At 45.1% G+C, this 72,089-nt stretch overlaps 2 protein-coding genes across 2 annotated transcripts; one reads left to right on the forward strand and one right to left on the reverse strand.

Annotated features, from left to right (window-relative positions):
- Window positions 1–18,701: 18,701 nt before the first annotated feature.
- On the reverse strand, window positions 18,702–54,326 carry LOC116364471 (fumarate hydratase, mitochondrial-like). The gene is made up of 10 exons (XM_031817596.1): window positions 54,159–54,326; window positions 47,877–48,005; window positions 47,477–47,587; window positions 45,326–45,502; window positions 43,805–43,987; window positions 41,504–41,669; window positions 40,672–40,875; window positions 31,861–31,988; window positions 20,748–20,901; window positions 18,702–18,928 (listed from the first exon to the last, which is right to left on the reverse strand). The coding sequence occupies exons 1-10, from the start codon at window positions 54,264–54,266 to the stop codon at window positions 18,786–18,788; spliced, it is 1,503 nt and encodes a 500-aa protein (XP_031673456.1). The 5' UTR covers window positions 54,267–54,326; the 3' UTR covers window positions 18,702–18,785.
- A 6,383-nt stretch (window positions 54,327–60,709) lies between these two features.
- On the forward strand, window positions 60,710–68,086 carry LOC116364472 (hematopoietically-expressed homeobox protein hhex-like). Its single transcript, XM_031817597.1, has 4 exons — window positions 60,710–61,252; window positions 62,869–63,047; window positions 63,260–63,310; window positions 63,540–68,086. Exons 1-4 carry the CDS (start codon window positions 60,898–60,900, stop codon window positions 63,801–63,803), a joined length of 849 nt encoding a protein of 282 aa, XP_031673457.1. The 5' UTR covers window positions 60,710–60,897; the 3' UTR covers window positions 63,804–68,086.
- Window positions 68,087–72,089: the final 4,003 nt, after the last annotated feature.

A 72,089-nucleotide genomic window follows, 5' to 3' on the forward strand; every position in this document is an offset into this window, starting at 1 on the left:
CACCCCATTACCACAATCACTTAGAGTCATAAGGGAGCCTAGACATCTACCACCCCCAATTACAACTATCAGATTAGAACCATAAGGGAGACTAGACATCTTCCACTCCATTACCCACTATCAGATTAGAGCCATAGGGAGACTAGAAATCTACCAACCCACTACCACTATCAGATTAGAGCCATAATGTAGACTAGACATCTACCAACCACTAAACACTATCAGATTAGAGCCATAAGGGATACTAGACATCTACCACCCCACTACCACTGTCAGATTAGAGCCATAAGGGAGCTAGACATCTACCACCCCACTACCACTATCAGATTTAGAACCATAAGGTACACTAGACATCTACCACCCCATTACCACAATCACATTAGAGTCATAAGGAGCCTCGACAACTACCACCCAATTACCACTATCAGATTAGAGCCATAAGGGAGACTAGACATCTACAACCCCACTACCACTATCATATTAGAGCCATAAGGGAGCCTAGACATCTACCACCCAATTACCACTATCATATTAGAGCCATAAGGGAGCCTAGACATCTACCACCCAATTACCACTATCAGATTAGAGCCAAAAGGGAGGACTAGACATCTACAACCCTACTACCACTATCAGATTAGAACCATAAGGGAGACTAGACATCTACCACCCCACTATCACTATCAGATTAGAGCCATAAGGGAGACTAGACTATTCTACCCCACTACCACTATTAGATTAGAACCATAAGGAGATTAGAATCTACCACCAATTACCACTATCAGATTAGAGCCATAAGGGAGACTAGACATCTACAACCCTACTACCACTATCAGATTAGAACCATAAGGGAGACTAGATATCTACCACCCCCACTATCACTATCACATTAGAGCCATAAGGGAGACTAGACATATTCTACCCCACTACCACTATTAGATTAGAACCATAAGGGAGATTAGACATCTACCACCCAATTACCACTATCAGATTAGAGCCATAAGGGAGACTAGACATCTACCACCCACTACCACTATCAGATTAGAGCCATAAGGGATACTAGACATCTACCACCCCACTACCACTGTCAGATTAGAGCCATAAGGGAGCCTAGACATCTACCACCCCACTACCACTATCAGATTAGAACCATAAGGTACACTAGACATCTACCACCCCATTACCACAATCACATTAGAGTCATAAGGGAGCCTAGACATCTACCACCCAATTACAACTATCAGATTAGAGCCATAAGGGAGGCTAGACATCTTCCACTCCATTACCACTATCAGATTAGAGCCATAAGGGAGCCTAGACATCTACCACCCAATTACCACTATCAGATTAGAGCCAAAAGGGAGACTAGACATCTACAACCCTACTACCACTATCAGATTAGAACCATAAGGGAGACTAGACATCTTCCACTCCATTACCACTATCAGATTAGAGCCATAAGGGAGACTAGAAATCTACCAACCCACTACCACTATCAGATTAGAGCCATAATGTAGACTAGACATCTACCAACCCACTAAACACTATCAGATTAGAGCCATAAGGGATACTAGACATCTACCACCCCACTACCACTGTCAGATTAGAGCCATAAGGGAGCCTAGACATCTACCACCCCACTACCACTATCAGATTAGAACCATAAGGTACACTAGACATCTACCACCCCATTACCACAATCACATTAGAGTCATAAGGAGCCTCGACAACTACCACCCAATTACCACTATCAGATTAGAGCCATAAGGGAGACTAGACATCTACAACCCCACTACCACTATCATATTAGAGCCATAAGGGAGCCTAGACATCTACCACCCAATTACCACTATCATATTAGAGCCATAAGGGAGCCTAGACATCTACCACCCAATTACCACTATCAGATTAGAGCCAAAAGGGAGACTAGACATCTACAACCCTACTACCACTATCAGATTAGAACCATAAGGGAGACTAGACATCTACCACCCCACTATCACTATCAGATTAGAGCCATAAGGGAGACTAGACATATTCTACCCCACTACCACTATTAGATTAGAACCATAAGGGAGATTAGACATCTACCACCCAATTACCACTATCAGATTAGAGCCATAAGGGAGACTAGACATCTACAACCCTACTACCACTATCAGATTAGAACCATAAGGGAGACTAGATATCTACCACCCCACTATCACTATCACATTAGAGCCATAAGGGAGACTAGACATATTCTACCCCACTACCACTATTAGATTAGAACCATAAGGGAGATTAGACATCTACCACCCAATTACCACTATCAGATTAGAGCCATAAGGGAGACTAGACATCTACCACCCCACTACCACTATCAGATTAGAGCCATAAGGGATACTAGACATCTACCACCCCACTACCACTGTCAGATTAGAGCCATAAGGGAGCCTAGACATCTACCACCCCACTACCACTATCAGATTAGAACCATAAGGTACACTAGACATCTACCACCCCATTACCACAATCACATTAGAGTCATAAGGGAGCCTAGACATCTACCACCCAATTACAACTATCAGATTAGAGCCATAAGGGAGGCTAGACATCTTCCACTCCATTACCACTATCAGATTAGAGCCATAAGGGAGACTAGAAATCTACCAACCCACTACCACTATCAGATTAGAGCCATAATGTAGACTAGACATCTACCACCCAATTACCACTATCAGATTAGAGCCATAAGGGAGACTAGACATATTCTACCCCACTACCACTATTAGATTAGAACCATAAGGGAGATTAGACATCTACCACCCAATTACCACTATCAGATTAGAGCCATAAGGGAGACTAGACATCTACCACCCCACTACCACTATCAGATTAGAGCCATAAGGGATACTAGACATCTACCACCCCACTACCACTGTCAGATTAGAGCCATATAAGGGAGCCTAGACATCTACCACCCCACTACCACTATCAGATTAGAACCATAAGGTACACTAGACATCTACCACCCCATTACCACAATCACATTAGAGTCATAAGGGAGCCTAGACATCTACCACCCAATTACAACTATCAGATTAGAGCCATAAGGGAGGCTAGACATCTTCCACTCCATTACCACTATCAGATTAGAGCCATAAGGGAGACTAGAAATCTACCAACCCACTACCACTATCAGATTAGAGCCATAATGTAGACTAGACATTCTACCACCCAATTACCACTATCAGATTAGAGCCATAATGTAGACTAGACATCTACCACCCCACTATCACTATCAGATTAGAGCCATAAGGGAGACTAGACATATTCTACCCCACTACCACTATTAGATTAGAACCATAAGGGAGACTAGACATCTACCACCCAATTACCACTATCAGATTAGAGCCATAAGGGAGACTAGACATCTACCACCCCACTACCACTATCAGATTAGAGCCATAAGGGATACTAGACATCTACCACCCCACTACCACTGTCAGATTAGAGCCATAAGGGAGCCTAGACATCTACCACCCCACTACCACTATCAGATTAGAACCATAAGGTACACTAGACATCTACCACCCCATTACCACAATCACATTAGAGTCATAAGGGAGCCTAGACATCTACCACCCAATTACAACTATCAGATTAGAGCCATAAGGGAGGCTAGACATCTTCCACTCCATTACCACTATCAGATTAGAGCCATAAGGGAGACTAGAAATCTACCAACCCACTACCACTATCAGATTAGAGCCATAATGTAGACTAGACATCTACCACCCAATTACCACTATCAGATTAGAGCCATAAGGGAGACTAGATATCTACCACCCCACTATCACTATCAGATTAGAGCCATAAGGGAGACTAGACATATTCTACCCCACTACCACTATTAGATTAGAACCATAAGGGAGATTAGACATCTACCACCCAATTACCACTATCAGATTAGAGCCATAAGGGAGACTAGACATCTACCACCCCACTACCACTATCAGATTAGAGCCATAAGGGATACTAGACATCTACCACCCCACTACCACTGTCAGATTAGAGCCATAAGGGAGCCTAGACATCTACCACCCCACTACCACTATCAGATTAGAACCATAAGGTACACTAGACATCTACCACCCCATTACCACAATCACATTAGAGTCATAAGGGAGCCTAGACATCTACCACCCAATTACAACTATCAGATTAGAGCCATAAGGGAGACTAGAAATCTACCAACCCACTACCACTATCAGATTAAAACCATAAGGGAGCCCAGACATCTACCAACCCACTACCACTATCAGATTAGAACCATAAGGGAGATTAGACATCTACCACCCAATTACCACTATCAGATTAGAGCCATAAGGGAGACTAGACATCTAACACCCCATTACCACTATCACATTAGAGTCATAAGGGAGCCTCGACAACTACCACCCAATTACCACTATCAGATTAGAGCCATAAGGGAGACTAGACATCTACAACCCCACTACCACTATCATATTAGAGCCATAAGGGAGCCTAGACATCTACCACCCAATTACCACTATCAGATTAGAGCCAAAAGGGAGACTAGACATCTACAACCCTACTACCACTATCAGATTAGAACCATAAGGGAGACTAGACATATTCTACCCCACTACCACTATTAGATTAGAACCATAAGGGAGATTAGACATCTACCACCCAATTACCACTATCAGATTAGAGCCATAAGGGAGACTAGACATCTACCACCCCACTACCACTATCAGATTAGAGCCATAAGGGAGACTAGAAATCTACCAACCCACTACCACTATCAGATTAGAGCCATAATGTAGACTAGACATCTACCACCCCATTACCACAATCACATTAGAGTCATAAGGGAGCCTAGACATCTACCACCCAATTACAACTATCAGATTAGAGCCATAAGGGAGACTAGACATCTTCCACTCCATTACCACTATCAGATTAGAGCCATAAGGGAGACTAGACATCTTCCACTCCATTACCACTATCAGATTAGAGCCATAAGGGATACTAGACATCTACCACCCCACTACCACTGTCAGATTAGAGCCATAAGGGAGCCTAGACATCTACCACCCCACTACCACTATCAGATTAGAACCATAAGGTACACTAGACATCTACCACCCCATTACCACAATCACATTAGAGTCATAAGGGAGCCTCGACAACTACCACCCAATTACCACTATCAGATTAGAGCCATACGGGAGACTAGACATCTACCACCCCACTACCACTATCAGATTAGAACCATAAGGTACACTAGACATCTACCACCCCATTACCACAATCACATTAGAGTCATAAGGGAGCCTCGACAACTACCACCCAATTACCACTATCAGATTAGAACCATAAGGGAGACTAGACATCTACCACCCCACTATCACTATCAGATTAGAGCCATAAGGGAGACTAGACATATTCTACCCCACTACCACTATTAGATTAGAACCATAAGGGAGATTAGACATCTACCACCCAATTACCACTATCAGATTAGAGCCATAAGGGAGCCTAGACATCTACAACCCTACTACCACTATCAGATTAGAACCATAAGGGAGACTAGATATCTACCACCCCACTATCACTATCACATTAGAACCATAAGGGAGACTAGACATATTCTACCCCACTACCACTATTAGATTAGAACCATAAGGGAGATTAGACATCTACCACTCAATTAACACTATCAGATTAGAGCCATAAGGGAGACTAGACATCTACCACCCCACTACCACTATCAGATTAGAGCCATAAGGGATACTAGACATCTACCACCCCACTACCACTGTCAGATTAGAGTCATAAGGGAGCCTAGACATCTACCACCCAATTACAACTATCAGATTAGAGCCATAAGGGAGGCTAGACATCTTCCACTCCATTACCACTATCAGATTAGAGCCATAAGGGAGACTAGAAATCTACCAACCCACTACCACTATCAGATTAGAGCCATAATGTAGACTAGACATCTACCACCCAATTACCACTATCAGATTAGAGCCATAAGGGAGACTAGATATCTACCACCCCACTATCACTATCAGATTAGAGCCATAAGGGAGACTAGACATATTCTACCCCACTACCACTATTAGATTAGAACCATAAGGGAGATTAGACATCTACCACCCAATTACCACTATCAGATTAGAGCCATAAGGGAGACTAGACATCTACCACCCCACTACCACTATCAGATTAGAGCCATAAGGGATACTAGACATCTACCACCCCACTACCACTGTCAGATTAGAGCCATAAGGGAGCCTAGACATCTACCACCCCACTACCACTATCAGATTAGAACCATAAGGTACACTAGACATCTACCACCCCATTACCACAATCACATTAGAGTCATAAGGGAGCCTAGACATCTACCACCCAATTACAACTATCAGATTAGAGCCATAATGGAGACTAGAAATCTACCAACCCACTACCACTATCAGATTAAAACCATAAGGGAGCCCAGACATCTACCAACCCACTACCACTATCAGATTAGAACCATAAGGGAGACTAGACATCTAACACCCCATTACCACTATCACATTAGAGTCATAAGGGAGCCTCGACAACTACCACCCAAATACCACTATCAGATTAGAGCCATAAGGGAGACTAGACATCTACAACCCACTACCACTATCATATTAGAGCCATAAGGGAGCCTAGACATCTACCACCCAATTACCACTATCAGATTAGAGCCAAAAGGGAGACTAGACATCTACAACCCTACTACCACTATCAGATTAGAACCATAAGGGAGACTAGACATCTACCACCCCACTACCACTATCATATTAGAACCATAAGGGAGATTAGACATCTACCACCCAATTACCACTATCAGATTAGAGCCATAAGGGAGACTAGACATCTACAACCCTACTACCACTATCAGATTAGAACCATAAGGGAGACTAGACATATTCTACCCCACTACCACTATTAGATTAGAACCATAAGGGAGATTAGACATCTACCACCCAATTACCACTATCAGATTAGAGCCATAAGGGAGACTAGACATCTACCACCCCACTACCACTATCAGATTAGAGCCATAAGGGAGACTAGAAATCTACCAACCCACTACCACTATCAGATTAGAGCCATAAGGGAGACTAGACATCTTCCACTCCATTACCACTATCGGATTAGAGCCATAAGGGAGACTAGAAATCTACCAACCCACTACCACTATCAGATTACAGCCATAATGTAGACTAGACATCTACCACCCCACTAAACACTATCAGATTAGAGCCATAAGGGATACTAGACATCTACCACCCCACTACCACTGTCAGATTAGAGCCATAAGGGAGCCTAGACATCTACCACCCCACTACCACTATCAGATTAGAACCATAAGGTACACTAGACATCTACCACCCCATTACCACAATCACATTAGAGTCATAAGGGAGCCTCGACAACTACCACCCAATTACCACTATCAGATTAGAGCCATACGGGAGACTAGACATCTACAACCCCACTACCACTATCATATTAGAGCCATAAGGGAGCCTAGACATCTACCACCCAATTACCACTATCATATTAGAGCCATAAGGGAGCCTAGACATCTACCACCCAATTACCACTATCAGATTAGAGCCAAAAGGGAGACTAGACATCTACAACCCAACTACCATTATCAGATTAGAACCATAAGGGAGACTAGACATCTACCACCCCACTATCACTATCAGATTAGAGCCATAAGGGAGACTAGACATATTCTACCCCACTACCACTATTAGATTAGAACCATAAGGGAGATTAGACATCTACCACCCAATTATCACTATCAGATTAGAGCCATAAGGGAGACTAGACATCTACAACCCTACTACCACTATCAGATTAGAACCATAAGGGAGACTAGATATCTACCACCCCACTATCACTATCACATTAGAGCCATAAGGGAGACTAGACATATTCTACACCACTATCACTATTAGATTAGAACCATAAGGGAGATTAGACATCTACCACCCAATTACCACTATCAGATTAGAGCCATAAGGGAGACTAGACATCTACCACCCCACTACCACTATCAGATTAGAGCCATAAGGGATACTAGACATCTACCACCCCACTACCACTGTCAGATTAGAGCCATAAGGGAGCCTAGACATCTACCACCCCACTACCACTATCAGATTAGAACCATAAGGTACACTAGACATCTACCACCCCATTACCACAATCACATTAGAGTCATAAGGGAGCCTAGACATCTACCACCCAATTACAACTATCAGATTAGAGCCATAAGGGAGACTAGACATCTTCCACTCCATTACCACTATCAGATTAGAGCCATAATGTAGACTAGACATCTACCACCCCATTACCACAATCACATTAGAGTCATAAGGGAGCCTAGACATCTACCACCCAATTACAACTATCAGATTAGAGCCATAAGGGAGACTAGACATCTTCCACTCCATTACCACTATCAGATTAGAGCCATAAGGGAGACTAGAAATCTACCAACCCACTACCACTATCAGATTAGAGCCATAATGTAGACTAGACATCTACCACCCCACTAAACACTATCAGATTAGAGCCATAAGGGATACTAGACATCTACCACCCCACTATCACTATCAGATTAGAGCCATAAGGGAGACTAGACATATTCTACCCCACTACCACTATTAGATTAGAACCATAAGGGAGATTAGACATCTACCACCCAATTACCACTATCAGATTAGAGCCAAAAGGGAGACTAGACATCTACAACCCTACTACCACTATCAGATTAGAGTCATAAGGGATACTAGACATCTACCACCCCACTACCACTGTCAGATTAGAGCCATAAGGGAGCCTAGACATCTACCACCCCACTACCACTATCAGATTAGAACCATAAGGTACACTAGACATCTACCACCCCACTACCACTATCAGATTAGAGCCATAAGGGAGACTAGAAATCTACCAACCCACTACCACTATCAGATTAGAGCCATAATGTAGACTAGACATCTACCACCCCATTACCACAATCACATTAGAGTCATAAGGGAGCCTAGACATCTACCACCCAATTACAACTATCAGATTAGAGCCATAAGGGAGACTAGACATCTTCCACTCCATTACCACTATCAGATTAGAGCCATAAGGGAGACTAGAAATCTACCAACCCACTACCACTATCAGATTAGAGCCATAATGTAGACTAGACATCTACCACCCCACTAAACACTATCAGATTAGAGCCATAAGGGATACTAGACATCTACCACCCCACTACCACTGTCAGATTAGAGCCATAAGGGAGCCTAGACATCTACCACCCCACTACCACTATCAGATTAGAACCATAAGGTACACTAGACATCTACCACCCCATTACCACAATCACATTAGAGTCATAAGGGAGCCTCGACAACTACCACCCAATTACCACTATCAGATTAGAGCCATACGGGAGACTAGACATCTACAACCCCACTACCACTATCATATTAGAGCCATAAGGGAGCCTAGACATCTACCACCCAATTACCACTATCATATTAGAGCCATAAGGGAGCCTAGACATCTACCACCCAATTACCACTATCAGATTAGAGCCAAAAGGGAGACTAGACATCTACAACCCTACTACCACTATCAGATTAGAACCACAAGGGAGACTAGACATCTACCACCCCACTATCACTATCAGATTAGAGCCATAAGGGAGACTAGACATATTCTACCCCACTACCACTATTAGATTAGAACCATAAGGGAGATTAGACATCTACCACCCAATTACCACTATCAGATTAGAGCCATAAGGGAGCCTAGACATCTACAACCCTACTACCACTATCAGATTAGAACCATAAGGGAGACTAGATATCTACCACCCCACTATCACTATCACATTAGAGCCATAAGGGAGACTAGACATATTCTACCCCACTACCACTATTAGATTAGAACCATAAGGGAGATTAGACATCTACCACCCAATTACCACTATCAGATTAGAGCCATAAGGGAGACTAGACATCTACAACCCTACTACCACTATCAGATTAGAACCATAAGGGAGACTAGATATCTACCACCCCACTATCACTATCACATTAGAGCCATAAGGGAGACTAGACATATTCTACCCCACTACCACTATTAGATTAGAACCATAAGGGAGATTAGACATCTACCACCCAATTACCACTATCAGATTAGAGCCATAAGGGAGACTAGACATCTACCACCCTACTACCACTATCAGATTAGAACCATAAGGGAGACTAGATATCTACCACCCCACTATCACTATCACATTAGAGCCATAAGGGAGACTAGACATATTCTACCCCACTACCACTATTAGATTAGAACCATAAGGGAGATTAGACATATTCTACCCCACTACCACTATTAGATTAGAACCATAAGGGAGATTAGACATCTACCACCCAATTACCACTATCAGATTAGAGCCATAAGGGAGACTAGACATCTACCACCCCACTACCACTATCAGATTAGAGCCATAAGGGATACTAGACATCTACCACCCCACTACCACTGTCAGATTAGAGCCATAAGGGAGCCTAGACATCTACCACCCCACTACCACTATCAGATTAGAACCATAAGGTACACTAGACATCTACCAGCCCATTACCACAATCACATTAGAGTCATAAGGGAGCCTAGACATCTACCACCCAATTACCACTATCATATTAGAGCCATAAGGGAGCCTAGACATCTACCACCCAATTACCACTATCAGATTAGAGCCAAAAGGGAGACTAGACATCTACAACCCTACTACCACTATCAGATTAGAACCACAAGGGAGACTAGACATCTACCACCCCACTATCACTATCACATTAGAGCCATAAAGGAGACTAGACATATTCTACCCCACTACCACTCTTAGATTAGAACCATAAGGGAGATTAGACATCTACCACCCAATTACCACTATCAGATTAGAGCCATAGGGGAGACTAGACATCTACCACCCCACTACCACTATCAGAGTAGAGCCATAAGGGAGACTAAACATCTACCACTATCAGAGTAGAGCCATAAGGGAGACTAGACATCTACCACCCCATTACCAATATCAGATTAGAGCCATAAAGGAGACTAGGCATCTACCACCTCAAATCCACTATCAGATTATAGCCACTAGGCTACCTGCTCTAACCACCAGGCTACCTGATCTAACCACTAGGCTACCTTCCTCTGACCACTAGGCTACCTGCCTCTAACCACTAGGCTACCTGCCTCCGCGCTCTAACCACTAGGCTAGCTGCCTCTAACCACTCAGCTACCTTCCACCCCCCTCTAACCACTAGGCTACGTGCCTCTAACCACTAGGCTCCCTGCCTCCCCCTCTAACCACTAGGCTCCCTGCCTCCCCCTCTAACCACTAGGCTACCTGCCTCTAACAACTAGGCCTCCTGCCTCCCCCTCTAACCACTAGACTACCTGCCTCTAACCACTAGGCTACCTGCTCTAACCACTAGGCTACCTGCCGCCCCCCTCTAACCACCAGGCTACCTGATCTAACCACTAGGCTACCTTCCTCTGACCACTAGGCTACCTGCCTCTAACCACTAGGCTACCTGCCTCCGCGCTCTAACCACTAGGCTAGCTGCCTCTAACCACTCGGCTACCTTCCACCCCCCTCTAACCACTAGGCTACGTGCCTCTAACCACTAGGCTCCCTGCCTCCCCCTCTAACCACTAGGCTACCTGCTCTAACCACTAGGCTACCTGCCTCTAACAACTAGGCCTCCTGCCTCCCCCTCTAACCACTAGACTACCTGCCTCTAACCACTAGGCTACCTGCTCTAACCATTAGGCTACCTGCCGCCCCCCTCTAACCACTAGGCTACCTGCCTCCCCCCTCTAACCACTAGACTACCTGCTCTAACCATTAGGCTACCTGCTCTAACCACTAGGTTACCTGCTCTAACCACTAGGCTACCTGCTCTAACCACTAGGCTACCTGCTCTAACCACTAGGCTACCTGCCGCCCCCCTCTAACCACTAGGCTACCTGCCTCTAACCGCTAGGCTACCTGCTCTAACCGCTAGGCTACCTGCTCTAACCACTAGGCTACCTGCTCTAACCACTAGGCTACCTGCCGCCCCCCTCTAACCACTAGGCTACCTGCCTCCCCCTCTAACAACTAGGCTACCTGCTCTAACCACTAGGCTACCTGCTCTAACCACTAGGCTACCTGCCGCCCCCCTCTAACCACTAGGCTACCTGCCTCCCCCCTCTAACCACTAGGCTACCTGCCTCCCCCCTCTAACCACTAGGCTACCTGCTCTAACCACTAGGCTACCTGCTCTAACCACTAGGCTACCTGCTCTAACCACTAGGCTACCTGCCTCTAACCACTAGGCTACCTGCCTCTAACCACTAGGCTACCTGCTCTAACCACTAGGCTACCTGCCTCTAACCACTAGGCTACCTGCCTCTAACCACTAGGCTACCTGCCTCTAACCACTAGGCTACCTGCTCTAACCACTAAGCTACCTGCCGCCCCAACTTGAGGTGAGGAAGACTGTTTCAGGTCTACCAGAGTTAATCCTATAATCTAACTACATAACACTTTTCTTGATGCAGAATATTCAAACAGAAAATATATGAATTACCCTCCTTATATAAGTCTATATCTATATAACAGACTGAGTAGCCATCTGACATAATGAAATGTATGTCTCTGTCTAACAGACTCAGTAGCCATCTGACATAATGAAATGCATGTCTCTGTCTAACAGCCATCTGAGATAATGAAATGCATGTCTCTAACAGACTCCGTAACCATCTGGCATAATGAAATGTATGTCTCTGTCTAACAGACTCAGTAGCCATCTGACATAATGAAATGTATGTCTCTGTCTAACAGACTCAGTAGCCATCTGACATAATGAAATGTATGTCTCTGTCTAACAGACTCAGTAGCCATCTGACATAATGAAATGCATGTCTCTGTCTAACAGACTCAGTAGCCATCTGGCATAATGAAATGTATGTCTCTGTCTAACAGACTCAGTAGCCATCTGACATAATGAAATGTATGTCTCTGTCTAACAGACTCAGTAGCCATCTGACATAATGAAATGCATGTCTCTGTCTAACAGACTCAGTAGCCATCTGACATAATGAAATGCATGTCTCTGTCTAACAGCCATCTGAGATAATGAAATGCATGTCTCTAACAGACTCCGTAACCATCTGGCATAATGAAATGTATGTCTCTGTCTAACAGCCATCTGAGATAATGAAATGCATGTCTCTAACAGACTCCGTAACCATCTGGCATAATGAAATGCATGTCTGTGTTGTAGCATTTCATCGATATACCGTATCTCCATCTCTCTGGGGTCAGGCCTAAGCTTCTCTTCCTTTATGTGGGATATATACAGTACCAGTCAAAGGTTTGGACACACCTTCTCATTCAAGGGTTTTTATTTATTGTTACTATTGTCTACATTATAGAATAATAGTGAAGACATCACAACTATGAAATAACACATATGGAATCATGTAGTAACCAAAAAGGTGTTAAACCAATCAAAATATATTTTATATTTGAGATTCTTCAAAGTAGCCACCCTTTGCCTTGATGTCAACTTTGCAAGCTCTTGGCATTCTCTCAACCAACTTAATGAGGTAGTCACCTGGAATGCATTTCAATTAACAGGTGTGCCTTGGTAAAAGTTAATGTCACATTCTGACCATAGTTCTTGTGTGTTTTCCTTGTTTTAGTGTTGGTCAGGACGTGAGCTGGGTGGGCATTCTATGATGTGTGTCTAGTTTGTCCGTTTCTATGTATGGCCTGATATGGTTCTCAATCAGAGGCAGGTGTTAGTCATTGTCTTTGATTGCGAACCATATTTAGGTAGCCTGGTTTATGTTGGGTTTTGTGGGTGGTTGTTTCCTGTCTTTGTGTTTTCTGCACCAGATAGGACTGTTTCGGTTTTGCCACGTTTATTGTTTTGTATTGTGTTCATGGTGAGTTTCTCTTATTAAAAAACATGAGCTCTAACCACGCTGCATTTTGGTCCTCCTCTCCTTCGCTTAACCAGCATGGCTACCACAGCATTCTGCAGCGATACACCATCCTATCTGGTTTGGGCTTAGTGGGACTATAATTTGTTTTTCAACAGGACAATGACCCAGCACACCTCCAGGCTGTGTAAGGACTCCTTGACCAAGAAGGAGAGTGATGGAATGCTGCATCAGATGACCTGGCCTCCACAATCACCCAAACTCAACCCAATTGAGATGGTTTGGGATGAGTTGGACTGCAGAGTGAAGGAAAAGCAACCAACAAGTGCTCAGCATATGTGGGAACTCCTTCAAGACCGTTGGAAAAGCATTCCAGGTATAACTGGTTGCGAGTGTGCAAAGCTGTCATCAAGGCAAAGGGTGGCTACTTTGAAGAATCTCAAATATAAAAAAAATTATAATAATAATAATGTTTAACACTTTTGTTTACTGCATGATTCCATATGTGTTATTTCATTGTGTTGATGTCTTCACTATTATTCTACATAAAATAGTAAAAAATAAATAATAATAATAATAATAATAATAATGACTTGAATGAGTAGGTGTGTCCAAACTTTTGAATAATACTATATACAGTTGAAGTCGGAAGTTTACGTACACCTTAGCCAAATACATTTAAACTCAGTTTTTCACAATTCCTGACATTTAATCATAGTAAAAATTCCCTGTCTTAGGTCAGTTAGGATCACCACTTTATATTAAGAATGTGAAATTTCAGAATAATAGTAGAGAGAATTATTAATTTCAGCTTTTATTCCTTTCATCCCATTCCCAGTGGGTCAGAAGTTTACATACACTCAATTAGTATTTGGTAGCATTGCCTTTGTTTAACTTGGGTCAAATGTTTTGGGTAGCCTTCCACAAGCTTCCCACAACAAGTTGGGTGAATTAAAAGGGTTAGGGTTAGTACCCTGTTGGGGGTACTGGTGTTCCAGGGTTGGGGGTACTGGATGACCAGAGTTGGGGAACACTGTTGGGGGTACTGGAGGACCAGAGTTGGGGACCAGGGTTGGGGAACCCTGTTAGGGGTACTGGAGTTCCAGGGTTGGGGGTACTGGAGGACCAGAGTTGGGGAACCCTGTTGGGGGGTACTGGAGGACCAGGGTTGGGGAACCCTGTTGGGGGTACTGGAGTTCCAGGGTTGGGGGTACTGGAGTTCCAGGGTTGGGGGTACTGGATGACCAGAGTTGGGGAACCCTGTTGGGGGTACTGGAGTTCCAGGGTTGGGGGTACTGGAGTTCCAGGGTTGGGGGTACTGGATGACCAGAGTTGGGGAACACTGTTGGGGGTACTGGAGGACCAGAGTTGGTGACCAGGGTTGGGGAACCCTGTTGGGGGTACTGGAGTTCCAGGGTTGGGGGTACTGGAGGACCAGAGTTGGGGAACCCTGTTGGGGGGTACTGGAGGACCAGGGTTGGGCTGTTGGGGGTACTGGAGGACCAGGGTTGGGGGTACTGGAGGACCAAGGTTGGGGAACACTGGCCTACAGCAACCAGGGCAGGGGATTCAGGACAGGCAGAGCTGTGACTAACACCAGAGGAGCGCAGGGAGGATTGGGCTGGAAATGGCAACGCTTCATGTCGTAGATGTTGACAGTGAATCCTCTTCTATGGGTTTAGGACGGTTGATGACTGAGTAGACAGCTCCAAGCTCAGGAAACAGGGCTTGAGGCCAAATTAGGATTTATTGTATGTTTGTTTTTTTATTACGCAAAATGGTAGAGTACATCGAGGTTTAACTCTGTAAGAGCATTCAATTGTAGCTTCCTTAGGCAAAACAAATCACTTTCAGCCACCATGTAACTGTCCTTGGTTCTCTGGTGGAACACTGGTGATGCCTAATTATCCTGTCCCCAGACCAATGACTTTTCAACAGGAGGCAGGGTGACTTGGGCTGGGGTGTACGTGGGTTGGAGTCCCCCACTAGCAGTAGGCCAATTATTACAGGTGGACTAATGTCATACAGAAGATTTCACTAAAATATACTCTTCCTTGGATCTAATGTCACACCATATTCATTAAAGACATAAATAGATTAATCTTTCTCAGAATGGGGAATGACATATTTCTGGAAATGCAGTTAGTAGATAAATGACCAAGATAATGCAGGAAGTAGGTAAATGACCAAGATAATGCAGTTAGTAGATAAATGACCAAGATAACGCAGTTAGTAGATAAATGACCAAGATAACGCAGGAAGTAGGTAAATGACCAAGATAATGCAGTTAGTAGATAAATGACCAAGATAATGCAGTTAGTAGATAAATGACCAAGATAATGCAGTTAGTAGATAAATGACCAAGATAATGCAGTTAGTAGATAAATGACCGAGATAATGCAGTTAGTAGATAAATGACCAAGATAATGCAGTTAGTAGATAAATGACCAAGATAATGCAGTTAGTAGATAAATGACCAAGATAACGCAGGAAGTAGGTAAATGACCAAGATAATGCAGTTAGTAGATAAATGACCAAGATAATGCAGTTAGTAGATAAATGACCAAGATAACGCAGGAAGTAGGTAAATGACCAAGATAATGCAGTTAGTAGATAAATGACCAAGATAATGCAGTTAGTAGATAAATGACCAAGATAATGCAGTTAGTAGATAAATGACCAAGATAATGCAGTTAGTAGATAAATGACCAAGATAATGAAGTTAGTAGATAAATGACCAAGATAATGCAGTTAGTAGATAAATGACCAAGATAATGCAGTTCGTAGATAAATGACCAAGATAATGCAGTTAGTAGATAAATGACCAAGATAACGCAGGAAGTAGGTAAATGACCAAGATAATGCAGTTAGTAGATAAATGACCAAGATAATGCAGGAAGTAGGTAAATGACCAAGATAATGCAGTTAGTCGATAAATGACCAAGATAATGCAGTTAGTAGATAAATGACCAAGATAATGCAGTTAGTAGATAAATGACCAAGATAATGCAGGAAGTAGGTAAATGACCAAGATAATAGCTGAACATCTTTCTGAAGGATACCATGTATCCTTATTTTATTTAGATGAGAAAGAACCCATTGTTACCGTAATATCTACTGGCCTTCACTGAAGAGGAAACTGAAGTCCGAAGTGGAAAAAAATTATACTAAAAAAGTGATAGCTAGTCACCTCCTACAGCAGTCATCTGTCCATAGATCTGGCCTTCACTGAAGAGGAAACTGAAGTCCGAAGTGGAAAAAATAATACTAAAAAAGTGATAGCTAGTCACTTCCTACAGCAGTCATCTGTCCATAGATCAGGCCTGTCTGTTCCTGCACTGAGGAATGGAACATCTAATTCATAGATCAGGCCTGTCTGTTCCTGCACTGAGGAATGGAACATCTAATTTATAGATCAGGCCTGTCTGTTCCTGCACTGAGGAATGGAACATCTCATTTATAGATCAGGCCTGTCTGTTCCTGCACTGAGGAATGGGACATCTAATTTATAGATCAGGCCTGTCTGTTCCGGCACTGAGGAATGGAACATCTAATTCATAGATCAGGCCTGTCTGTTCCTGCACTGAGGAATGGAACATCTCATTTATAGATCAGGCCTGTCTGTTCCTGCACTGAGGAATGGAACATCTCATTTATAGATCAGGCCTGTCTGTTCCTGCACTGAGGAATGGAACATCTAATTCATAGATCAGGCCTGTCTGTTCCTGCACTGAGGAATGGAACATCTCATTTATAGATCAGGCCTGTCTGTTCCTGCACTGAGGAATGGAACATCTAATTCATAGATCAGGCCTGTCTGTTCCTGCACTGAGGAATGGAACATCTAATTCATAGATCAGGCCTGTCTGTTCCTGCACTGAGGAATGGAACATCTCATTTATAGATCAGGCCTGTCTGTTCCTGCACTGAGGAATGGAACATCTAATTTATAGATCAGGCCTGTCTGTTCCTGCACTGAGGAATGGAACATCTCATTTATAGATCAGGCCTGTCTGTTCCTGCACTGAGGAATGGAACATCTAATTTATAGATCAGGCCTGTCTGTTCCTGCACTGAGGAATGGAACATCTAATTTATAGATCTGGCCGGTCTGTTCCTGCACTGAGGAATGGAACATCTAATTCATAGATCAGGCCTGTCTGTTCCTGCACTGAGGAATGGAACATCTAATTTATAGATCAGGCCTGTCTGTTCCTGCACTGAGGAATGGAACATCTAATTTATAGATCAGGCCGGTCTGTTCCTGCACTGAGGAATGGAACATCTAAATTATAGATCAGGCCTGTCTGTTCCGGCACTGAGGAATGGGACATCTAATTTATAGATCAGGCCTGTCTGTTCCTGCACTGAGGAATGAAACATCTAATTTATAGATCAGGCCTGTCTGTTCCTGCACTGAGAAAGGGAACAGCTTTGGCTCATTCATTTCCCTCCTCTCCCCTGGAACTATTCCCCAAGTCGTTGCTGTAAATGACAATGTGTCATTTACCTGGTTTACCAGTCAACTGACCTGGTAAAATAAGGTTTAAATAATATACAACAATGTGTTCTCAGTCAACTGACCTGGTAAAATAAGGTTTAAATAATATACAACAATGTGTTCCAACAAAAACATTTTTTTTATTTTATTTGTACAAAGACAAGACATTTATAACCATATGCATTCTGCAGCGTGCTGTGTTCTACTTGGGTCCCAGCATCTCGTGTGGCTTGACCCACGCGTCAAACTCTTCTGCTGTCAGGTATCCTAGCTTGATAGCAGTTTCCTTGAGATTTCCTCCCTCTTTGTGAGCCGTCTTGGCAATCTTAGCAGCTTTGTCATAACCTGTTGAGAAGGGATGAATTCAGACATGAAAATACTGAAGCATCATTAAGACTGAGATTGATGACAAACCATGACCTTCTACTTCCTCAACGTCTAAACACTGAAGACCTGAGCCTCAGAGAACACAATTAAGGAACCAATAGCAGACCCTCGAAGACAATATACAGTGGGGTAAAAAAGTATTTAGTCAGCCACCAATTGCGCAAGTTCTCCCACTTAAAGATGAGAGAGGCCTGTAATTTTCATCATAGGTACACTTCAACTATGACAGACAAAATGAGAAAAAAAATCCCGAAAATCACAGTGTAGGATTTTTAATGAATTTATTTGCAAATTATGATGGAAAATAAGTATTGTATGTGGTCGTGACAGTTGGCGGTCCCAACCGAGAACTCCTGGGTTCTGTAATGTCCCAACAGAGAACTCCTGGGTTCGGTAATGTCCCTATTCAATACGTAGTGCAAAACACACTAAGCCACCAGACAGAGGGTGGACTCCCTACACACTAAGCCACCAGATAGAGGGTGGACTCCCAAAACACTAAGCCACCAGACAGAGGGTGGACTCCCTACACACTAAGCCACCAGACAGAGGGTGGACTCCCTACACACTAAGCCACCAGACAGAGGGTGGACTCCCTACACACTAAGCCACCAGACAGAGGGTGGACTCCCTACACACTAAGCCACCAGACAGAGAGTGGACTCCCTACACACTAAGCCACCAGACAGAGGGTGGACTCCCAACACACTAAGCCACCAGACAGAGGGTGGACTCCCTACACACTAAGCCACCAGACAGAGGGTGGACTCCCTACACACTAAGCCACCAGACAGAGGGTGGACTCCCAACACACTAAGCCACCAGACAGAGGGTGGACTCCCTACACACTAAGCCACCAGACAGAGGGTGGACTCCCTACAAACTGAGCCACCAGACAGAGGGTGGACTCCCTACACACTAAGCCACCTGACAGATGGTGGACTCCCTACACACTAAGCCACCTGACAGAGAGTGGACTCCCTACACACTAAGCCACCAGACAGAGGGTGGACTCCCTACACACTAAGCCACCAGACAGAGGGTGGGGACTCCCTACACACTAAACCATCAGACAGAGGGCGGACTCCCTACACACTAAGCCACCAGAGGGTGGACTCCCTACACACTAAGCCACCAGACAGAGAGTGGACTCCCTACACACTAAACCATCAGACAGAGGGCGGACTCCCTACACACTAAGCCACCAGACAGAGTGGACTGTCTCAGTAGGACTCCATCTACTGCAGTAGACAGACTCACTGTGCTGTAGAGCAAAACATCTCATTGACAATACTCACATTACAGTCTGGTGAATCTCAGCACTGTTGAAACGTGGGACTGTGAGTTACTGCCCTCTAGTGGTTACAAGTGAAAGACTGATGGATAACCTGTTGATTTCTCCTGCAGTAGTATTCTGCACAGTAAATCAAATAAAATGTATTTACAAAGCCCTTCTTACATCAGCTGATATCTCAAAGTGCTGTACAGAAACCCAGCCTAAAACCCCAAACAGCAAGCAATGCAGGTGTAGAAGCACGGTGGCTAGGAAAAACTCCCTAGAAAGGCCAGAACCTAGGAAGAAACCTAGAGAGGAACCATAATAATAATCACAGTAGTTGTCGAGGTTGCAGGAAGTCAGCACCTCAGGAGTAAATGTCAGTTGGCTTTTCTACCGCTCCTGCTGTCTCTAGAGAGCAGGTATCTCGTTCATGACTTTTGGTCCCCTGCTGTATGTACGTACACTACTTGGAAGCACGTACGGTACTATGACACATACCTATGTGTGGGTTGAGGGCGGTGACCAGCATCAAGGACTCGTTCATGAGTTTGTTGATCCTGTCGATGTTCGCTTCAATGCCCACCACACAGTTATCAGTGAAGGAGACTGAGGCATCCCCCAGCAGCCTGGCTGAGTTCAATACGTTCTTAATCTGGGAGGAAGAGGAAGAGAGGAGGAGGAGTTACATTATGACTGAGGCATCCCCCAGCAGCCTGGCTGAGGTCAACACTTAATCTGGGAGGAGGAGGAGTTACATTATGACTGAGGCATCCCCCAGCAGCCTGGCTGAGGTCAACACTTAATCTGGGAGGAGGAGGAGTTACATTATGACTGAGGCATCCCCCAGCAGCCTGGCTGAGGTCAACACTTAATCTGGGAGGAGGAGTTACATTATGACTGAGGCATCCCCCAGCAGCCTGGCTGAGGTCAACACTTAATCTGGGAGGAGGAGGAGGAGTTACATTATGACTGAGGCATCCCCCAGCAGCCTGGCTGAGGTCAACACTTAATCTGGGAGGAGGAGGAGTTACATTATGACTGAGGCATCCCCCAGCAGCCTGGCTGAGGTCAACACTTAATCTGGGAGGAGGAGGAGGAGTTACATTATGACTGAGGCATCCCCCAGCAGCCTGGCTGAGGTCAACACTTAATCTGGGAGGAGGAGTTACATTATGACTGAGGCATCCCCCAGCAGCCTGGCTGAGGTCAACACTTAATCTGGGAGGAGGAGGAGGAGTTACATTATGACTGAGGCATCCCCCAGCAGCCTGGCTGAGGTCAACACTTAATCTGGGAGGAGGAGGAGGAGTTACATTATGACTGAGGCATCCCCCAGCAGCCTGGCTGAGGTCAACACTTAATCTGGGAGGAGGAGGAGGAGTTACATTATGACTGAGGCATCCCCCAGCAGCCTGGCTGAGGTCAACACTTAATCTGGGAGGAGGAGGAGGAGTTACATTATGACTGAGGCATCCCCCAGCAGCCTGGCTGAGTTCAACACTTAATCTGGGAGGAGGAGGAGGAGTTACATTACGACTGAGGCATCCCCCAGCAGCCTGGCTGAGGTCAACACTTAATCTGGGAGGAGGAGGAGTTACATTATGACTGAGGCATCCCCCAGCAGCCTGGCTGAGGTCAACACTTAATCTGGGAGGAGGAGGAGTTACATTATGACTGAGGCATCCCCCAGCAGCCTGGCTGAGGTCAACACTTAATCTGGGAGGAGGAGGAGTTACATTATGACTGAGGCATCCCCCAGCAGCCTGGCTGAGTTCAACACTTAATCTGGGAGGAGGAGGAGTTACATTATGACTGAGGCATCCCCCAGCAGCCTGGCTGAGGTCAACACTTAATCTGGGAGGAGGAGGAGTTACATTATGACTGAGGCATCCCCCAGCAGCCTGGCTGAGTTCAACACTTAATCTGGGAGGAGGAGGAGTTACATTATGACTGAGGCATCCCCCAGCAGCCTGGCTGAGTTCAACACTTAATCTGGGAGGAGGAGGAGTTACATTATGACTGAGGCATCCCCCAGCAGCCTGGCTGAGGTCAACACTTAATCTGGGAGGAGGAGGAGGAGTTACATTATGACTGAGGCATCCCCCAGCAGCCTGGCTGAGGTCAACACTTAATCTGGGAGGAGGAGGAGGAGTTATATTATGACTGAGGCATCCCCCAGCAGCCTGGCTGAGTTCAACACTTAATCTGGGAGGAGGAGGAGGAGTTACAATATGACTGAGGCATCCCCCAGCAGCCTGGCTGAGGTCAACACTTAATCTGGGAGGAGGAGGAGTTACATTATGACTGAGGCATCCCCCAGCAGCCTGGCTGAGTTCAACACTTAATCTGGGAGGAGGAGGAGGAGTTACATTATGACTGAGGCATCCCCCAGCAGCCTGGCTGAGTTCAACACTTAATCTGGGAGGAGGAGTTACATTATGACTGAGGCATCCCCCAGCAGCCTGGCTGAGGTCAACACTTAATCTGGGAGGAGGAGGAGGAGTTACAATATGACTGAGGCATTCCCCAGCAGCCTGGCTGAGGTCAACACTTAATCTGGGAGGAGGAGGAGGAGTTACATTATGACTGAGGCATCCCCCAGCAGCCTGGCTGAGTTCAACACTTAATCTGGGAGGAGGAGGAGGAGTTACATTATGACTGAGGCATCCCCCAGCAGCCTGGCTGAGGTCAACACTTAATCTGGGAGGAGGAGGAGTTACATTATGACTGAGGCATCCCCCAGCAGCCTGGCTGAGGTCAACACTTAATCTGGGAGGAGGAGGAGTTACATTATGACTGAGGCATCCCCCAGCAGCCTGGCTGAGGTCAACACTTAATCTGGGAGGAGGAGTTACATTATGACTGAGGCATCCCCCAGCAGCCTGGCTGAGGTCAACACTTAATCTGGGAGGAGGAGGAGTTACAATATGACTGAGGCATCCCCCAGCAGCCTGGCTGAGGTCAACACTTAATCTGGGAGGAGGAGGAGGAGTTACATTATGACTGAGGCATCCCCCAGCAGCCTGGCTGAGGTCAACACTTAATCTGGGAGGAGGAGTTACATTATGACTGAGGCATCCCCCAGCAGCCTGGCTGAGGTCAACACTTAATCTGGGAGGAGGAGTTACATTATGACTGAGGCATCCCCCAGCAGCCTGGCTGAGTTCAACACTTAATCTGGGAGGAGGAGGAGGAGTTACAATATGACTGAGGCATTCACCAGCAGCCTGGCTGAGGTCAACACTTAATCTGGGAGGAAGAGGAGGAGTTACATTATGACTGAGGCATCCCCCAGCAGCCTGGCTGAGGTCAACACTTAATCTGGGAGGAGGAGGAGTTACATTATGACTGAGGCATCCCCCAGCAGCCTGGCTGAGGTCAACACTTAATCTGGGAGGAGGAGGAGTTACATTATGACTGAGGCATCCCCCAGCAGCCTGGCTGAGGTCAACACTTAATCTGGGAGGAGGAGTTACATTATGACTGAGGCATCCCCCAGCAGCCTGGCTGAGGTCAACACTTAATCTGGGAGGAGGAGGAGTTACATTATGACTGAGGCATCCCCCAGCAGCCTGGCTGAGGTCAACACTTAATCTGGGAGGAGGAGGAGTTACATTATGACTGAGGCATCCCCCAGCAGCCTGGCTGAGGTCAACACTTAATCTGGGAGGAGGAGGAGTTACATTATGACTGAGGCATCCCCCAGCAGCCTGGCTGAGGTCAACACTTAATCTGGGAGGAGGAGGAGGAGTTACATTATGACTGAGGCATCCCCCAGCAGCCTGGCTGAGGTCAACACTTAATCTGGGAGGAGGAGGAGTGTTAAGGCATCTGCATGCTTCCCATCCAAAACAGTTCGGAACAGTTTGTGCATACAGTACCAGTCAAATGTTTGGACACCTTCTCATTCCAGGGTTTGTTTCTTTATATTTACTATTGTCTACATTGTAGAATAATAGTGAAGACATCAAAACTATGAAATAACACATATGGAATCACGTAGTAACCAACAAAGAAAAGAAAAAGTGTTAAACAAATCAAAATATATTTGAGATTCTTCAAAGTAGCCACCCTTTGCCTTGATGACAGCTTAGCAAAGCGTCGATGGCCCAGTGATCACGCTGGAGAAGAAGTGTGCTCTTCACAGATGAATCCCAGTTTCAACTGTCCCGGGCAGATGGCAGACAGCCCTGTCGATGAGAATGGGGACGTGCTCGGTGCTCCTTTTCCTGTAGTCCACAATCATCTCTTTAGTCGTGGTTATGTTGAGGGATAGGTTGTTATTCTGGCACCACCAGGCCAGGTAACTGACCTCCTCCCTAGTAGCTAAGATGAGGAGAAGTCTGTCCATAATAAAGCGATGCTCTGCCTTCTTAACAAGGCAGGTCCTACAGGCACTAGTTTCTACCTTCTTAACAACACTGTCAACAACGCAGGTCCTACAGGCCCTAGTTTCTATCTTCTTAACAGCATTATCAACAAGGCAGGTCCTACAGGCTCTAGTTTCTACCTTCTTAACAGCATTATCAACAAGGCAGGTCCTACAGGCCCTAGTTTCTATCTTCTTAACAGCATTATCAACAAGGCAGGTCCTACAGGCTCTAGTTTCTATCTTCTTAACAGCATTATCAACAAGGCAGGTCCTACAGGCCCTAGTTTCTATCTTCTTAACAGCATTATCAACAAGGCAGGTCCTACAGGCTCTAGTTTCTATCTTCTTAACAGCATTATCAACAAGGCAGGTCCTACAGGCCCTAGTTTCTATGTTCTTAACAGCATTATCAACAAGGTAGGTCCTACAGGCTCTAGTTTCTATCTTCTTAACAGCATTATCAACAAGGCAGGTCCTACAGGCCCTAGTTTCTATCTTCTTAACAGCATTATCAACAAGGTAGGTCCTACAGGCTCTAGTTTCTATCTTCTTAACAGCATTATCAACAAGGCAGGTCCTACAGGCCCTAGTTTCTATCTTCTTAACAGCATTATCAACAAGGCAGGTCCTACAGGCCCTAGTTTTGTTGCACTGGGAAGACGGTTTAGTCGTGTGGTCAGCTGGCCCTTGGATGTACACAGAAAGCAAACAATAAGATGCATGTCAATCTCTCCTGGCTCAAAGTGGAGGAGAGATTGACTTCATCACTACTTGTATTTGTGAGAGGTTGAAACCACCAAGCTGTCTGTTTGAACTACTTACACACAGCTCAGACACCCATGGATACCCCACAAAACATGCCACCAGTGGTCTCTTCACAGTCCCTAAGTCCAGAACAGACTATGGGAGGCGCACAGTACTACATAGAGCCATGACTCCATGGAACTCTATTCCACAGTACTACATAGAGCCATGACTCCATGGAACTCTATTCCACAGTACTACATAGAGCCATGACTACATGGAACTCTATTCCACAGTACTACATAGAGCCATGACTACATGGAACTCTATTCCACAGTACTACATAGAGCCATGACTACATGGAACTCTATTCCACAGTACTACATAGAGCCATGACTACATGGAACTCTATTCCACAGTACTACATAGAGCCATGACTACATGGAACTCTATTCCACAGTACTACATAGAGACATGACTACATGGAACTCTATTCCACAGTACTACATAGAGCCATGACTCCATGGAACTCTATTCCACAGTACTACATAGAGCCCTGACTCCATGGAACTCTATTCCACAGTACTACATAGAGCCATGACTACATGGAACTCTATTCCACAGTACTACATAGAGCCATGACTCCATGGAACTCTATTCCACAGTACCACATAGAGCCCTGACTACATGGAAATCTATTCCACAGTACTACATAGAGCCATGACTACATGGAACTCTATTCCACAGTACTACATAGAGCCATGACTACATGGAACTCTATTCCACAGTACTACATAGAGCCATGACTACATGGAACTCTATTCCACAGTACTACATAGAGCCATGACTACATGGAACTCTATTCCACAGTACTACATAGAGCCATGACTACATGGAACTCTATTCCACAGTACTACATAGAGCCATGACTACATGGAACTCTATTCCACAGTACTACATAGAGCCATGACTCCATGGAACTCTATTCCACATCAGGTAACTGATGCAGCAGTAGAATCAGGTTTAATAAACAGGTGAAATAAAAACACCTGATGGAACAGCGGGGACGGAGAAGACACACACATAGGCACGATAACATAAGCACTATACAGTGGGGCAAAAAAGTATTTAGTCAGCCACCAATTGTGCAAGTTCTCCCACTTAAAAAGATGAGAGAGGCCTGTAATTTTCATTATAGGCACACTTCAACTATGACAGACAAAATTATTTTAAAAAATCCAAAAAATCACATTGTAGGATTTTTTATGAATTTATTTGCAAATTATGGTTAATTATTATAAACCCCAGGAAGAGTAGCTGCTGCCTTGGCAGCAACTAATGGGGATCTATAATAAACCCCAGGAAGAGTAGCTGCTGCCTTGGCAGGAACTAATGGGGATCCATAATAAACCCCAGGAAGAGTAGCTTCTGCCTTGGCAGGAACTAATGGGGATCCATATTAAACCCCAGGAAGAGTAGCTGCTGCCTTGGCAGGAACTAATGGGGATCCATAATAAACCCCAGGAAGAGTAGCTGCTGCCTTGGCAGGAACTAATGGGGATCCATAATAAACCCCAGGAAGAGTAGCTGCTGCCTTGGCAGCAACTAATGGGGATCTATAATAAACCCCAGGAAGAGTAGCTGCTGCCTTGGCAGGAACTAATGGGGATCCATAATAAACCCCAGGAAGAGTAGCTGCTGCCTTGGCAGGAACTAATGGGGATCCATAATAAACCCCAGGAAGAGTAGCTGCTGCCTTGGCAGGAACTAATGGGGATCCATACTAAACCCCAGGAAGAGTAGCTGCTGCCTTGGCAGGAACTAATGGGGATCCATAATAAACCCCAGGAAGAGTAGCTGCTGCCTTGGCAGGAACTAATGGGGATCCATAATAAACCCCAGGAAGTGTAGCTGCTGCCTTGGCAGGAACTAATGGGGATCCATAATAAACCCCAGGAAGAGTAGCTGCTGCCTTGGCAGGAACTAATGGGGATCCATAATAAACCCCAGGAAGAGTAGCTGCTGCCTTGGCAGGAACTAATGGGGATCCATAATAAACCCCAGGAAGAGTAGCTGCTGCCTTGGCAGGAACTAATGGGGATCCATAATAAACCCCAGGAAGAGTAGCTGCTGCCTTGGCAGGAACTAATGGGGATCCATAATAAACCCCAGGAAGAGTAGCTGCTGCCTTGGCAGGAACTAATGGGGATCCATACTAAACCCCAGGAAGAGTAGCTGCTGCCTTGGCAGGAACTAATGGGGATCCATAATAAACCCCAGGAAGAGTAGCTGCTGCCTTGGCAGGAACTAATGGGGATCCATAATAAACCCCAGGAAGAGTAGCTGCTGCCTTGGCAGGAACTAATGGGGATCCATACTAAACCCCAGGAAGAGTAGCTGCTGCCTTGGCAGGAACTAATGGGGATCCATAATAAACCCCAGGAAGAGTAGCTGCTGCCTTGGCAGGAACTAATGGGGATCCATAATAAACCCCAGGAAGAGTAGCTGCTGCCTTGGCAGGAACTAATGGGGATCCATACTAAACCCCAGGAAGAGTAGCTGCTGCCTTGGCAGGAACTAATGGGGATCCATAATAAACCCCAGGAAGAGTAGCTGCTGCCTTGGCAGGAACTAATGGGGATCCATAATAAACCCCAGGAAGTGTAGCTGCTGCCTTGGCAGGAACTAATGGGGATCCATAATAAACCCCAGGAAGAGTAGCTGCTGCCTTGGCAGGAACTAATGGGGATCCATAATAAACCCGAGGAAGAGTAGCTGCTGCCTTGGCAGGAACTAATAGGGATCCATAATAAACCCCAGGAAGAGTAGCTGCTGCCTTGGCAGGAACTAATGGGGATCCATAATAAACCCCAGGAAGAGTAACTGCTGCCTTGGCAGGAACTAATGGGGATCCATAATAAACCCCAGGAAGAGTAGCTGCTGCCTTGGCAGGAACTAATGGGGATCCATACTAAACCCCAGGAAGAGTAGCTTCTGCCTTGGCAGGAACTAATGGGGATCCATATTAAACCCCAGGAAGAGTAGCTGCTGCCTTGGCAGGAACTAATGGGGATCCATAATAAACCCCAGGAAGAGTAGCTGCTGCCTTGGCAGGAACTAATGGGGATCCATAATAAACCCCAGGAAGAGTAGCTGCTGCCTTGGCAGCAACTAATGGGGATCTATAATAAACCCCAGGAAGAGTAGCTGCTGCCTTGGCAGGAACTAATGGGGATCCATAATAAACCCCAGGAAGAGTAGCTGCTGCCTTGGCAGGAACTAATGGGGATCCATAATAAACCCCAGGAAGAGTAGCTGCTGCCTTGGCAGGAACTAATGGGGATCCATACTAAACCCCAGGAAGAGTAGCTGCTGCCTTGGCAGGAACTAATGGGGATCCATAATAAACCCCAGGAAGAGTAGCTGCTGCCTTGGCAGGAACTAATGGGGATCCATAATAAACCCCAGGAAGTGTAGCTGCTGCCTTGGCAGGAACTAATGGGGATCCATAATAAACCCCAGGAAGAGTAGCTGCTGCCTTGGCAGGAACTAATGGGGATCCATAATAAACCCCAGGAAGAGTAGCTGCTGCCTTGGCAGGAACTAATGGGGATCCATAATAAACCCCAGGAAGAGTAGCTGCTGCCTTGGCAGGAACTAATGGGGATCCATAATAAACCCCAGGAAGAGTAACTGCTGCCTTGGCAGGAACTAATGGGGATCCATAATAAACCCCAGGAAGAGTAGCTGCTGCCTTGGCAGGAACTAATGGGGATCCATAATAAACCCCAGGAAGAGTAGCTGCTGCCTTGGCAGGAACTAATGGGGATCCATACTAAACCCCAGGAAGAGTAGCTGCTGCCTTGGCAGGAACTAATGGGGATCCATAATAAACCCCAGGAAGAGTAGCTGCTGCCTTGGCAGGAACTAATGGGGATCCATAATAAACCCCAGGAAGAGTAGCTGCTGCCTTGGCAGGAACTAATGGGGATCCATAATAAACCCCAGGAAGAGTAGCTGCTGCCTTGGCAGGAACTAATGGGGATCCATACTAAACCCCAGGAAGAGTAGCTGCTGCCTTGGCAGGAACTAATGGGGATCCATAATAAACCCCAGGAAGAGTAGCTGCTGCCTTGGCAGGAACTAATGGGGATCCATAATAAACCCCAGGAAGTGTAGCTGCTGCCTTGGCAGGAACTAATGGGGATCCATAATAAACCCCAGGAAGAGTAGCTGCTGCCTTGGCAGGAACTAATGGGGATCCATAATAAACCCCAGGAAGAGTAGCTGCTGCCTTGGCAGGAACTAATGGGGATCCATAATAAACCCCAGGAAGAGTAGCTGCTGCCTTGGCAGGAACTAATGGGGATCCATAATAAACCCCAGGAAGAGTAACTGCTGCCTTGGCAGGAACTAATGGGGATCCATAATAAACCCCAGGAAGAGTAGCTGCTGCCTTGGCAGGAACTAATGGGGATCCATACTAAACCCCAGGAAGAGTAGCTGCTGCCTTGGCAGGAACTAATGGGGATCCATACTAAACCCCAGGAAGAGTAGCTGCTGCCTTGGCAGGAACTAATGGGGATCCATAATAAACCCCAGGAAGAGTAGCTGCTGCCTTGGCAGGAACTAATGGGGATCCATAATAAACCCCAGGAAGAGTAGCTGCTGCCTTGGCAGGAACTAATGGGGATCCATACTAAACCCCAGGAAGAGTAGCTGCTGCCTTGGCAGGAACTAATGGGGATCCATAATAAACCCCAGGAAGAGTAGCTGCTGCCTTGGCAGGAACTAATGGGGATCCATAATAAACCCCAGGAAGAGTAGCTGCTGCCTTGGCAGGAACTAATGGGGATCCATAATAAACCCCAGGAAGAGTAGCTGCTGCCTTGGCAGGAACTAATGGGGATCCATAATAAACCCCAGGAAGTGTAGCTGCTGCCTTGGCAGGAACTAATGGGGATCCATAATAAACCCCAGGAAGAGTAGCTGCTGCCTTGGCAGGAACTAATGGGGATCCATAATAAACCCCAGGAAGAGTAGCTGCTGCCTTGGCAGGAACTAATGGGGATCCATAATAAACCCCAGGAAGAGTAGCTGCTGCCTTGGCAGGAACTAATGGGGATCCATAATAAACCCCAGGAAGAGTAACTGCTGCCTTGGCAGGAACTAATGGGGATCCATAATAAACCCCAGGAAGAGTAGCTGCTGCCTTGGCAGGAACTAATGGGGATCCATACTAAACCCCAGGAAGAGTAGCTGCTGCCTTGGCAGGAACTAATGGGGATCCATACTAAACCCCAGGAAGAGTAGCTGCTGCCTTGGCAGGAACTAATGGGGATCCATAATAAACCCCAGGAAGAGTAGCTGCTGCCTTGGCAGGAACTAATGGGGATCCATAATAAACCCCAGGAAGAGTAGCTGCTGCCTTGGCAGGAACTAATGGGGATCCATACTAAACCCCAGGAAGAGTAGCTGCTGCCTTGGCAGGAACTAATGGGGATCCATAATAAACCCCAGGAAGAGTAGCTGCTGCCTTGGCAGGAACTAATGGGGATCCATAATAAACCCCAGGAAGAGTAGCTGCTGCCTTGGCAGGAACTAATGGGGATCCATAATAAACCCCAGGAAGAGTAGCTGCTGCCTTGGCAGGAACTAATGGGGATCCATAATAAACCCCAGGAAGAGTAGCTGCTGCCTTGACAGGAACTAATGGGGATCCATAATAAACCCCAGGAAGAGTAGCTGCTGCCTTGGCAGGAACTAATGGGGATCCATAATAAACCCCAGGAAGAGTAGCTGCTGCCTTGGCAGGAACTAATGGGGATCCATAATAAACCCCAGGAAGAGTAGCTGCTGCCTTGACAGGAACTAATGGGGATCCATAATAAACCCCAGGAAGAGTAGTTGCTGCCTTGGCAGGAACTAATGGGGATCCATAATAAACCCCAGGAAGAGTAGCTGCTGCCTTGGCAGGAACTAATGGGGCTCCATAATAAATACAAAGCATTGTCTCAGTCCACGTTGAAACTGGCCTATTAGCATCGTCTTAGTCCACGGTGAAACTGGCCTATTAGCATTGTCTCAGTCCACGGTGAAACTGGCCTATTAGCATCGTCTTAGTCCACGGTGAAACTGGCCTATTAGCATCGTCTTAGTCCACGGTGAAACTGGCCTATTAGCATTGTCTCAGTCCACGGTGAAACTGGCCTATTAGCATCGTCTTAGTCCACGGTGAAACTGGCCTATTAGCATCGTCTTAGTCCACGGTGAAACTGGCCTATTAGCATTGTCTCAGTCCACGGTGAAACTGGCCTATTAGCATCGTCTTAGTCCACGGTGAAACTGGCCTATTAGCATTGTCTTAGTCCACGGTGAAACTGGCCTATTAGCATTGTCTTAGTCCACGGTGAACTGGCCTATTAGCATTGTCTTAGTCCACGGTGAAACTGGCCTATTAGCATTGTCTTAGTCCATGGTAATATCAGTTCTTACCATCATTGGCTTGAAGACGTTAAGCTCAAAGTGTCCGTTGCTGCCTCCGATGGTCACAGCCACGTTGTTTCCCATAACCTGGGCTGCTACCATGGTCATGGCCTCACACTGGGTGGGGTTAACTTTCCCTGGAAGATATACATACACACAGTTAAAACCCTGTGGGTCAAACCCATATTAGTTAAAACCCTGTGGGTCAAACCCATATTAGTTAAAACCCTGTGGGTCAAACCCATATTAGTTCAAACCCTGTGGGTCAAACCCATATTAGTTAAAACCCTGTGGGTCAAACCCATATTAGTTCAAACTCATAGTGGTTAAAACCCTGTGGGTCAAACCCATATTAGTTAAAACCCTGTGGGTCAAAACCATATTAGTTAAAACTCATAGTGGTTAAAACCCTGTGGGTCAAACCCATATTAGTTAAAACCCTGTGGGTCAAACCCATATTAGTTAAAACCCCATGGTTAAAACTCAGTGGTTAATACTCATAGTGGTTCAAACCCCATGGTTAATACTCATAGTGGTTAATACTCATAGTGGTTAATACTCATCGTGGTTAATACTCATAGTGGTTAATACTCAGTGGTTAATACTCAGTGGTTAATACTCGGTGGTTAATACTCATAGTGGTTAATACTCATAGTGGTTAAAACCCCATGGTTAATACTCATAGTGGTTAATACTCAGTGGTTAAAACCCCATGGTTAATACTCATAGTGGTTAATACTCATAGTGGTTAAAACCCCATGGTTAATACTCATAGTGGTTCAAACTCATAGTGGTTCAAACTCATAGTGGTTAATACTCAGTGGTTAAAACCCCATGGTTAATACTCATAGTGGTTAATACTCATAGTGGTTAAAACCCCATGGTTAAAACTCATAGTGGTTAATACTCATAGTGGTTAAAACTCATAGTGGTTAAAACCCCATGGTTAATACTCATAGTGGTTAATACTCAGTGGTTAAAACCCCATGGTTAATACTCATAGTGGTTAAAACTCAGTGGTTAAAACCCCATGGTTAATACTCATAGTGGTTAAAACTCAGTGGTTAATACTCATAGTGGTTAATACTCAGTGGTTAAAAACCCATGGTTAATACTCATAGTGGTTAAAACCCATGGTTAATACTCATAGTGGTTAAAACCCCATGGTTAATACTCATAGTGGTTCAAACTCATAGTGGTTAAAACTCAGTGGTTAAAACTCATAGTGGTTAAAACTCATAGTGGTTAAAACCCCATGGTTAATACTCAGTGGTTAATACTCATAGTGGTTAATACCCATAGTGGTTAAAACCCCATGGTTAAAACTCATAGTGGTTAAAACCCCATGGTTAATACTCATAGTGGTTAAAACTCATAGTGGTTAATACTCATAGTGGTTAAAACTCATAGTGGTTAAAACCCCGTGGTTAATACTCATAGTGGTTAAAACTCAGTGGTTAATACTCAGTGGTTAATACTCAGTGGTTAATACTCAGTGGTTAATACTCAGTGGTTAATACTCAGTGGTTAATACTCAGTGGTTAATACTCAGTGGTTAATACTCAGTGGTTAATACTCAGTGGTTAATACTCAGTGGTTAATACTCAGTGGTTAATACTCAGTGGTTAATACTCAGTGGTTAATACTCAGTGGTTAATACTCAGTGGTTAATACTCAGTGGTTAATACTCAGTGGTTAATACTCAGTGGTTAATACTCAGTGGTTAATACTCAGTGGTTAATACTCAGTGGTTAATACTCAGTGGTTAATACTCAGTGGTTAATACTCAGTGGTTAATACTCAGTGGTTAATACTCAGTGGTTAATACTCAGTGGTTAATACTCAGTGGTATACTCAGTGGTTAATACTCAGTGGTTAATACTCAGTGGTTAATACTCAGTGGTTAATACTCAGTGGTTAATACTCAGTGGTTAATACTCAGTGGTTAATACTCAGTGGTTAATACTCAGTGGTTAATACTCAGTGGTTAATACTCATAGTGGTTAAAACTCATAGTGGTTAAAACTAATAGTGGTTCAAACTCATAGTGGTTAAAACCCCATGGTTAATACTCATAGTGGTTAAAACCCCATGGTTAATACTCATAGTGGTTAAAACCCCATGGTTAATACTCATAGTGGTTAATACTCATAGTGGTTAATACTCAGTGGTTAATACTCAGTGGTTAAAACTCATAGTGGTTAAAACCCCATGGTTAATACTCATAGTGGTTAAAACTCATAGTGGTTAAAACCCCATGGTTAATACTCATAGTGGTTAAAACCCCATGGTTAATACTCATAGTGGTTAAAACCCCATGGTTAATACTCATAGTGGTTAAAACCCCATGGTTAATACTCAGTGGTTAAAACCCCACAGTCGACGACCCCTTTCAGCTCTTTCCCCATGGTTAAAACCCCATGGTTAAAGCTCAGTGGTTAAAACCCCACAGTCGACGACCCCTTTCAGCTCTTTCCCCCCCGAACATACGGTTGTTGTTTTTTACTGTTACAAACTGTTCTATTTGTGCAAATAAACTAAACCCAGTCCAAGGTAGGGCTGTAACGTTACACGAGCTCCAATCACAACCTGTTGAAATCCTACAACAACACAGCTGAACAGAGGTCAACAACACGACTTCTGAGAGGAGGGTAAACACTGGACAGCACCACTTTCAAGGCTCTCCTAAAAGTCAAGGCCTTCTGAGGAAACTGTTCTGTAATCAGTTCATCAGCACGATCCCTTCATGTCATGTCAAGGCCTTTAGTAGAAACTGTTCTGTAATCAGTCCATCAGTGTAGGATCCTTACCCTTTGAAATCCTCCAGAAGTATTTGTCAACATGTTATTGTGCTGCTGTCTGAATAAAGGCAGGTTGTGGGTAGCTAGAGAGGCTGTCTGAATAAAGGCAGGTTGTGGGTAGCTAGAGAGGCTGTCTGAATAAAGGCAGGTTGTGGGTAGCTAGAGAGGCTGTCTGAATAAAGGCAGGTTGTGGGTAGCTAGAGAGGCTGTCTGAATAAAGGCAGGTTGTGGGTAGCTAGAGAGGCTGTCTGAATAAAGACAGGTTGTGGGTAGCTAGAGAGGCTGTCTGAATAAAGGCAGGTTGTGGGTAGCTAGAGAGGCTGTCTGAATAAAGGCAGGTTGTGGGTAGCTAGAGAGGCTGTCTGAATAAAGGCAGGTTGTGGGTAGCTAGAGAGGCTGTCTGAATAAAGGCAGGTTGTGGGTAGCTAGAGAGGCTGTCTGAATAAAGACAGGTTGTGGGTAGCTAGAGAGGCTGTCTGAATAAAGGCAGGTTGTGGGTAGCTAGAGAGGCTGTCTGAATAAAGACAGGTTGTGGGTAGCTAGAGAGGCTGTCTGAATAAAGGCAGGTTGTGGGTAGCTAGAGAGGCTGTCTGAATAAAGGCAGGTTGTGGGTAGCTAGAGAGGCTGTCTGAATAAAGGCAGGTTGTGGGTAGCTAGAGAGGTAGTCTGACTAAAGACAGGTTGTGGGTAGCTAGAGAGGTAGTCTGACTAAAGACAGGTTGCGGGTAGCTAGAGAGGCTGTCTGAATAAAGGCAGGTTGTGGGTAGCTAGAGAGGTAGTCTGACTAAAGACAGGTTGTGGGTAGCTAGAGAGGTAGTCTGACTAAAGACAGGTTGCGGGTAGCTAGATAGTCTTTATAACATCTCTTGCTGAAGTAGAGGTCAAGAGGGGGAAGTAAAGGCCTGGACAAAAATACATCTTGAAACCTGACCCACCCTAGATGTGGCGTGGATGATTTCTGACAGCTGGGAGTTAGGTGGGGTCATGTAGCTCTGTTCAGACAGCTGGGAGTTAGGTGGGGTCATGTAGCTCTGTTCAGACAGCTGGGAGTTAGGTGGGGTCATGTAGCTCTGTTCAGACAGCTGGGAGTTAGGTGGGGTCATGTAGCTCTGTTCAGACAGCTGGGAGTTAGGTGGGGTCATGTAGCTCTGTTCAGACAGCTGGGAGTTAGGTGGGGTCATGTAGCTCTGTTCAGACAGCTGGGAGTTAGGTGGGGTCTCTGCCTGGCCGGTTCCCCTCTTTCCACTGGGATTCTCTGCCTCTAACCCTATTACAGGGGCTGAGTCACTGGCTTGCTGGGGCTCTCTCATGCCGTCCCTGGAGGGGGTGCGTCACCTGAGTGGGTTGATTCACTGTTGTGGTCCTGTCTGGGTTGGCGCCCCCCCCTTGGGTTGTGCCGTGGCGGAGATCTTTGTGGGCTATACTCAGCCTTGTCTCAGGATGGTAAGTTGGTGGTTGAAGATATCCCTCTAGTGGTGTGGGGGCTGTGCTTTGGCAAAGTGGGTGGGGTTATATCCTTCCTGTTTGGCCCTGTCCGGGGGTGTCCTCGGATGGGGCCACAGTGTCTCCTGACCCCTCCTGTCTCAGCCTCCAGTATTTATGCTGCAGTAGTTTATGTGTCGGGGGGCTGGGGTCAGTTTGTTATATCTGGAGTACTTCTCCTGTCCTATTCGGTGTCCTGTGTGAATCTAAGTGTGCGTTCTCTAATTCTCTCCTTCTCTCTTTCTTTCTCTCTCTCGGAGGACCTGAGCCCTAGGACCATGCCCCAGGACTACCTGGCATGATGACTCCTTGCTGTCCCCAGTCCACCTGGCCATGCTGCTGTTCCAGTTTCAACTGACCTGAGCCCTAGGACCATGCCCCAGGACTACCTGACATGATGACTCCTTGCTGTCCCCAGTCCACCTGGCCATGCTGCTGCTCCAGTTTCAACTTCCACCTGACTGTGCTGCTGCTCCAGTTTCAACTGTTCTGCCTTATTATTATTCGACCATGCTGGTCATTTATGAACATTTGAACATCTTGGCCATGTTCTGTTATAATCTCCACCCGGCACAGCCAGAAGAGGACTGGCCACCCCACATAGCCTGGTTCCTCTCTAGGTTTCTTCCTAGGTATTGGCCTTTCTAGGGAGTTTTTCCTAGCCACCGTGCTTCTACACCTGCATTGCTTGCTGTTTGGGGTTTTAGGCTGGGTTTCTGTACAGCACTTTGAGATATCAGCTGAAGTACGAAGGGCTATATAAATAAATTTGATTGATTGATTGATTGGTTATGTAGCTCTGTTCAGACAGCTGGGAGTTAGGTGGGGTCATGTAGCTCTGTTCAGACAGCTGGGAGTTAGGTGGGGTCATGTAGCTCTGTTCAGACAGCTGGGAGTTAGGTGGAGTCATGTAGCTCTGTTCAGACAGCTGGGAGTTAGGTGGAGTCATGTAGCTCTGTTCAGACAGCTGGGAGTTAGGTGGGGTCATGTAGCTCTGTTCAGACAGCTGGGAGTTAGGTGGAGTCATGTAGCTCTGTTCAGACAGCTGGGAGTTAGGTGGGGTCATGTAGCTCTGTTCAGACAGCTGGGAGTTAGGTGGGGTCATGTAGCTCTGTTCAGACAGCTGGGAGTTAGGTGGGGTCATGTAGCTCTGTTCAGACAGCTGGGAGTTAGGTGGGGTCATGTAGCTCTGTTCAGACAGCTGGGAGTTAGGTGGGGTCATGTAGCTCTGTTCAGACAGCTGGGAGTTAGGTGGGGTCATGTAGCTCTGTTATAACAGCTGGGAGTTAGGTGGGGTCATGTAGCTCTGTTCAGACAGCTGGGAGTTAGGTGGGGTCATGTAGCTCTGTTCAGACAGCTGGGAGTTAGGTGGGGTCATGTAGCTCTGTTCAGACAGCTGGGAGTTAGGTGGGGTCATGTAGCTCTGTTCAGACAGCTGGGAGTTAGGTGGGGTCATGTAGCTCTGTTCAGACAGCTGGGAGTTAGGTGGGGTCATGTAGCTCTGTTATAACAGCTGGGAGTTAGGTGGGGTCATGTAGCTCTGTTATAACAGCTGGGAGTTAGGTGGGGTCATGTAGCTCTGTTCAGACAGCTGGGAGTTAGGTGGGGTCATGTAGCTCTGTTCAGACAGCTGGGAGTTAGGTGGGGTCATGTAGCCCTGTTCAGACAGCTGGGAGTTAGGTGGGGTCATGTAGCTCTGTTCAGACAGCTGGGAGTTAGGTGGGGTCATGTAGCTCTGTTCAGACAGCTGGGAGTTAGGTGGGGTCATGTAGCTCTGTTATAACAGCTGGGAGTTAGGTGGGGTCATGTAGCTCTGTTATAACAGCTGGGAGTTAGGTGGGGTCATGTAGCTCTGTTCAGACAGCTGGGAGTTAGGTGGGGTCATGTAGCTCTGTTATAACAGCTGGGAGTTAGGTGGGGTCATGTAGCTCTGTTATAACAGCTGGGAGTTAGGTGGGGTCATGTAGCTCTGTTATAACAGCTGGGAGTTAGGTGGGGTCATGTAGCTCTGTTCAGACAGCTGGGAGTTAGGTGGGGTCATGTAGCTCTGTTCAGACAGCTGGGAGTTAGGTGGGGTCATGTAGCTCTGTTCAGACAGCTGGGAGTTAGGTGGGGTCATGTAGCTCTGTTCAGACAGCTGGGAGTTAGGTGGGGTCATGTAGCTCTGTTCAGACAGCTGGGAGTTAGGTGGGGTCATGTAGCTCTGTTCAGACAGCTGGGAGTTAGGTGGGGTCATGTAGCTCTGTTCAGACAGCTGGGAGTTAGGTGGGGTCATGTAGCTCTGTTCAGACAGCTGGGAGTTAGGTGGGATCATGTAGCTCTGTTCAGACAGCTGGGAGTTAGGTGGGATCATGTAGCTCTGTTCAGACAGCTGGGAGTTAGGTGGGGTCATGTAGCTCTGTTCAGACAGCTGGGAGTTAGGTGGGATCATGTAGCTCTGTTCAGACAGCTGGGAGTTAGGTGGGGTCATGTAGCTCTGTTCCACTTAGCTAATGCCAGACCACTGGGACAGATAGTACCCAAGTGTTCTATGCCATCTATGGCATGTCCAAATACTGTTCACTCTTTCTGTGATCTCTTTCACTCCTTTCCTACTTTAATAATGTCTCCTTAATAATGTTTCCATATCCTGCATTACTCATCTCATATGTATATACTGTATTCTATTCTACTGTATCTCAGTCTATGCATTACTCATCTCATATGTATATACTGTATTATATTCTACTGTATCTTAGTCTATGCATTACTCATCTCATATCTATATACTGTATTCTATTCTACTGTATCTTAGCCTATGCATTACTCATCTCATATGTATATACTGTATTCTATTCTACTGTATCTTAGTCTATGCATTACTCATCTCATATGTATATACTGTATTCTATTCTACTGTATCTCAGTCTATGCATTACTCATCTCATATGTATATACTGTATTCTATTCTACTGTATCTTAGTCTATGCATTACTCATCTCATATCTATATACTGTATTCTATTCTACTGTATCTTAGTCTATACATTACTCATCTCATATCTATATACTGTATTCTATTCTACTGTATCTTAGTCTATGCATTACTCATCTCATATCTATATACTGTATTCTATTCTACTGTATCTTAGTCTATGCATTACTCATCTCATATGTATATACTGTATTCTATTCTACTGTATCTTAGTCTATGCATTACTCATCTCATATCTATATACTGTATTCTATTCTACTGTATCTTAGTCTATGCATTACTCATCTCATATCTATATACTGTATTCTATTCTACTGTATCTTAGTCTATGCATTACTCATCTCATATCTATATACTGTATTCTATTCTACTGTATCTTAGTCTATGCTGCTCTGACATTACTCATCTCATATGTATATACTGTATTCTATTCTACTGTATCTCAGTCTATGCATTACTCATCTCATATCTATATACTGTATTCTATTCTACTGTATCTTAGTCTATGCTGCTCTGACATTACTCATCTCATATGTATATACTGTATTCTATTCTACTGTATCTCAGTCTATGCATTACTCATCTCATATGTATATACTGTATTCTATTCTACTGTATCTTAGTCTATGCATTACTCATCTCATATGTATATACTGTATTCTATTCTACTGTATCTTAGTCTATGCATTACTCATCTCATATCTATATACTGTATTCTATTCTACTGTATCTTAGTCTATGCATTACTCATCTCATATCTATATACTGTATTCTATTCTACTGTATCTTAGTCTATGCTGCTCTGACATTACTCATCTCATATGTATATACTGTATTCTATTCTACTGTATCTCAGTCTATGCATTACTCATCTCATATCTATATACTGTATTCTATTCTACTGTATCTTAGTCTATGCTGCTCTGACATTACTCATCTCATATGTATATACTGTATTCTATTCTACTGTATCTCAGTCTATGCATTACTCATCTCATATGTATATACTGTATTCTATTCTACTGTATCTCAGTCTATGCATTACTCATCTCATATGTATATACTGTATTCTATTCTACTGTATCTCAGTCTATGCATTACTCATCTCATATGTATATACTGTATTCTATTCTACTGTATCTCAGTCTATGCATTACTCATCTCATATGTATATACTGTATCCTATTCTACTGTACCTCAGTCTATGCTGCTCTGACATTACTCATCTCATATGTATATACTGTATTCTATTCTACTGTATTTTAGTCTATGCATTACTCATCTCATATATATAGTCTATCCTATTCTACTGTACCTTAGTGCCGCTCTGACGTTGCTCATCCATATATTTATATATTCTTTTTCTATTGGGTAATTGTTGTGAAATTGTTTGATTACATGTTAGATATTACTGCACTGTCGGAGCTAGAAAAACAAGCATTTCGCTTCACTCGCAATAACATCTGCTAAACACGTGTATGTAACCAATCGAATTTGATTTGACAGTGAACTATATCGTGTTATGCTTGACAACAATGGTGAAAACCAGACTACGGAAACTCACCAGGCATGATGCTGCTACCAGGCTCGTTCTCAGGCAGACAGAGTTCTCCCAGGCCAGAGCGGGGCCCGGACCCCAGGAAGCGGATATCATTGGCGATCTTCATCATACTGACGGCCACCGTGTTCAACGCTCCACTCAGCTCCACCAGAGCATCGTGGGCCGCCAGAGCCTCAAATTTGTTGGGAGCAGTCACGAACGGCAGACCTGGAGACAGGATATGACATCATGTAGACAGGTCTTGATAAAAACAAAAACAATTCAAGGTTGACAGAGTATGTAATGTCTGACTCATGATAACAGCTGGGAGGGTAAACTGTAGCCATAACATCACAATGCAAACCCTCTGACAGAACCAAGTGACTTGGTGTACAGAGAAAACAGGAGAGGACCTAGTGCAGAGCCCTGGGGGACACCAGTAGTGATACATTAAAGATGACCTAGTACAGAGCCCAGGGGGACACCACTTGTGAGACATTAAAGAGGACCTAGTACAGAGCCCTGGGGGACACTAGTAGTGAGACATTATAGAGGACCTAGTGTAGAGCCCTGGGGGACACCAGTAGTGAGACATTAAAGAGGACCTAGTACAGAGCCCTGGGGGACACCAGTAGTGAGACATTATAGAGGACCTTGTGCAGAGCCCTGGGGGACACCAGTAGTGAGACATTATATAGGACCTAGTGCAGAGCTGTGGGGGACACCAGTAGTGAGACATTATAGAGGACCTAGTGCAGAGACCTGGGGGACACCAGTAGTGAGAAAGCGTGGACCAGACATGACTATGATAACCATTATGAAATGTGTGTGTGTATATGTGTGTAGCTTCCTGTACCTGTGAGAGAGGCGACAGTAGCTGCTACTTTCTCAGCGAAGCCGATGCGCGTGTTGAGGCCCGTGCCCACGGCAGTACCTCCTGCTGCCAGCTCATATATTCTGGGCATGGCCGTCTTCACTCGCTCAATACTGTACTTTACCTGCTGCACATACCCACCGAACTCCTGTAAAACGAAGAGAAACAGGACAGTTGGTCGGCTGGTAGAAATACATTTTAAATGGCTCATTAGGACAGTTGGTCGACTGGTAGAAATACATTTTAAATGGCTCATTAGGACAGTTGGTCGGCTGGTAGAAATACATTTTAAATGGCTCATTAGGACAGTTGGTCGACTGGTAGAAATACATTTTAAATGGCTCATTAGGACAGTTGGTCGGCTGGTAGAAATACATTTTAAAATGGCTCATTAGGACAGTTTGACATCTAGAAGACTAGTATGTTATCACACTAGTGTTGCACGTACAGTACACCGAAACATCTGCACTTTTCCAATACAACACGAAAAATGGGTCGTTACAAAACTTTTGTTTCTTCTATCAAAAAAGTGTCTCACGTTTGGAAAAAAAGTAAATGCTTCGGAATTAATCAAATTTGTCCAAGTTTATCATAAACCACGAACAGTTATTCATATTCCCTGCAACTTCCTCATGAGACAACGGCAAGGGAATGCCCGTCTGTGTGCTAATGTCAACCGTCTGCTGGTAGCTGGAAAGGCTAATGAGGCGAGAATGCTAATGTCAACCGTCTGCTGGTATCTGGAAAGGCTAATGAGGCGAGAATGCTAATGTCAACCGTCTGCTGGTATCTGGAAAGGCTAATGAGGCGAGAATGCTAATGTCAACCGTCTGCTGGTATCTGGAAAGGCTAATGAGGCGAGAATACTAATGTCAACCGTCTGCTGGTAGCTGGAAAGGCTAATGAGGCGAGAATGCTAATGTCAACCGTCTGCTGGTATCTGGAAAGGCTAATGAGGCGAGAATGCTAATGTCAACCGTCTGCTGGTATCTGGAAAGGCTAATGAGGTGAGAATGATAATGTCAACCGTCTGCTGGTAGCTGGAAAGGCTAATGAGGCGAGAATGCTAATGTCAACCGTCTGCTGGTATCTGGAAAGGCTAATGAGGCGATAATGCTAATGTCAACAGTCTGCTGGTATCTGGAAAGGCTAATGAGGCGAGAATGCTAATGTCAACCGTCTGCTGGTAGCTGGAAAGGCTAATGAGGCGAGAATGCTAATGTCAACCGTCTGCTGGTATCTGGAAAGGCTAATGAGGCGATAATGCTAATGTCAACCGTCTGCTGGTAGCTGGAAAAGCTTTCCCAAAAACCTTCTCAATTAAAAGTGTACTACAAAGTAGCCCATGCCTTCCTGGCAGAATGACATCATGATTATTTACATCAATCCAGTGGCCATTTGTTCAGTAAACTAAATACAGTGGGACTGACAGCGATGGTATCATTTACGGTATTGAGTATCGGGATTCTAAAACTGGTATCGTGACAACAACATATCACAGAGACAGGCACAAAGATTATCACATGACATGACACTGGTCACAGCTGAATTAATCAATTAGCATGATCATGAGAGACGCTGTCTTCAGTAATCCCCCGAGACACGTCACAGAGCTTTAAACAGCATGTCTATGTCCATCCCCTGTCCCAGAGACAACGGCACAGCATCCTGTACCTGTCCCAGAGACAACGGCACAGCGTCCTGTACCTGTCCCAGAGACAACGGCACAGCGTCCTGTACCTGTCCCAGAGACAACGGCACAGCGTCCTGTCCTGTCCCAGAGACAACGGCACAGCGTCCTGTACCTGTCCCAGAGACAACGGCACAGCGTCCTGTACCTGTCCCAGAGACAACGGCACAGCGTACTGTACCTGTCCCAGAGACAACGGCACAGCATACTGTACCTGTCCCAGAGACAACGGCACAGCGTCCTGTACCTGTCCCAGAGACAACGGCACAGCGTCCTGTACCTGTCCCAGAGACAACGGCACAGCATCCTGTGTGTGTACTGTACCTGTCGCAGAGACAACGGCACAGCGTCCTGTGTGCGTAGTGTACCTGTCCCAGAGACAACGGCACAGCGTCCTGTGTGTGTACTGTACCTGTCCCAGAGACAACGGCACAGCGTCCTGTGTGTGTACTGTACCTGTCCCAGAGACAACGGCACAGCGTCCCGTCCCTGTCCCAGAGACAACGGCACAGCGTCCTGTGTGTGTGTGTACTGTACCTGTCCCAGAGACAACGGCACAGTGTCCTCTGTGTGTGTGTGTGTGTGTACTGTACCTGTCCCAGAGACAACGGCACAGCGTCCTGTGTGTGTGTGCGTCCGATCTTGATGATGTCTTTAAACTCCACAGCCTTGGCGTGCAGGGCATCGTGGAGGTGTTGTAGACCGGGCAGCAGAACCTCGTGGACCTCTTTGGCTGCTGCGATGTGCATGGCTGTGGGGAACGTATCGTTGGAGCTCTGCAAGAGCAGACGAGGTGACGTCAACTACAGGTCCATTCAAATACTCTGAAAGACCCAGCTATTTACATTAAATACAGATTACATATCAAACAAACTCTTTGCCTGAGCTTTTCAGATAGCCATGAATAAAAACAATTAACTAAATGCTGCAAACGCTACAGTCTGTTACCGTCCTGAGGGCAAACGCTGCCGTCTGTTACCCTTCTGAGGGCAAACGCTACAGTCTGTTACCGTCCTGAGGGCAAACGCTGCCGTCTGTTACCCTTCTGAGGGCAAACGCTACAGTCTGTTACCGTCCTGAGGGCAAACGCTGCAGTCTGTTACCCTTCTGAGGGCAAACGCTACAGTCTGTTACCCTTCTGAGGGCAAACGCTGCAGTCTGTTACCGTCCTGAGGGCAAACGCTGCAGTCTGTTACCCTTCTGAGGGCAAACGCTGCAGTCTGTTACCGTCCTGAGGGCAAACGCTACAGTCTGTTACCGTCCTGAGGGCAAACGCTGCAGTCTGTTACCGTCCTGAGGGCAAACGCTACAGTCTGTTACCGTCCTGAGGGCAAACGCTGCAGTCTGTTACCGTCCTGAGGGCAAACGCTACAGTCTGTTACCGTCCTGAGGGCAAACGCTGCAGTCTGTTACCCTTCTGAGGGCAAACGCTGCCGTCTGTTACCCTCCTGAGGGCAAACGCTACAGTCTGTTACCCTCCTGAGGGCAAACGCTGCAGTCTGTTACCGTCCTGAGGGCAAACGCTACAGTCTGTTACCCTTCTGAGGGCAAACGCTGCAGTCTGTTACCGTCCTGAGGGCAAACGCTACAGTCTGTTACCCTTCTGAGGGCAAACGCTGCCGTCTGTTACCCTCCTGAGGGCAAACGCTACAGTCTGTTACCCTCCTGAGGGCAAACGCTACAGTCTGTTACCCTCCTGAGGGCAAACGCTACAGTCTGTTACCCTCCTGAGGGCAAACGCTACAGTCTGTTACCCTCCTGAGGGCAAACGCTACCGTCTGTTACCCTCCTGAGGGCAAACGCTACCGTCTGTTACCCTCCTGAGGGCAAACGCTACAGTCTGTTACCCTCCTGAGGGCAAACGCTACAGTCTGTTACCCTCCTGAGGGCAAACGCTACAGTCTGTTACCCTCCTGAGGGCAAACGCTACAGTCTGTTACCCTCCTGAGGGCAAACGCTACAGTCTGTTACCCTCCTGAGGGCAAACGCTACAGTCTGTTACCCTCCTGAGGGCCCAAATAAAACTAGCTACTTCTATCTGGGTGAAAAACGGTTTATTTCCTTCCTCAACATTTAGTATGAAATGAGAAAGCGTTTCTGAATGGTTAGCCCACCTGGCTTTTGTTGACGTGGTCGTTGGGATGAACAGGGTCCTTGCTCCCCAGCTTCCCTCCGAGGATCTCGATGGCCCTGTTGCTGATCACCTCGTTGACGTTCATGTTGGACTGAGTTCCTGACCCGGTCTGCCACACCACCAGAGGAAAATGGTCATCCAGCTTACCAGCTGCCACCTAGTAAAGGAAGATGGACATCAGACCAGAGAGGTCAACATGGACATCAGACCAGAGGTCAACATGCCTTAGTCTGGTCCAAGGAACATGGACATCAGACCAGAGAGGTCAACATGGACATCAGACCAGAGAGGCCAACATGCCTTAGTCTGGTCCAAGGAACATGGACATCAGACCAGAGAGGTCAACATGCCTTAGTCTGGTCCAAGGAACATGGACATCAGACCAGGGAGGCCAACATGCCTTAGTCTGGTCCGAGGAACATGGACATCAGACCAGGGTACCAAGGCCCAGACCAGTACCAAGGCCAAGACCGGTACCAAGGCCAAGACCAGTACGAAGACCGGTACCAAGGCATTCTTCAGTAGAATGAGGCACCATGGCTAAATGTAACTAGTAGGACTAATGTAGCTAGCGAATAGCTTGATCCCAGATCTGTTTGTGCCGTCTTGCCAACAACACAAACAGGTCTGGGACCAGGCTAGGTAGCAAGGTCTAGTGCTCTGCGTTTTGCTCTGTACTGTATCAAAAGCTATAGCTATTCTCTACAGCAGTGTAGCCTAATGTTAGAACTAAACAGGTACCCAGGTTGATCTGTCTAATCGGTGTTAGAACTAGACAGGTACCCAGGCTGATCTGTCTAATCTGTGTTAGTAGACTGGTACCCAGGTTGATCTGTCTAATCTGTGTTAGTAGACAGGTACCCAGGCTGATCTGTCTAATCTGTGTTAGTAGACAGGTACCCAGGCTGATCTGTCTAATCTGTGTTAGTAGACAGGTACCCAGGCTGATCTGTCTAATCTGTGTTAGTAGACAGGTACCCAGGCTGATCTGTCTAATCAGTGTTAGTAGACTGGTACCCAGGCTGATCTGTCTAATCTGTGTTAGTAGACAGGTACCCAGGCTGATCTGTCTAATCTGTGTTAGTAGACAGGTACCCAGGCTGATCTGTCTAATCAGTGTTAGTAGACTGGTACCCAGGTTGATCTGTCTAATATGTGTTAGAACTAGACAGGTACCCAGGCTGATCTGCCTAATCTGTGTTAGAACTAGACTGGTACCCAGGCTGATCTGCCTAATCTGTGTTAGAACTAGACTGGTACCCAGGCTGATCTGCCTAATCTGTGTTAGAACTAGACTGGTACCCAGGCTGATCTGCCTAATCTGTGTTAGAACTAGACTGGTACCCAGGCTGATCTGCCTAATCTGTGTTAGAACTAGACTGGTACCCAGGCTGATCTGCCTAATCTGTGTTAGAACTAGACTGGTACCCAGGCTGATCTGCCTAATCTGTGTTAGAACTAGACTGGTACCCAGGCTGATCTGCCTAATCTGTGTTAGAACTAGACTGGTACCCAGGCTGATCTGCCTAATCTGTGTTAGAACTAGACTGGTACCCAGGCTGATCTGCCTAATCTGTGTTAGAACTAGACTGGTACCCAGGCTGATCTGCCTAATCTGTGTTAGAACTAGACTGGTACCCAGGCTGATCTGCCTAATCTGTGTTAGAACTAGACTGGTACCCAGGCTGATCTGCCTAATCTGTGTTAGAACTAGACTGGTACCCAGGCTGATCTGCCTAATCTGTGTTAGAACTAGACTGGTACCCAGGCTGATCTGCCTAATCTGTGTTAGAACTAGACTGGTACCCAGGCTGATCTGCCTAATCTGTGTTAGAACTAGACTGGTACCCAGGCTGATCTGCCTAATCTGTGTTAGAACTAGACTGGTACCCAGGCTGATCTGCCTAATCTGTGTTAGAACTAGACTGGTACCCAGGCTGATCTGCCTAATCTGTGTTAGAACTAGACAGGTACCCAGGCTGATCTGCCTAATCTGTGTTAGTAGACTGGTACCCAGGCTGATCTGTTTAATCTGTGTTAGTAGACAGGTACCCAGTCTAATCTGTCACAACGTTGACAGTCATGCGACCCTCTCCTGTAGTGGTGTGGCTGTTCCCCCTGTATCAGGCACCTCATCAGCAGCCTGCACGATGGCATCAGCCAGCCTCGGGTCCAGTCCGTAGTCCTTGTTGACCTCTGCAGCAGCCCTCTTCAGAATCCCAAAGGCTTTGATCACCTGGATCTGTTGGACACCAAAGACAGTAGTGAGGACGTGTGGCACTACGATGATTTCACTGATACACTACGATACGCTGGATACAGGAAGTAGCCTTTAGTCTGATCTGAATCTGGGGAAAATAGGACAGGAAATTGTTGCAAGGATGTGTGTCCAAATTGTAGCGAGAGCTAGCTACAATGACCCCCCCCGAGACATGGCGGGACGGGTGACCTACAGCCACAGGAATCCACAGCCGTGTCTCAGGGCTCAAGCTACAACTTGATAGATGAAGTAGCATCTAGTCTGAACTTACTGGCATTCTCTCCGACGGTCCTCCGATCTTGAAGTTCATGGTGGATCGGACTGTCTGAGCCCCATAATACTTGTCAACGGGCACCTTCAGCTCTCCGAAGGTGTCTGCCTCAATTCTGTACTCTGAAGACTGAACAACAACATCGAGACAGTCAAATAGCAAAGATGAAAAGTTAGTCTGGGTTACTACATGGTTATTTGGTTAGAGAGGCATAATCTCAAAAACAACTAAAAGTAGTAGCTAGCTATCTGAACAACAGAACGGTTGTTTCTCAGGCTGACCTATCAGGTGTTTAGATTGTTTATTTATTTATTTCACCTTTATTTAACCAGGTAGGCTAGTTGAGAACAAGTTCTCATTTACAACTGCGACCTGGCCAAGATAAAGCATAGCAGTGTGAGCATACAACAAAGAGTTACACATGGAGTAAACAATTAACAAGTCAATAACACAGTAGAAAACAAAGGGGGGGTCTATATACAATGTGTGCAAAAGGCATGAGGAGGTAGGCAAATAATTACAATTTTGCAGATTAACACTGGAGTGATGAATGATCAGATGGTCATGTACAGGTAGAGATATTGGTGTGCAGAAGAGCAGAAAAGTAAATAAATAAAAACAGTATGGGGATGAGGTAGGTGAAAAGGGTGGGCTATTTACCAATAGACTATGTACAGCTGCAGCGATCGGTTAGCTGCTCAGATAGCTGATGTTTGAAGTTGGTGAGGGAGATAAAAGTCTCCAACTTCAGCGATTTTTGCAATTCGTTCCAGTCACAGGCAGCAGAGTACTGGAACGAAAGGCGGCCAAATGAGGTGTTGGCTTTAGGGATGATCAGTGAGATACACCTGCTGGAGCGCGTGCTACGGATGGGTGTTGCCATCGTGACCAGTGAGCTGAGATAAGGCGGAGCTTTACCTAGCATGGACTTGTAGATGACCTGGAGCCAGTGGGTCTGGCGACGAATATGTAGCGAGGGCCAGCCGACTAGAGCATACAAGTCGCAGTGGTGGGTGGTATAAGGTGCTTTAGTGACAAAACGGATGGCACTGTGATAGACTGCATCCAGTTTGCTGAGTAGAGTGTTGGAAGCCATTTTGTAGATGACATCGCCGAAGTCGAGGATCGGTAGGATAGTCAGTTTTACTAGGGTAAGCTTGGCGGCGTGAGTAAAGGAGGCTTTGTTGCGGAATAGAAAGCCGACTCTTGATTTGATTTTCGATTGGAGATGTTTGATATGAGTCTGGAAGGAGAGTTTGCAGTCTAGCCAGACACCTAGGTACTTATAGACGTCCACATATTCTAGGTCGGAACCATCCAGGGTGGTGATGCTAGTCGGGCATGCAGGTGCAGGCAGCGACCGGTTGAAAAGCATGCATTTGGTTTTACTAGCGTTTAAGAGCAGTTGGAGGCCACGGAAGGAGTGTTGTATGGCATTGAAGCTTGTTTGGAGGTTAGATAGCACAGTGTCCAAAGTCAGTAGAGCAGCCATCTCTCTCAGACAGCCATCCATCTCCACCAGTCCGTAGAGCAGCCATCTCTCTCAGACAGCCGTCCATCTCCACCAGTCCGTAGAGCAGCCATCTCTCTCAGACAGCCGTCCATCTCCATCAGTCCATAGAGCAGCCAGCTCTCTAGTATGCTGTGAAGTGACGTACATTAACCTGATGACTGTTATTTATTGAATCCACTATGTTTAATTGTTACCCAATTAAATGAAACATTTAACTCATGAGGGATTTGGGGGCAACACGGAATAAATTGTTTAACGAGTTAGCATCTCCAAAATTAAACTCTAGAAGATATATATATGTTATATATCGATTACAGTCACTTATTAATCATTACCTCATATCAGCCTCATTCTGAACAGTCGTAACCTTCTTGGATCTGCAAGAACCCCAACCTTTGCACATCATTCAGTACTATGCAAATTGTTTTAATGATCTATTTACTAACTAACTAAATAAAAACACAGAATACACATACATAGAGAAAAAGTGACATTTATCGTGGAAACATTCTAGGACTAGAGTGGAGGGGCGGCAGGGTAGCCTAGTGGTTAGAGTGTAGAGGAGGCAGGGTAACCTAGTGGTTAGAGTGTAGGGGCGGCAGGGTAGCCTAGTGGTTAGAGTGTAGAGGCGGCAGGGTAGCCTAGTGGTTAGAGTGTAGAGGCTGCAGGGTAGCCTAGTGGTTAGAGTGTAGAGGCGGCAGGGTAGCCTAGTGGTTAGAGTGTAGAGGCTGCAGGGTAGCCTAGTGGTTAGAGTGTAGAGGCGGCAGGGTAGCCTAGTGGTTAGTGTGTAGGGGCGGCAGGGTAGCCTAGTGGTTAGAGTGTAGGGGCGGCAGGGTAGCCTAGTGGTTAGAGTGTAGAGGCGGCAGGGTAGCCTAGTGGTTAGAGTGTAGAGGCGGCAGGGTAGCCTAGTGGTTAGTGTGTAGGGGCGGCAGGGTAGCCTAGTGGTTAGAGTGTAGGGGCGGCAGGGTAGCCTAGTGGTTAGAGTGTAGAGGCGGCAGGGTAGCCTAGTGGTTAGAGTGTAGAGGCGGCAGGGTAGCCTAGTGGTTAGAGTGTAGAGGCGGCAGGGTAGCCTAGTGGTTAGAGTGTAGAGGCGGCAGGGTAGCCTAGTGGTTAGTGTGTAGGGGCGGCAGGGTAGCCTAGTGGTTAGAGTGTAGAGGCGGCAGGGTAGCCTGGTGGTTAGAGTGTAGAGGCTGCAGGGTAGCCTGGTGGTTAGAGTGTAGAGGCGGCAGGGTAGCCTAGTGGTTAGAGTGTAGAGGCGGCAGGGTAGCCTAGTGGTTAGAGTGTAGAGGCAGCAGGGTAGCCTAGTGGTTAGAGTGTAGAGGCGGCAGGGTAGCCTAGTGGTTAGAGTGGAGGGGCGGCAGGGTAGCCTAGTGGTTAGAGTGGAGGGGCGGCAGGGTAGCCTAGTGGTTAGAGTGGAGGGGCGGCAGGGTAGCCGAGTGGTTAGAGTGGAGGGGCGGCAGGGTAGCCGAGTGGTTAGAGTGGAGGGGCGGCAGGGTAGCCGAGTGGTTAGAGTGGAGGGGCGGCAGGGTAGCCTAGTGGTTAGAGTGGAGGGGCGGCAGGGTAGCCTAGTGGTTAGAGTGGAGGGGCGGCAGGTAGCCTAGTGGTTAGAGTGGAGGGGCGGCAGGGTAGCCTAGTGGTTAGAGAGGAGGGGCGGCAGGGTAGCCTAGTGGTTAGAGTGGAGGGGCGGCAGGGTAGCCTAGTGGTTAGAGTGTAGGGGCGGCAGGTAGCCTAGTGGTTAGAGTGGAGGGGCGGCAGGGTAGCCTAGTGGTTAGAGTGGAGGGGCGGCAGGGTAGCCTAGTGGTTAGAGTGGAGGGGCGGCAGGGTAGCCTAGTGGTTAGAGTGGAGGGGCGGCAGGTAGCCTAGTGGTTAGAGTGGAGGGGCGGCAGGGTAGCCTAGTGGTTAGAGAGGAGGGGCGGCAGGGTAGCCTAGTGGTTAGAGTGGAGGGGCGGCAGGGTAGCCTAGTGGTTAGAGTGTAGGGGCGGCAGGTAGCCTAGTGGTTAGAGTGGAGGGGCGGCAGGGTAGCCTAGTGGTTAGAGTGGAGGGGTGGCAGGGTAGCATAGTGGTTAGAGTGGAGGGGCGGCAGGGTAGCCTAGTGGTTAGAGTGGAGGGGCGGCAGGGTAGCCTAGTGGTTAGAGTGGAGAGGCGGCAGGGTAGCCTAGTGCTTAGCGCTGTCGTTCTGCCCCTGAACAAGCAGTTAACCCACTGTTCCCAGGCCGTCATTGAAAATAAGAATGTGTTCTTAACTGACTTGCCTGGTTAAATAAAGGTAAAATTATGGTTGTTTTGAATGAATCTTCACAGTCCCTAAGTCCAGAACAGACTATGGGAGGGGCACAGTACTACATAGAGCCATGACTCCATGGAACTCTATTCCACAGTACTACATAGAGCCATGACTCCATGGAACTCTATTCCACAGTACTACATAGAGCCATGACTCCATGGAACTCTATTCCACAGTACTACATAGAGCCATGACTCCATGGAACTCTATTCCACAGTACTACATAGAGCCATGACTCCATGGAACTCTATTCCACAGTACTACATAGAGCCATGACTCCATGGAACTCTATTCCACAGTACTACATAGAGCCATGACTCCATGGAACTCTATTCCACAGTACTACATAGAGCCATGACTCCATGGAACTCTATTCCACAGTACTACATAGAGCCATGACTCCATGGAACTCTATTCCACAGTACTACATAGAGCCATGACTCCATGGAACTCTATTCCACAGTACTACATAGAGCCATGACTCCATGGAACTCTATTCCACAGTACTACATAGAGCCATGACTCCATGGAACTCTATTCCACAGTACTACATAGAGCCATGACTCCATGGAACTCTATTCCACAGTACTACATAGAGCCCTGACTACATGGAACTCTATTCCACAGTACTACATAGAGCCATGACTCCATGGAACTCTATTCCACAGTACTACATAGAGCCATGACTACATGGAACTCTATTCCACAGTACTACATAGAGCCCTGACTCCATGGAACTCTATTCCACAGTACTACATAGAGCCCTGACTCCATGGAACTCTATTCCTCAGTACTACATAGAGCCATGACTACATGGAACTCTATTCCACAGTACTACATAGAGCCATGACTCCATGGAACTCTATTCCACAGTACTACATAGAGCCCTGACTCCATGGAACTCTATTCCACAGTACTACATAGAGCCATGACTCCATGGAACTCTATTCCACAGTACTACATAGAGCCCTGACTACATGGAACTCTATTCCACAGTACCACACAGAGCCATGACTACATGGACCTCTATTCCACAGTACTACATAGAGCCCTGACTCCATGGAACTCTATTCCTCAGTACTACATAGAGCCATGACTACATGGAACTCTATTCCACAGTACTACATAGAGCCATGACTCCATGGAACTCTATTCCACAGTACTACATAGAGCCATGACTACATGGAACTCTATTCCACAGTACTACATAGAGCCATGACTCCATGGAACTCTATTCCACAGTACTACATAGAGCCCTGACTACATGGAACTCTATTCCACAGTACTACATAGAGCCACGACTACATGGAACTCTATTCCACAGTACCACACAGAGCCATGACTCCATGGAACTCTATTCCACAGTACTACATAGAGCCATGACTCCATGGAACTCTATTCCACAGTACTACATAGAGCCATGACTACATGGAACTCTATTCCACAGTACTACATAGAGCCATGACTACATGGAACTCTATTCCACAGTACCACATAGAGCCATGACTCCATGGAACTCTATTCCACAGTACTACATAGAGCCATGACTACATGGAACTCTATTCCACAGTACTACATAGAGCCATGACTACATGGAACTCTATTCCACAGTACTACATAGAGACATGACTACATGGAACTCTATTCCACAGTACTACATAGAGCCATGACTACATGGAACTCTATTCCACAGTACTACATAGAGCCATGACTACATGGAACTCTATTCCACAGTACTACATAGAGCCATGACTACATGGAACTCTATTCCACAGTACTACATAGAGACATGACTACATGGAACTCTATTCCTCATCAAGTAACTAACAAAAGCAGTAAAATCTGATTTAAGAAACAGATAAAAATAAACCTTATTGAACATTGAGGACAGAGACACACACACACACACACACACACACACACACACACACACACACACACACACACACACACACACGGATTGTGTTGTAGTAGAGTAGTGGCCGGAGGGCACACAATGTATTGTGAAACAATGTATTTATTTAAGACATTGTTCTTACGTTTTCAATCTGTATTGTTGGTTAATAGTTCGTAAATAATTGTTCCACGGTCAAATCTACACCTGTTGTATTCGGCGCAAGCGACAAATACAATTTGAACTCCGTGTTTACTTGGTAAGTTATGCAGTGAAAGTTAGCCAGTTAGCAGATAGTTGTAAACTGACTTTGACCTTCTGCCAGCCTGACAAGATAACATTAGCCAAATGACAAGCTTGCTACCCGAATATTGCTGTGAATACTTGTGTTTCTCTTGTTTGACAGACTGCGGTTGTCCTAAAAACAGAATTACTACATTCATGTTAAGCTAGATAGCAAGATGGCTAACTATTTCATTTGAGCTAGTACCACTAACTAACCAGTTAGCTTGGCTAACTATTAAGGTCATTTGCAGGGCCTGCGATGGACTAACAACTGACTGTAACCCCCGATAAGACCCCAAAACGTACCATTCTGGAGGAGATGACTGCAGGACTGTGCTTTGTGTTGGAAAGGCTCCTCTGCAACGCCTGGAGGTTGCAGTTAAATCGCAGGACGTTTCTCAAAGAGAGATACATTGCGTTATTAACCCAGCTGTCCCTTCAGACCAGGGCGGAACTAAAAATGAGCCAACTACACGTCTGTGTTAGGGGGGCGGAAACATATATTTGCAACATTTCTTGTGCACGTGAGGGGGGGTATCATTTAAAGCAGCACACCTAATCAAAAGCGATATAAAAATGTTATACTACATTTGACTGTCTTCATGCCGTTGAAACAAGTGACGTTGTTTGATATTACTGTATTTGTCATTACATTTTTTTGGCCTTTTGGTTTGTCTAAACTTGTGTTGGGAAAATGCAAATGTGTAAGCGATCACGTATCCTGTATAGCCGCTAGTGGGCGCTATTTACATGTCTTTTTGACGGATCTCCACGTCAAAAATAATTTTAAATAGCGGACACACGCGGCTTTCCAGGCTAGAAATCATGCAATGTTGAGTAGCTGTTATCTCTAATAACTGATAGGCACAGAGGGATAGGTGAGCACTGCAACTACCAATTTAATTGTCTAAACTTGAATTTATGCTATGAGGATTTTTAGGCTAAGTTGTTTCAAGTGTTGTTTGTTGATGTAGCAGTACTAACTTTAGACCCATACCCGGGCGCGAACCAGGGAACTTCTGCACACATCTATGTAGAATGCTGTTCGTTGACTACAGCTCAGCATTCAACACCATAGTACCCTTCAAGCTCATCATACTATTTTACTCATTTCAAATGTATATACTGTATTCTACTGTTTTAGTCAATGCCACTCCGACATTGCTCGTCCTAATATTTAAATATTTATTAATTACATTGTTTTACTTTTAGATGTGTGTATTGTCGTGAATTGTTAGATATTACTACAATGTTGGAGCTAGAAACACAAGTATTTAGTTAGATACTACTGCACTGTTGGAGCTAGAAACACAAGCATTTAGTCAGATATTACTGCACTGTTGGAGCTAGGAACACAAGCATTTCGCTACATCCGCAATAACATATCCTAAATATGTGTATGTGACCAATAAAATTAGATTTGATTAGATTTTTAATTATAGATACAGTTCGTATGGGTTTAATGCCAATTTTCGGTATAAACAGCCTCTACAATATAGCCTCTTCAGTGTCACCAGCGAAGCACCATCACACCTCCTCCTCCATGCTTCACGGTGGGAACCATACATGCGGAGATCATCCGTTCACCTACTCTGCGTCTCACGAAGACACTGCAGTTGGATGCAAAAATCACACATTTGAACTCATCAGATCAGAGGACAGATTTCCACCGGTCTAATGTCCATTGCTTGTGTTTCTTGGCCCAAGCAAGTCTCTTCTTATTATTGGTGTCCTTTAGTAGTGGTTTCTTTGCAGCAATTCAACGATGAAGGTCTGATCCACGCAGTCTCCTCTGAACAGTTGATGTTGAGATGCGTCTGTTACTTGAACTCTGTGAGCATTTATTTGGGCTGTAATCTGAGGTGCAGTTAACTCTAATGAACTTATCCTCTGCAGCAGAGGTAACTCTGGGTCTTCCATTCCTGTGGCGGTCCTCATGAGAGACAGGTATCTCTAATGAACTTATCCTCTGCAGCAGAGGTAACTCTGGGTCTTCCATTCCTGTGGCAGTCCTCATGAGAGCCAGTTAACTCTCTAATGAACTTATCCTCTGCAGCAGAGGTAACTCTGGGTCTTCCATTCCTGTGGCGGTCCTCATGAGAGACAGGTAACTCTAATGAACGTATCCTCTGCAGCAGAGGTAACTCTGGGTCTTCCATTCCTGTGGCAGTCCTCATGAGAGACAGGTAACTCTAATGAACTTATCCTCTGCAGCAGAGGTAACTCTGGGTCTTCCATTCCTGTGGCAGTCCTCATGAGAGACAGGTAACTCTAATGAACTTATCCTCTGCAGCAGAGGTAACTCTGGGTCTTCCATTCCTGTGGCAGTCCTCATGAGAGCCAGGTAACTCTAATGAACTTATCCTCTGCAGCAGAGGTAACTCTGGGTCTTCCATTCCTGTGGCAGTCCTCATGAGAGCCAGGTAACTCTAATGAACTTATCCTCTGCAGCAGAGGTAACTCTGGGTCTTCCATTCCTGTGGCGGTCCTCATGAGAGACAGGTAACTCTAATGAACTTATCCTCTGCAGCAGAGGTAACTCTGGGTCTTCCATTCCTGTGGCAGTCCTCATGAGAGACAGGTAACTCTAATGAACTTATCCTCTGCAGCAGAGGTAACTCTGGGTCTTCCATTCCTGTGGCAGTCCTCATGAGAGCCAGTTACATCAAAGCGCTTGATGGTTTTTGCGACTGCACTTGAAGCAACTTTAAAAGCTCTTGAAATCTTCCCGATTGACTGACTTTCATGTCTTAAAATCATGATAGACGTTGTTTCTCTTTGCTTATTTGATCTGTTCTTGCCATAATATGGACTTGGTCTTTACCAAATAGGGCTATCTTCTGTATACCACCCCTACCTTGTCACAACACAACTGATTGGCTCAAACTCATTAAGAAGGAAAGAAATTCCACAAATGAACTTTTACCAAGGCACCCCTGTTAATTGAAATGCATTCCAGGTGACTACATCATGAAGCTGGTTAAGAGAATGCCAAGAGTGTGCCAAGCTGTCATCAAGGCAAAGGCTGGCTACTTTGAAGAATCTCAAATATAAAGTTTATTTGGATTTGTGTAACACTTTCTTGGTTACTACATGATTCCGTATGTGTTATTTCATAGTTTTGATGTCTTCACTATTATTCTACAATGTAGAAAATAGTAAAAATATATAAAAAACTGGAATGAGAAGGCATGTCCAAACCTTTGACTGGTACTGTATGTTTTTTAAAAGGCAGTAAATGAGTCTGAATGAACTGTTTCTCTGCAAGACAAGGCTCCGCTGATAACCAGGTGTAGCAGTGGTAAGGATTCACTCCACGGTGCTGAAAAGAAAGCTCTGCTGTTGAGACATCTTTATGTAGGCCCTAACAGTTTGTGGGCACCGTTTGTCACCGTTATATAGTGCAATTAATGTATTGTTTAGTGTTGTGTTGTGTAGTGTAGTGGCTTTGCTGGCATGCATAAAATCTTTTTTGAGTTTGCCATACCAAGATTTACATGCTATTATCGCCACTGATTCTAGTATTCTAATTCCTAATTCTATGGAAAATACTGTATCTTGAAAACCGGAAACATCCGCTTTCAGCCGCTCCCCCTGGTGAGATTTTGGTTGGCTGAGCCATATTAGAAAAGGAGGAGATAAGAATCCCAACAGGAAATGAATAGAGGAACATATAACGCTCCGCCCAGCAGACTGTCGACCAATCACGTTCCCGTTATCAGCGGTTGCTAAGCTAATCGTCAAGCAATCCCTTCTAAAGGTCTGGGTATGACTCCAGAAACGTCCCTATTTTCCTCGAAAGTACTTAATGTCATGATTTCAACGCTGTACGATATTGCAGAGGACAAGTTAAGTTTTAGATAACTGTAATATAAAGCGCCAAACCAATTAAATATATTATTATTATTATCTCAAATCCTGGAAAATATTTAATATGTTGAGCTTCTTGTTCACATAATTGGTGCTCAGGTTGGATTTTTGGTCTAGCGCCCAATTGACTCCTTGAATGAGAGAGAAGTTTAAAGGAGAGATCAGTTTTAAAACTTCAACTTTTTCTCTCATTTGCATGGCAAAAAATGTGTAGAATTGCAGAAAATTTGCTTTAAAAGTGCATACATTTCTCAACACCACCAAGATGGGGGGCCTTTTCTAAAATCCCTGTCACGGCCACCATACCCTTTTTGATCTGGTTCTGGTTTGTTCTGATTTGAAGTTGTTTGTTCACGTGACATTTTGTGAAAATTCTGGATCCGAAGTCCACGCCCCTTTCGTCGGTGATTGGTAAACAGTACTACTCCTAGTAGGAGTGGGAACATGACATTGTTGTTGTTTGTCATTCAATAAGAGATGCACAGTTTTTACCCTTCAGAAATAAAAAACTAGTCTGCTCTGTATATCTATCTTCCTGTAGATGGCAGCAATGATGCTCCTTCTGTTTAGGTGGTCCATAAATCACACAGGCAGGCGGCACTCAATGGGGAAAAGTGAAACCATGATAGGCCACCCTATGTGTTGTTTTTAATCTAACCTTTATTTTACCTTTATTTAACTAGGCAAGTCAGTTAAGAAAAAATATTATTCACAATGACGGCCTACCGGGGAACAGTGGGTTAACTGCCTTGTTCAGGGGCAAAACGACAGATTTTTACCTTGTCAACTCTCGGATTCAATCTAGCAACCTTTCGGTTACTAGTCCAACGCTCTAACCACTAGGCAGCATAAATCAGGTCGCAAACCATAAGCATTTTAATTGTTGTCCAATAATCTATGATGTTACTTGGTAATCTGGGGGCCTAATTACATGTAGGTAGCCTAATCATCATAATGAGCCCTTCATTTTAACACTATGGACCTAATCAGGTGATAACAGCGCTGAAGACCTAGTTTGTATAATTTGTTGAAAACGAATATCCATCTGTGACACAACAGATTATGGTCCTAAAGCCTGTGGCTACACCGTCTTACTTTCTCTCTCAGTTGACTGGATAAAGTAGCCTAGACGGCCTTATGGATATTCATGGGATTAGCTTTAATAATATACCACATATTTAGAATAGATACAGTTGGGTGTTTGATGATAATTGATTTGATTAAAACCCGTTTTTATTAATTGATTCCATTAAATTCAAAACGTCTCTAAAATCGGTCATGTGTCGCCAACAACGTCGGTGCCGCTCGACGACATTAGACAGCGATGACCACCCACCCTGCTCTCTGTAACTATCAGCTGTTGTCGGAACAGAAGTCCGGACGCCACTCCGATCAATTCACTGCAATCATTGTCAAAGTCCAAATATTAGCCATGTAGTGATTTGACTTTCATGTGAGGCTATATGTCTCAGCTTCTCTCATATCAGTGTTTATTCTTCGGGTCTCTTTTATCTAAATTACGACGTTAGAAAGCTCCCTTTATTAGAGTGACTCGCTTGTAGAAAAATCGAATCGGCTAATCAGTGGAACTATTGTCAATGGGATTTCAGCTTTGCGGCACAATTTTGCATCAAGACAAAGAAAAATAACTGTTAAAAGAGCTGAAAAGAGCCGAGTTACAAAATTGCAGCTTCAGTGAATATAGAATACACCCAAATAGGCTGCGAAATATTACACAAATGTTCAACATGTAGGCTAGGGCCTGCTCGTAGTCATGGACTCTGTTTTAAACTGGAGAGAGCACAGATGACTTATTATTGATCAAACTGAAACATTAGAGAAGTTATAACGGAATTTATTCATTACTGTTTAACAGAGAAGAGGAAACGATGCGGGAATAATCCGATAGAGCCCCTACTCGGTTAGCTATTTAAAACAACTAACATTCATAATAGACCCACAACACACAGCACTGTTATACTGACGGGCTACTATAGTGTCTCTCTATTGGCTCACTGATACAGGAATCAGCCTCAGGATCATGTCAATCATCCAAATCATGAGTTAATCACCTGTCACAGACACAGTTGTATTTTACAATCTGTTGTTGCCGTTTAAATCTGTAGTAATAGTCTGTGATAATGTGCTCCAAATATCCGAATGATTCAGGCCATTATAATCTACTTTTTACAGATTAGAGGGGTTTTTCTACGTTTTATGCACATGGAAAACCACGTGAATAGCCTATTCTATTGAATCTGGAAAACCACGTGAATAGCCTATTCTATTGAATCTGGAAAACCACGTGAATAGCCTATTCTATTGAATCTGGCGAACCACGTGAATAGCCTATTCTATTGAATCTGGAAAACCACGTGAATAGCCTGTTCTATTGAATCTGGAAAACCACGTGAATAGCCTATTCTATTGAATCTGGAAAACCACGTGAATAGCCTGTTCTATTGAATCTGGAAAACCACGTGAATAGCCTATTCTATTGAATCTGGAAAACCACGTGAATAGCCTATTCTATTGAATCTGGAAAACCACGTGAATAGCCTATTCTATTGAATCTGGAAAACCACGTGAATAGCCTGTTCTATTGAATCTGGAAAACCACGTGAATAGCCTATTCTATTGAATCTGGAAAACCACGCGAATAGCCTATTCTATTGAATCTGGAAAACCACGTGAATAGCCTATTCTATTGAATCTGGAAAACCACGTGAATAGCCTATTCTATTTAATCTGTAAAACCACGTGCCTATTGAATCACTTATAAAGAAATGTCTTTTTAACATGTGCCACAGGAGATGTTCATACCATTTTCTTTCTTTTAACAGATAACACGTAAAGGCCTATTTTATTAATGAACATAGGCTCTTAAAGGTAAGATAAAGGATAGCCTAATGATTGGATATTATTGAATTATAAAGTGTATTTGCCGAGGGGACCAATCGCAGTGTGTGTGTGTACCTGCAGGAAGTGGCCTGCTCCGTTATCTCCTCCCTCTAATGCTGAGATATGAAGTAGCTTTAACTGAGGTCACACTCACCAGCCAACTCATGGAGAGAGAGAGAGAGAGGCGCCTATAGGTTTCCTACACTTCTTCCTTTGACAGCAGAAGATAATATAGTTGAATAGAGATATTATTCAGTATCAGTACAGTGTGATCATGCAGTACCAACACAGTGCGCCTTCAGCCATGGGTGTTCCTCTTTACGCGCCGACCCCTATCCAACCCGTCCACCCAACTCCTTTCTACATCGAAGACATCCTGGGGAGAAATGAGACCCTGACCCACTCTTCAGCGGTGGTCTCCACGCCAAATCTACCGTCACCCAATTCATCCTTCACCAGTTTGGTCTCTCCGTACCGGACCCCCATCTATGAACCGACACCGATCCACCCTGCGTTCTCTCACCACGCAGCGCTCACCGCCACGTATGCCTCCGGGGCTTTCGCTAATTCACTGTATCCATTCCACCGCTCTATGGGGGACTATACTCTGATCAGGCACGACCCGCTTGGTGAGTTCAACTCATATCAATCTCTTACTTGTTTGGATGATTTTTCTGCTGAAATTCGTTAAAGATACTTTATGTTGACAACTACTATACGTCTGTAATAACCTATGTACAATGTGTAGGCGAAAGGAGATAAAAAGTTTGTGCGTGTACTTGATTTTGAAACTAGATTTTCATTCCCTGCTTGCTGTAGGTTTCCATCCTAAAGTGGTAGTATGTTTTAGAGGTAAAAATGTGTAAGCATTATATGATGCTTGAACATAGTTTATTTACTTCAGGCATAATTTACCTAAATACATGAAGTTATCTGCTTAATTTGCTAATTGTTAAAGTGTTGGGCCACTTAAATCAACCACCTTGAGTTTTTTTTGTGCAAAATCCGTTATTGTTTCTAACATCCGATGCATCCTGCGACTAAAACATGCTCTAAATCACTTGTTATTCCAGCATTAAAGTGTCGCCCTGGGGTGAACTGCCTCTCTGTTCAGCAAGCCTGACCCTTTCCGTTCATACAGGAAGTCTTGAGCTCTCGATAGGAGTAAATCTGCTTTCAGAAGCTGTTGAATGTTTTCCTGGCGGCCTCGAGCAGCCTCTTCCCCGGGAGTCGTGCATGATGCTGATTATTTTATCGACATCCTCAATACAGACACATTCAGGAAACACTCGACTTCTGATAGCCGGGATCCGTTTGTCTGATATTGTTCATTTCCTCTGCGGTGGATTGTGACTTTATGGTTGCTAAAATAATCAAACTGCAAAACATGAAATAGGCCTATGAACTGACGCAATTTAAAATCTTTAGGGTGACTTTTGAATTTATTTGAAATTCACTATTTCATCCAATTGATTTCATTTATTAAATCATTCAATTCATGCCTATAAGAAAAATATGGGTTTGATCATTGTGCCACAAAACCAAAATATTTTTATGGTATAACGAATCATATAATTTTTTAAAAAGCGATTATTTATTTTTTGCCTTTTGGAAGATATATATGTATGTGTATGTATATATATGTGTGTATATATATATATATATACATATATATATATATATATAGTTTTTTTTAAAGGATTTAACTATTGTAATGGTGATTATTATTGTATTCTTATGAGGTTAAGGTTATAGTTTAATGAGATAAGCTGATTCAAACATATGTCGATTTTAAATAGCATCAATTGCAGTATGTTGATGGTAAGGTCGTTAGTAATGAGAGAAACTGGTGAGGCAAAGCAACAGGAAACACGCGACGGATATTTTGCCATAGTTCTACTCTCTCCACTCTGCTTCACGTTTCAATTCACCGCCTTCCTTAAAAACGGAGGTTAAACGGATGCCTGCAAAACACGGACAAGAAAGATTATAAAAACTGAGGTTAAACGGATGCCTGCAAAACACGGACAAGAAAGATGATAAAACTGTAAACATTTGCATAGAATCATTTAGGCCTCTGCTTGAGGAGAAACGAATCAAGTTTAACGAAAACCATTTTGATTTATTTTCACTTTTTTGGGGGGGCTACTTTAAAGGTCTAACATTAAGCATATAATTCTGCCCCATTTGTTTAAACATGTTTTTCAATATTAAATCATTATTTTTTATTTGTTTGTCTTCAAAGGTAAACAACTTCTATGGAGCCCGTTCATTCAGCGTCCACTGCACAAGAGAAAAGGTGGACAAGTCCGATTCTCCAACGACCAGACAATAGAGCTGGAAAAGAAGTTTGAGACACAGAAATACCTTTCACCCCCCGAACGAAAACGACTGGCTAAAATGTTGCAACTGAGTGAACGACAGGTCAGCAGTATGTTTTATTAGGGTCCACATCCAGTATCTATTCATGTCAGTTGGGTTTTATCCGTTTCACCCGTATCATCAATTACATTCTTTTTTTAAAGACATTTCGTTCAACTGATTTCCACATAGGCCTATAGTCTTAGGTAAATGATCTGACACACAATCTAGTAGACTGACGTTTTAAAACATTTCTCGTTGACATTGTTTTCCAGGTGAAGACGTGGTTCCAAAATCGAAGAGCCAAGTGGAGGCGACTGAAGCAGGTATGAATAAATTAGGACGGGGTTTAATGTACTTTTCGATTAAAGTGGTCAATTATGAATAGAGAAAAGGCTATTTATATTTAATTTCAAGCTAAAAAAAACAAACATTTATTGTAGATTTCGTGCTTGAGTAGCCTGTGCGTAAAATTCATGCACAATGCCAATGGCATACCCAATGTGAAATGTACGCTGTGGCTGATTGGTCACCGTTGTTGTTATTTCCCCCCAGGAGAACCCTACCGGCAGTAAGACAGATCTGGAGGACGATAGCACCGGGAGAAACTGCGAGGAGGGACCGGAGTCCGGTGTGAGCCTCAGTCCGGGCCGGGACCAGAGATGTAGGGCTACAGAGATGACGCACACTCACAGTCGGTTGCAGTGTTCCACGTCGCCTCTATCACAAGGACAAATAGAGTCAGACATTTCAGACGATACAGACCAAGAGCTGGACATAGAAGATGACATGGAGTTCCCACTGAATCCACCGATATGAAGTCATCAGATCAGTGTTTACAGGTCAATCTGGACGTTGTCCCACTGGGTGACTGACGGCCCGGGAAGAGGACCAATAGCCCGTCAGTAAACATTGTTGTAGCATCTTTCTGGGACATAGATTTGTTTTTGTATATAAATACCTGTATATTTTGTGATGTTGTTTTATTGTCATTATGAGTTTAAAAAAAATAAAAATTAATTGAGCAAAAAATGAGCGTCGGAACGGTTAGGCATGTTTTACTCTAGGACGCCCACAAACCTCACTGGACGTGAACGTGAGCATTTCACGGTACTGACGTATACAATTTGATATGAAGATCCCCTCGTACCGGTTAAAAACACGAAAGGACGTATGTGGAAGTAGTTTAGTGACATTTATTTTTTGTTAAATATTGGTACAAGTATTAAAATACAATCCTGATCTTTCTTATACCTCTCAGATATAGGACAGACACTTTAAAACAACCTTCCTTTTGATGCATTTTTTGTTGTCGACTAAATCAAAAAGCTAAATGTTTCTTGGTATGACCATCTTAACACAATTCCATATGTTAGTTTAGTAGAACCCTTTTGAAATACACTCTTAATTAAACTAACGATATCTGGGCTGCGTCTCAATATACCACATCCGCGGATTTTGGCGCTGATTTTGGGGCTGATTCTGACGCTGGTTTTGGCGCTGGTTCTGGGTTTTGTAGATGGGATGCAGTTTATGTCAGAATTTACCATAATTGACTTTTGCGTAGCAGGTGTGTTTGTCAGACCATTACGTGACGTCCCAAAAATCTGTCTTCTCAGGAAAATGTCTCCAGAGTCTAAACAGTTTTGTTTTGCTTTACCACGCCCACAAGACTGTCTGAAGGGAACCCAGACCTGACTGTCTGAAGGGAACCCAGACCTGACTGTCTGAAGGGAATCCAGACCTGACTGTCTGAAGGGAACCCAGACCTGACTGTCTGAAGGGAACCCAGACCTGACTGTCTGAAGGGAACCCAGACCTGACTGTCTGAAGGGAACCCAGTACTGACTGTCTGAAGGGAACCCAGACCTGGCTGTTTGAAGGGAACCCAGTACTGACTGTCTGAAGGGAACCCAGACCTGACGGTCTGAAGGGAACCCAGACCTGACTGTCTGAAGGGAACCCAGACCTGACTGTTTGAAGGGAACCCAGTACTGACTGTCTGAAGGGAACCAGACCTGACTGTCTGAAGGGAACCCAGACCTGACTGTCTGAAGGGAACCCAGACCTGACTGTTTGAAGGGAACCCAGTACTGACTGTCTGAAGGGAACCCAGACCTGACTGTCTGAAGGGAACCCAGACCTGACTGTTTGAAGGGAACCCAGACCTGACTGTCTGAAGGGAACCCAGACCTGACTGTCTGAAGGGAACTTAGTACTGGGCCAGGAAAATGACTGGTGAAGTGAATAGGCTATTTCTACGCCAAAGGGTCATTCCACAGTTAAACTATTATAAATCAATCCTGAGCTTTCTTATAGTGCTCAGATATAAGACAGACACCTCAAAACATACTTATTGTTTTAAATGTAATTTAGTTGCCTGTCTGACCATCACTAGCCACATCTCAGAATGTCCTTTTGGTTGTGGTTGAAAAGGCCTTGTCTGTTGGGTTTTCTCCGTCGAATGGAAAGCCTTTAGAAATGTATTCTAAACTCAGTGTATTTTTCATAGATTATTAATAAACAGTATTTAGTGATAAGAAATCTTCATTAATCTTGATGATTATTGAACACTCGTATCGTCACGATAAGGGATCATGCATAACCAACTGGTGACTCATTGTCGTCACGATAAGGGACCATGCCCGACCAACTGGTGACCCATTGGAGGGGAGAAAAGTCCATGTCAGTGTGTAATGACACTTCAGTGATAAAGACGTGTTGTCGTCAGATATTCACTTGGACATTTTAACAGCTTCTGTGCGTCATCACTTGGTTGCTGAGAAAAGACGAGGGATGTGTCAAGTGTCTTTATCACGTCTTCAGTTCAATATAGCTTCCTGGATCCCCTTAGTTACCAATAGAAATACTGGTAGAAACAAGGCTTCCAAAACGGTTCTTCAGCTGTCCCCGTACCATAACCCTGTTGGGTTCCAGGTAGAGCCCTTTTTGGGTTCCAGGTAGAACCCCTTTGGGTTCCAGGTAGAACCCTTTTTGGTTCCAGGTAGAACCCTTTTTGGTTCCAGGTAGAACACTTTTTTGTTCCATGTAGAACCCTCTGTAGAAAGGGTTCTCCTATGGGGACAGCTGAAGACCCCTTAAAGGTTCTAGATAGCACATTTTTCTTGTCTAAGAGTGTATCTTCCTTTTAAGTTAAAAATTAATTTCCTTGTAAATGTGCTCAATGGTTTCTACTCTATTCCTATTGGTTATTGACTAAATCCATGTTATGAGTGTGAATACAGGACATGCCTTCCATTTCCAGGAAGCCTATTTCCTGTTGAATCATCAGGATGTAGACCTGGTACATTGTTCATCACAGCTCTGTTGAATCAGGATGTAGGCCTGGTACATTGTCCAACACAGCTCTGTTGAATCATCAGGATGTAGACCTGGTACATTGTCCAACACAGCTCTGTTGAATCAGGATGTAGACCTGGTACATTGTTCAACAACACAGCTCTGTTGAATCATCAGGATGTAGACCTGGTACATTGTCCAACACAGCTCTGTTGAATCAGGATGTAGACCTGGTACATTGTCCAACAACACAGCTCTGTTGAATCAGGATGTAGACCTGGTACATTGTCCAACACAGCTCTGTTGAATCAGGATGTCGGCCTGGTACATTGTCCAATACAGCTCTGTTGAATCAGGATGTAGACCTGGTACATTGTCCAACAACACAGCTCTGTTGAATCATCAGGATGTAGACCTGGTACGTTGTTCAACACAGCTCTGTTGAATCAGGATGTAGACCTGGTACATTGTCCAACAACACAGCTCTGTTGAATCAGGATGTAGACCTGGTACATTGTCCAACACAGCTCTGTTGAATCATCAGGATGTAGACCTGGTACATTGTTCATCACAGCTCTGTTGAATCATCAGGATGTAGACCTGGTACATTGTTCATCACAGCTCTGTTGAATCAGGATGTAGACCTGGTACATTGTCCAACACAGCTCTGTTGAATCAGGATGTAGACCTGGTACATTGTTCAACAACACAGCTCTGTTGAATCATCAGGATGTAGACCTGGTACATTGTCCAACACAGCTCTGTTGAATCATCAGGATGTAGACCTGGTACATTATTCAACACAGCTCTGTTGAATCAGGATGTAGACCTGGTACATTGTCCAATACAGCTCTGTTGAATCATCAGGATGTAGACCTGGTACATTGTCCAACACAGCTCTGTTGAATCATCAGGATGTAGACCTGGTACATTGTCCAACACAGCTCTGTTGAATCATCAGGATGTAGACCTGGTACATTGTCCAACACAGCTCTGTTGAATCATCAGGATGTAGACCTGGTACATTGTTCAACACAGCTCTGTTGAATCAGGATGTAGACCTGGTACATTGTTCAACACAGCTCTGTTGAATCATCAGGATGTAGACCTGGTACATTGTCCAACACAGCTCTGTTGAATCATCAGGATGTAGACCTGGTACATTGTTCAACAACACAGCTCTGTTGAATCAGGATGTAGACCTGGTACATTGTTCAACACAGCTCTGTTGAATCATCAGGATGTAGACCTGGTACATTGTTCAACACAGCTCTGTTGAATCATCAGGATGTAGACCTGGTACATTGTTCAACACAGCTCTGTTGAATCATCAGGATGTAGACCTGGTACATTGTTCAACACAGCTCTGTTGAATCAGGATGTAGACCTGGTACATTGTTCAACACAGCTCTGCTCTTCATCCACTCCTCTACCTGCAGATTGAACATTACATAGCTTCTCATTCAGCAGAAAGACAAACCCCTACAGAGTTTACATGAAGCAATATGACCTGCAATGAACTAAGCTCTGAGAGTGTGTGATAAATATTTAAACTGTATGCACCTACGTGAATACTCATCGGGTTCAATGGCCCGTAGATCACCTAGACCATCCCAAAACCAATAGAATGTACATTGATTTTCACCTGTATTGTGTAATGGTTCACAAATTGTGCTCAATAGAATCAACAACGGTGAAAGAACACACAGTTTGGTCTGTGGATATTAGGTGAAACATTGAGTGGATTGCTTCAGGCTCCAAAGGCCCCGTCTGATAGACATATAAATAAATAGAGTCCCTCACATCTGTCTGTTTGAATGAGGTGAGGTGCACCAATGTCATGTCCCTCTGTGTCCCTCTGTCTCTGTGTCCCTCTGTGTCCCTCTGTGTCCCTCTGTCTCTGTGTCTCTGTGTCTGTGTCCCTCTGTCTCTGTGTCCCTCTGGCTCTGTGTCCCTCTGTGTCCCTCTGTCTCTCTCTGTCCCTCTGTCTCTGTGTCCCTCTGTCTCTGTCCCCCTCTGTGTCCCTCTGTCCCGCTGTCTCTGTGTCCCTCTGTGTCCCTCTGTGTCCCTCTGTCTCTGTGTCCCTCTGTGTCCTTCTGTGTCCCTCTGTCTCTCTCTGTCCCTCTGTCTCTGTGTCTCTTTGTCTCTGTGTCCCTCTGTGTCCCTCTGTCTCCCTCTGTGTCCCTCTGTCTCTGTTTCCCTCCCGCTCTGTGTCCCTCTGTCTCTGTGTCCCTCTGTGTCCCTCTGTGTCCCCCTGTGTCCCTCTGTGTCTGTGTCCCTCTGTGTCTGTGTCCCTCTGTGTCCCTCTGTGTCCCTCTGTGTCCCTCTGTGTCCCTCTGTCTCTGTGTCCCTCTGTCTCTCTGTCCCTCTGTCTCTGTGTCCCTCTGTGTCCCTCTGTCTCCCTCTGTGTCCCTCTGTCTCCCTCTGTATTCCTCTGTGTCCCTCTGTCCCTCTGTGTCCCTCTGTCTCTGTGTCCATCTGTCTCTGTTTCGTTGATATGACATTGATATCATTAATAACTTATAACGCCCCATAAGACATTGAGCAAATCGGATCAAATCAAATCACATTTTATTAGTCACATGTGTCGAATACAACAGGTGTAGTAGACCTCACAGTGAAATGCTGAATACAACAGGTGTAGTAGACCTCACAGTGAAATGCTGAATACAACAGGTGTAGTAGACCTCACAGTGAAATGCTGAATACAACAGGTGTAGTAGACCTCACAGTGAAATGCTGAATACAACAGGTGTAGTAGACCTTACAGTGAAATGCTGAATACAACAGGTGTAGTAGACCTCACAGTGAAATGCTGAATACAACAGGTGTAGTAGACCTCACAGTGAAATGCTGAATACACAGGTGTAGTAGACCTTACAGTGAAATGCTGAATACAACAGGTGTAGTAGACCTCACAGTGAAATGCTGAATACAACAGGTGTAGTAGACCTCACAGTGAAATGCTGAATACAACAGGTGTAGTAGACCTTACAGTGAAATGCTGAATACAACAGGTGTAGTAGACCTTACAGTGAAATGCTAAATACAACAGGTGTAGTAGACCTTACAGTGAAATGCTGAATACAACAGGTGTAGTAGACCTCACAGTGAAATGCTGAATACAACAGGCGTAGTAGACCTTACAGTGAAATGCTGAATACAACAGGTGTAGTAGACCTCACAGTGAAATGCTGAATACAACAGGTGTAGTAGACCTTACAGTGAAATGCCGAATACAACAGGTGTAGTAGACATTACAGTGAAATGCTGAATACAACAGGTGTAGTAGACCTCACAGTGAAATTCTGAATACAACAGGTGTAGTAGACCTTACAGTGAAATGCTGAATACAACAGGTGTAGTAGACCTCACAGTGAAATGCTGAATACAACAGGTGTAGTAGACCTTACAGTGAAATGCTGAATACAACAGGTGTTGTAATAATTTTGCACGCCCAATTTTTCAGTTTTTGATTTGTTAAAAAAGTTTGAAATATCCAATAAATGTCATTCCACTTCATGATTGTGTCCCACTTGTTGTTGATTCTTCACAAAAAATACAGTTTTATATCTTTATGTTTGAAGCCTGAAATGTGGCAAAAGGTCGCAAAGTTCAAGGGGGCCGAATACTTTCGCAAGGCACTGTATACAGGGGGTACCGGTACAGAGTCAATGTGGAGGCTATATACAGGGGGTACCGGTACAGAGTCAATGTGGAGGCTGTATACAGGGGTACCGGTACAGAGTCAATGTGGAGGCTATATACAGGGGGTACCGGTACAGAGTCAATGTGGAGGCTATATACAGGGGGTACCGGTACAGAGTCAATGTGGAGGCTATATACAGGGGGTACCGGTACAGAGTCAATGTGGAGGCTATATACACGGGGTACTGGTACAGAGTCAATGTGGAGGCTATATACAGGGGGTACCGGTACAGAGTCAATGTGGAGGCTATATACAGGGGGTACCGGTACAGAGTCAATGTGGAGGCTATATACAGGGGGTACCGGTACAGAGTCAATGTGGAGGCTATATACAGGGGGTACCGGTACAGAGACAATGTGGAGGCTATATACAGGGGGTACCGGTACAGAGTCAATGTGGAGGCTATATACAGGGGGTACCGGTACAGAGTCAATGTGGAGGCTATATACAGGGGGTACCGGTACAGAGTCAATGTGGAGGGGCACCGGTTAAATGAGGTAACATGTACATGTAGGTAGAGTTATTAAAGTGACTATGCATAGATGATAACAAGAGAGAGTAGCAGCGGTGTGGAAGAGGGGGGTCAAATAGTCTGGGGAGCCATTTGATTAGCTGTTCAGGAGTCTTCTGGCTTGGGGGGTAGAAGCTGTTTAGAAGCCTCTTGACCTAGACTTGGCGCTCCGGTACCGCTTGCCGTGCGGTAGCAGAGAGAACAGTCTATGACTAGGGTGACTGGAGTCTTTGACAATTTTTAGGGACTCCCTTTGACACCACCTGGTATAGAGGTCCTGGATGGCAGGAAGCTTGGCCACAGTGATGTACTGGGCCATACGCACTACCCTCTGTAGTGCCTTGCGGTCGGAGGCCGAGCAGTTACAATACCAGGCAGTGATGAACCAGTCAGGATGCTCTCGATGGTGCAACTGTAGAACCATTTGAGGATCTGAGGACCCATGCCAAATCTTTTCAGTCTCCTGAGGGGAATAGGTTTTGTCGTGCCCTCTTCACGACTGTCTTGGTGTGTTTGGACCATGATAGTTTGTTGATGTGGACAAGCTCTCAACCTGCAGCCCCATCGATGAGAATGGGGGAGTGCTCGGTCCTCTTTTTCCTGGAGTCCACAATCATCTCCTTTGTCTTGATCACGTTGAGGAAGAGGTTGTTGTCCTGGCACCACATGACCAGGTCTCTTCCCTCCTCCCTATAGGCTGTCTTGTCGTGTGTCATCAGCAAACTGAATGATGGTGTTGTGCCTGGCCGTGCAGTCATGAGTGAACAGGGAGTACAGGAGGGGACTGAGAACACACCCCTGAGGGGCCACCATGTTGAGGATCAGCGTGGCGGATGTCTTGTTACCTTTCTTCCCACCTGGGGGCGGACCGTCAGGAAGTCCCGGATCCAGTTGCAGAGAGAGGTGTTTTGTCCCAGGGTCCTTAGCTGCCTTATCCTGCCGGTGCAGCATATAACCAGCCAGCTGTATGTTGATAATGTCGTCGTTCGACTCCGTGAAACATGAATGTTACAGTTTTGAATGTCCCTTCGGTAGTTTAATCTTCCGCGTAGGTCATCAATTTTATTCTCCAAAGATTGCACGTTGCTAGGAGAATGGAAGGAAGTTGGGGGTTTATTCGATCGCCTACGATCCTCAGAGCCTGTGAATCCTCAGAGCCTGTGAATCCTCAGAGCCTGTGAATCCTCAGAGCCTGTAAATCCTCAGAGCCTGTGAATCCTCAGAGCCTACGAATCCTCAGAGCCTGTGAATCCTCAGAGCCTGTGAATCCTCAGAACTGTGAATCCTCAGAGCCTGTGAATTCTCAGAAGGGAGCCTGTGCTTTGGCCTTTGGCTTTTTGCTTCCCCACCTTCTTTTTCACGCAGATCACGGGGATCTGGGCCTGTTCTCGAGAAAGAAAGCTATCATTCGCATCGGGCTCGTCAGACTCGTTAAAGGAGAAAAAAGATTGTGCCAGTCGTGGTGAGGAATCACAGTCCTGATGTCTAGAAGTTATTTTCGGTCATAAGAGACGATAGCGGCAACATTGTGTACAAAATAAGTTACAACAACGCAAATAACACAAAACACAATTGTTTGGGGACC

This window comes from Oncorhynchus kisutch, unplaced genomic scaffold (assembly GCF_002021735.2).
Source record: "Oncorhynchus kisutch isolate 150728-3 unplaced genomic scaffold, Okis_V2 scaffold1089, whole genome shotgun sequence".
NCBI lineage: Eukaryota > Metazoa > Chordata > Actinopteri > Salmoniformes > Salmonidae > Oncorhynchus > Oncorhynchus kisutch.

Coding starts and splice junctions, on each gene's coding strand:
- LOC116364471 (XM_031817596.1), bottom strand. CDS start 54,266: ATGTATCTCTCTTTGAGAAACGTCCTGCGATTTAACTGCAACCTCCAG. Junction 41,670..43,804: donor TGCCGTTGTCTCTGGGACAG/GTACAGTACACA, acceptor TTCGTTTTACAG/GAGTTCGGTGGGTATGTGCA. Junction 31,989..40,671: donor TGGTAGCAGCATCATGCCTG/GTGAGTTTCCGT, acceptor TATATCTTCCAG/GGAAAGTTAACCCCACCCAG.
- LOC116364472 (XM_031817597.1), top strand. CDS start 60,898: ATGCAGTACCAACACAGTGCGCCTTCAGCCATGGGTGTTCCTCTTTAC. Junction 63,048..63,259: donor TGCAACTGAGTGAACGACAG/GTCAGCAGTATG, acceptor ATTGTTTTCCAG/GTGAAGACGTGGTTCCAAAA. Junction 63,311..63,539: donor AGTGGAGGCGACTGAAGCAG/GTATGAATAAAT, acceptor ATTTCCCCCCAG/GAGAACCCTACCGGCAGTAA.